Source organism: Amblyomma mixtum, chromosome 1 (genome assembly GCF_055824585.1).
Source record: "Amblyomma mixtum isolate Tamu chromosome 1, ASM5582458v1, whole genome shotgun sequence".
Classification (NCBI taxonomy): domain Eukaryota; kingdom Metazoa; phylum Arthropoda; class Arachnida; order Ixodida; family Ixodidae; genus Amblyomma; species Amblyomma mixtum.
The window spans coordinates 80,114,006-80,185,327 of NC_143012.1; the positions used below are offsets into that span (position 1 = coordinate 80,114,006).

The window sequence follows — 71,322 nt, forward strand, 5'->3', positions numbered from 1 at the left end:
TAATTGCGAATGGGCGATTAGGATTGAGCCACGATTCCTGTATTAAAATAATGTCTGGACTATGTTTAAGTATAAGCTGCTTTAAGTCGGGGAAAGAAGATGAGATAGAGCGACAATTCCACTGGAGAAGAGATATTCCCGCCATGATTATTGCTTTCAAAACGAAGCCGCAACAACCTCTTTCAACACATCTGTTCTCTTTGAAATTCGAGGCGAACCTTTCTTAGTCTTATTATGCGGATGGTCAGATTTTGAAGGAGAAGAGGAAGCACGACGCTTCTGAGATGGAGTAGTCATTTCAACATCTGACTGACAAACGTTAGAGAGGGACACTAGGTCAGAGTCATTTACACCCACGGGCGTGGAGGCAGAAGAGGTGGTGGGCTGAATATTATCAGCAATTGCAGAGGAGGGAGGACAGGTAGACGAGGTGAGGTTACCTAAAGCCGATGAAGCAGCCTGCGCAGAAATGACCTGGGACAAGGCGTTGCTGAACGTACTGATCATGCGGTCAAGTACACCAGCATCAGCCTTCTCTACCGCAGCAACAACGGACTTAGTTAAGGCTGCCTCCACATCAGTAGTGGTCGTGCGGGCAATACTTGCGTATGAGCTCTGGCCAGATCCCCCACTCGCGGAACGGCCTCACCAAAATTTGAAGACAGGCCAGAAGACGCAGAGGCAGGCCGTGGAACAGCAGCACAAGTGGGGACGGCAGGGAACAGCAGAACTCCGGCGAAGGAGGACAGCAGAACGCTGTTGCTGACCACGTCAGCACGCCACGTCGGCTAGCACGACCTATCGCTGCTTACCTAATACGTGGAATCCGGCGCATGGATGATGATGTCCTCAGGCTTAATGGTGTTGTTGTAGCCTTTGACAGAATGGCACTCGGCACATACCCACGGCGGGGGATTCTTCTTCTTCTTCATCCTCTTTATAATGGCACATACCCACGTGGGGGGATTGGCCAAGGTGTAGTGGTATACATAAGAAAATTTTCATAGGATTAAACGTGAATTTTGAAAAATGTATTCATGAAAAACGACAGAAGAATATTTGAAGTGAAATAACAAAGAACATTTTGGCGAGAATAATAATAATTAAAAAAAAAACAAAAAAACTCCGAGACTTTTAAAGGCGGGGGATTCTTCTTCTTCTTCATCCTCTTTATAATGGCACATACCCACGTGGGGGGATTGGCCAAGGTGTAGTGGTATACATAAGGAAATTTCCATAGGATTACGACAACATATCGGAGCCAAACGTGAATTTTCAAAAATGTATTCATGAAAAACGACAGGAGAATCTTTGAAGTGAAATAACAAAGAACATTTTGGCGAAAAAAAAAGAAAACTCCAAGACTTTTCTTCTTCTCCACATGAAAATGGCACATACCCACGCGGGGGGATTGGCCAAGGTACGGTGGTGATTGCCAAGGAGGTGATGATGATGATGATAATGTCCTCAGGCTGAATGGCACATACCCACGGGTCTAGGCACTATACCACGGGGGGTGGGGGGGGATTGGCCAGGGTGCATAGCGGATAGAAACGCACTCATGTACAGGGAATGGAGTATATTTACAATTTTGGGACGCAGAGCCAGAATTTGTACAAAACAAAAAATACGCAGAAGGAAAAGTTGTTAATTCACATTCTAGCAGAGGAGTCTACCAGATGAAATTATATAATCGTGAATATAATCGCACACTGGTTTCGCAGACGCCGTCCTCATTCTCTTCACGCTGAGTGAGTTCCCCGTTTGATCAGCTTCGGCGGTGGCATCATGGCTCGCTGCTTCCTCTGCAAAAAAAATAAAAAATGCTAGACATAACCACCAATTCCGGACAAAAGCATTTTTGAATGGGAAACAGCTTACGTAAGCAATGTTTTCACATATTGTAAGATTTCAGTGACGAGTTGTTTTCCTTGTGCTGACAACTCGGACATCGCCGAGAGGCGCATGACTGCCCTCTTGAAACAGTGAACACCTCAACCATGCTTTAAGCTAAGTGGCGGTACTGACAGGTGTGCGCTGCATGCGTCGGCATTGACAACGTTGTGCCAGAAATGCGGCGCTGAAGCCATAGGCAGCCGGCGTTCGTTGTGTTCATTGGCGTTGGCAACGTTTTACATTCCGATCATTTTAAGGAAAGGAAGGCGAGCGCGCGCAGCGAGGCACGCCGTCTATGCGCCGTGTGACGTCACTGCTCCTCACGCATGCTCAGCACGGCTCTCCAGGAGCCACACGAAACTGCTCAACCTCGGCCAATGTATCTCACGCTACAAAACGGTCGCAGTCGCGGGTGCGGCATAGCCAACCCTCCCGAGAAACATACTTGCGAGCCTGACTGCGCCTTATGCGGTAAGGACCATTAACTGGGCAGCAACAAACAACGCGAGATTACCGCACTCCATACATCGAACGCCGCTGGGGAATGAAACGCCATCTTTTGACAGCATAGCCAAGAGACGCCGCCGCCTAATGAGCGGCGCAGCCGCTCCAAAAGCAGGTGATGGAAATTTAAAAATGAAATTTGGTTTTTAAGCAAAGGAAATGACGCAATAATTACCTCCCGTATCTCGGTGGACACCGTAACCGTGCCGTAAGGGAAGGGAGGAAGGTGGGAGTGAAAGAAGAAAGAGAGAAAGAGGTGCAGTAGTGGAGGTCTCCGGAATAATTTCGACCACGTGTGGATCTTTAACGTGCACTGACATCGCACAGCACACGGGCGCCTTTTGCGTTCCGCCTCCATCGAAACGCGGCCGCCGCGGTTGGGATCGAACCCAGGCACTCCGGCTCAGTAGCCGAGGGCCCTAACCACAGAGCGGACGAAATACAGACATCGATCCAGCTCCTTTCCACTACTGGAACAGAGAAGCAGGTCCGCTTCCAAATCCCTGGTCTGCTACACACCAGCCACGGAACCCCGGTTCTAGCCAGGACGCCGTGGGCACCCAAATGATGGGCTGGACAGATAGAGCCTCTCAGAAATCTAACTACAACAAACGCAAACTGGGTGACGGCCTCCGACCGGTGGCGGCAATAACCCTACCCCCGCCCCGGTGCAGACATGCATGTCGATTCAACGAGGCCTCCCCCCATAAGCGAGTAGTAGTAGTGAAAACATTTATTTTCTTTTTTTTTTTAAAGGAAGAGTTAGGGAGTAGGGGGATGGGGATAGATAGATGTGGAGCTTCAGTGGTCGGTATTCCCTAGTCCAGGATCCCGTTGGCCTCCGCCGCTGCCTTGGCCCTCGTCACCAGCATAAGCTGTGTGCTCGGGTCGGAGTCAGCCAGGAGGGCCTCCCACTGCTCTAGACTAGGGCTATTTACCTTTGGTAGTAAAGGGCTTTTTTCGCAGCCCCAGGTGGCGTGGTACGTTGTGAAGCGAAAACCAGACGATTCCCTCACCGAAGGCCAGAAATTAGCTGCGGTTGAACTACTGCGGAACCTGCATGGTTAGAGAGCGAAAGCCACAGCGTAACGGGCAACGTCTATATTGTTGAGTGCATTCCGGGCACTGCACAGGCAGCGCGCCCACCCTGGCCTTGGGGTATCTGTTACAGCCCTGGGGTATCTGTTACAGCCTGCGTCTTCGCTTCGGCGGACGCGGTTGTTGCGACGCGCGTCTGTTTTGTAGCGCTACATTACCAGCAGTCTCGCCGTTTCGGTGTGGGTTTTCGGCGCCACTTGTGCGCATGCGCTAGGAGCCGAGTGACGTCAAAGCCGCGCAGCTGGTGCGCCGCGCGCCGCGCCACTCGCCTCCGACCGAGAGAGAGACTGCGCATGCGCGAGACGCAGCTGGCGCGCCGTGCTCTACTGCGCAGGCGCGGCAAGGGGAGCAGGAGGGTCGCGGTGTACAAATCACCGGGTCGTCTTTCTGGCAATCGATAAACTTAAATAACACCTACTGCCTTCAACCCGTGTCTCGTCTTTAAAAGTGCGAGCGTTCTTAGATTTCCTTAGTTTAAATCGGATTAACGTCGGGCTCCCGCCTTTTCGTTTTGAATTCCCCGCAAACGGTGGGAGGAGTCGACCAACCTTTCACCCAGTCCCGTGGCGGCTTGCCGCTCTGCCATCGGCGGAGTGATACGTAGGGATCGGCGAAAGCAAAGAGCTATGTAGTCTCTGCAGCTATGTAGTCTCCGACTAGACCTAATAATTCACGGAAACCTAAAAGAAACAAAATAAAAGCGAAAGCAAAGCCGCCAGGCGACTGCCTGAAAGGCACTCCAAGCGTTGTTCGACTCCTCCCACCGTATGCGGGGAACTTTTTTATAAACAAAAGACGGGAGACGGACGCTAATCTGATTTAATTAGGGAAATCGGCCGCACAGGGCAATAAATCGAAGTTTCTATGAATGCCGGGAACGTGTAGATCGAGTTCCCGCGGCAAAAAGACGAGTTCCGATTCCTCTTCAGTGAATCTTTAATGTATAGCACGTAGACATGGCGATAAGCACTACAACTAGACGTAACCAGGGATATACCGTACCTCTCGCTACGTTTATCCTGGCGTAGCTGGTCTAAGCCACTGCCAATTTTATTGCGAAAGCAATACTACTCCCAAGAACGGCCTTTCGCGTAGCGGCGGCCGCTTGGTACGTTTGACCTTTAGAATGACCCCTGACGTCATACCATGCCTGGTGACGTCACAGCGTGACGTCATACCAGGAGCGAGACACGGGCTACCAACTCGGCTCGCCAGGTAACGGCCGCCGCATGGCACGGCGCGCCGCGCTGCTTCCGCTAGAGGCGCTAGTGACGTTGTAGCGTTACGTCATACCAGGAGCGAGAGACGGGCTGCCAACTCCGCTCGTCGGGTAACGGCGGCCGCTTGGCACGGGGCGCCGCGCTCTTCCCACTAGAGGCGCTGCATATGCAGTATAAAACACCTGCTTTCGCAACCTACCAGGCTTAAAGCTGAGCCCCCGCCAGTTTTTTTTCACCCTGACCTCTCCTATCTTTCAACCATGGAGGAAGGAAAAAAAGAGGAGAGGCCCTTTCTACACAGCACCCTGGGAGAGGGAGGCCATCTTACTCCGGCAGCTTAGCAACGGCGTCGTAGTTGCTGTTTACAAACCGGTCGATAGCAGACGGCCGCGGCGTAGCATTTGAGCTGCGGCGTAGGCGTGCTTTCCTCAACTGCTCGAGTTTGTTTTTGATCGTGCTCACAGGCTGCAGGCGTTGGCGCCGTTCACTCATATCTCAGGTGGAATTCGCTGCAAAACTCTCGTTGTTGCATGCATTGATTTCAACGTGCTCGGCGACCGCGATCGCACGGGCATTTCGTCTACTGCGTCACTGCTCGGAGCCGTCGGGAGACCGCCGCTGCATTCGCGCTGTTCGTTCACCAGTGATTCAATACGGCATGCGCTAGAGCGGTCGTCGGCGCATTGTGCGGACGTTTCGCGTCCTGTCCGTGCAGTGTGTGTGTGCCATTCGCGCTCCCGTTTACATCGGCAGTGAAACCTCGTTGCTACCTATGCGTGTTCTTGCAACGCTCCAGCGATTGTCACTGACGTCGGTATAACTGTCATTTTCGTTTTTCGACGATTGCGCTTGTTTGAGCGGCGGGGGCCATGACATGGGCGGAGAGCGATATTGTAAAGGAAGCAGCTGCGCTCGCTTTGCTCTTAGTATACAGAAACTTTGTTACATGCCCGTTTGAAGCGTGTAACGTTTGAAGCGTCTAGCGAGCTATTTGCCTCTGGGACGTGCCGGGCTCAAGTGTATTCGTTCATATTGTAGCGTGCAACGCGAAATCGAACACCGGAGCACGAAAAACTGCGGCGGTCCCTCAGTGGTCCGAGCGCGCGAGCGAGAGCCAATTAACTTCTTTCTCTTCTAGTGCATGCACTACTTCTGTCTCTTCGAATGCATGTATCAATATCGTGGCCAATTCTGTGCTTTTGGTCACGCGCTATGTTTAGACCGGTTTCCTGTAGCAGGTTTGCAATTGCTTTTCTAGCTGATGTCATGGTCAAGAAGTGCGAAAAAGGCGAAGCTCTAACTGAATTTGGAGGCCTTTTCTCACATGTGTTTATTGTTCCCATGTCCTGTGATAGTGTTATTTGTCGTAAAAAGTGCGTGGTCAAATGAGGATCCGCATGTGCGCTGAATTTCATTGATGCTTGTGGTGGTTATTGTGTTCAGGAAAGTAAAAACAGCGCTAAATTTTACACAAACCACACAGAAAGACGGACAGCGCCCGTCCTGTCCATCTTTCTGTGTGGTTTGTGTAAAATTTATGCTGTTTTTACTTTCCTGAACATAATGTCACACCAACTAGCCCAGCAAAAGGGTCTGTGGTTATGTTGAAGAAAAATAATTTGATGCATTCATTACGTACAACAGATTGACTTTCATTGCCTGTATTGTCGATCACAAGTAAAGTGTGACTATGCAGTGACATTACAAGCTAGTATTTCACCAAGTAGGGAAAAGCGGAGTGTACAGCTGCAGCTCTTCACATTAAATATGAAACACAGCATTGAAATGAGGCACAACACCATGAAACTTATACTGCAGCCACTGGGGACTCCTAAACTTCTAGAAGTCTGAAAAGCTACGGTCATATATATATGCACAATACTAGATCTGTGGTTGTGAAACATATGCGATGTTGCCATGCTACAAAGGGTGGATTTACGGAGGGGGCAGTCACATTTTAAACGTATATTTTCTGAAATTTTTAATTGAGAAAAAGGTGTTCAGAATGGTTGTCCTATGTAAAATTTCAGTCTTTTGGACGGAAGCGACGCCCCCCCCCCCCCCCCCCCCATCCATAAATTCTCCCCTGCCGTCTACTATATGCACTTTGGCGTTTCTGTCGCCACTATGAATGGCTTTTGGAGTTGTGAATCAAAAGTCATTGTTGGCACGGCCACCATTACAACACGTTATGATACTACATTTTGTGTTCAGGGTCAAGAACTCAAACTTATTAGTATATTTGCCCATCCTCACTGCTGTATGAGAAAGCATTCCTTGCATGGCCAGCCGCACGAAAACATGCAATGAAGATAAGTATGGTATTCAACACCAACAAAAAAATACTGCAGAATTTTTCTAATCCTCACTGCTGCAACAGAAGGCACTGTTGACACTGCCAGCTTCCAAAACATACGCAGTAGAGGCAGATTGCAACATTCAGCGACAAGAGCTGCAATAAAAGGCAGGTTGAACTCTAAGGTGGGGTGTGGTCATGCATGGCAGCATTGTTCACTGCTGAATCGAAAGCAGACACATGCACACTTGAGTGACAAAGATTCATTAAAATATTTGTCTTGGCTACTGGCTCATTTCACGGCCTTTACGTTTTTCATATCAGTGGCATGCACTGCTTTGCTGGTTACGGACTGATGTAGTTGTAGACTTCGCGTGATATTTTGTTTACTTAGTAAATACGCAAAAACATGGAAGCGTTGGTATCAGTTAACACGATTTTTAAGACATACAAATATACATTCTTTTATTTTAAAGAATACATATTTCACTGTTCTAGACAGTAAGCTTTATCTAATGCACAATGGCATTCTCAATGGCAATGCAGTTATTATTTTTGCGTTTGATCCCTCCGCAAATTCTATGAGGAGGCCGCGCTGCAACACGAGCCCCACCCCAACCAAAATTTCTGCCTACGCCACTGCCAGGGAAGCTTATAATCTCCGCCGTCAGAAAAAAAAAAAAACGTAGCCAAAAGTGGCGACGGGTACTGCATGTCAAGATGGGTCACCGCAGTAATTGAAAGCGAAGGTCACTTCCTGCGCTTGCAGGAGTTGAGATAAGCATTTTTCCCGGCTGCTACTAATTATGACCAGGGCCGAGCAGTGGGAGACAGCACGAATACGACGCAGTAACTGGAAGTAGCCGCCTGTCTCACACGGGTATTTCCGCTTTATTGACTTTTCCGCTGACGAACACCAGCATAGGGCACCCTAAACTGGCAAGCAGCCAAGCGCCACTTGCGCGGGGGTCTGTTCCCATGCGGTAGCACGCTCCTTCGTTGGATTTGAAACGCGCGCGCAACGGCGCGGCGGCGAAATGTAAACAGAAGAGCCCGCCGGAGTTTGGTTTGGTTTGGTTTATGGGGTTTAACGTCCCAAAGCGACTGAGGCTATGAGAGACGCCGTAGTGAAGGGCTCCGGAAATTTCGACCACCTGGGGTTCTTTAACGTGCACTGACATCGCACAGTACACGGGCCTCTAGAATTTCTCCTCCAAAGAAATTCTAGCCGCCGCGGCCGGGATCGAACCCGCGTCTTTTGGTTCAGCAGCCAGGCACCATAACCGCTGAGCCACCGCAGCGGCGTCCCGCCGGAGTAAGATGGCGCCGAGCTTGTTTCCGGCTTCACAAAATGTCACGTGACGGCCTCTCCTCTAAATTTTCCTTCCTCCTATCTTTCAACTCTACTCTGTCTGCACGCGGCAGTGGTTGTGGCTTGGCCGAGCCAGTGGGCAGGCCCATGCAATTTCCTTTTCATCCTTCTTTCAGTAGCAACAACCTCTGCTTTCAAACGGTATCGCAGCTTAAAGCGCGACTGAGGTGTCCACTGTTCCAGGGGGCTAGTTATGCGCCTTTGATTTCGAAGCGAGGCAGTTGTTCGCTGCACATCTTGTACTCCATGCTGGTAAGGCAAATAAGCTTAATAGCACGGGGTCATCATTTACTGTGATTCTATGTACAATGTCAGCAACACTTAATACGTGAACAGAGTCCAGCGGAAGTTCACAAATCAGGTGGAACAGTGGTTTGCAGTATCCAGTCTGTATGAAAAGGTAATGATTCGAATTGCCCTCTTCTGGAAGCGGCTAATAGATTATAATTATGTTTTATATGTATAGCCTCATGGCGCTATGCAGTAGCTTAGATAATTATCCATAAATAAGGAATAGAAAATACGCAGAACCGTTACGTGAAAACATTCACGGGCTTTTATTAACATGTGGCAACCGTAAGCGAGCTTCGAACATGTCTTACTAATATGTGATTGCCAGTTCATATCAGAATCAAACATGACTACTAAGTATTTAACGAGGCTACTCGCTGTGAATGCGCAGTCTTGTGAGGCTACTCGCTGTAAAAGTACAGACGCTTGTATGGTCGTGTAACACACTTGGTTTCGTCTGGCGAATGGACAAGACAAGTAATGACATTCAGAAAACAAAAACCATGGCCCTAGCTGAGTTCAACAAGAATATACATACAGGAACTTGAAGGTTTTGGTAACCTTGGCAGAAAGAAAGATGTGATGCAAGGCTAAAATACTTTCAATAGTACAAATGTAGTGAAGAAATCTACAGTGCTTGCCCTTACTGATGGTGATTATAGTTCGTGACGAAAGAACGCGCTCAGCGATTTTGTACAGTGTATCGGAAAATATTCTAAATCGAAAATAGGTAAAGTGCGCGCAAAATTCAGCGCATCGGTCACTCTACGTTCGGAAGCTACATAAACCATGCGAAGGATGCCCTTCTATGCATCGTTTCGCGTCATGATGCTGCACTTGACAGATGGGTTCATTGGGCTGCCAGGCGCGCAGCCGAAGGCGGCAGAGAACTCTTCCACTTGTCGGAAGGTGACGTCGCACTCGTCGTCGTCGGCCGCAGGGAACACGCTCTCGCTGCCCAGGCAGGCCGAGTAGCACGCCGCGATGAAGAACAGTGCGGCGCTGCCGTAGCCCTCGAACCCTCCGAGAAGTTCGTCGTAGCCCTCCGAGGCGGCGCTGCGTTGTCTGTACGCTTGCAGCGACACCTCGAGGGCGAGCGTGTGCTCGAGCTGACGGAGAATGTCGAAGAAACTGCCGTATCCACTGCTCCCGTTCAATGCGCACGCCAGCGCCGTCCCGAAGGCGCCCACGGCTTCCGAAGAGATGATGTAGCTGCGATTTAAGCGTAGTATGCTATAAGACAGCCTTTTAAGGCCAAAGCCTTTAATGGCTCATACTGGCGTCCGTTAGCAGAGAGTGTTACACCTTTGGCAGCGTGTTAACTCGGGAACTAAAAAAAGATAGGAGAAAACGAATGGTTGCTCCGGATAGAGGAGGGAAAAATGAACCTAGAAGCCACGTTTGATGACAGTACAGTAATTGGTTAATTATAGTAAAAAATGTTGAATTTGCGTCGAAATAGCGCGGATGTCGATATAGCCACGGGAACGGTGTGACGTCACTTCCACCAGAAGTCCTCTCGGCATAGTGAAAATTGTCACAGAACGGTCGGGAAAACACCGGGTTTTCAAATTAGACGGAGAAACGTGTAATTAAGCGTAATTAGCAGTTAAGATCCCCGAAAGATATATAATTTGGGTACTGATAGAGCCAAGGAAACGGTGAGACGTTACATCTACCGGAAGTCGTCACGCCATAGTGTCCTCGCCTTTCGCCTCTCAACACTTTAGTTGCCAAATTGCCCTCGCAATTTTTTTTGCTTATGTGCGAGCGCATTACACACGTTTGCACACTTTTGCGAGGCACCGAACTCTCCGGAATCGGAAACCAACGCGTCCGCGGCTGGGTGGTACGCCCTCGTACCGAGAGGGAACCGTGTGACTCGATTTTTTGCGAATTTGGAACGACCGCGGCTACTCGGGCGATCTCGTCGCTCGGCAAAACGACTAAGTCAGAACCGCGTCTACCGAGGCGCGAACACCAACGGCAAAACGACTAAGTTTCGACCGCGTCTACCGGGGCGACCACGCCAAAAGCAAACAAGTCGTTCTGGTCACCAGTTCTGCTTTTGAGCCGGATTCCACGTGCCCAGTCCGTCTCCCTTCTCGGACCTGCCCTCCCACTTGAGGCAACGGGCATCGTGGGCGCGACACGCTCACAATGTCGCGGAAAGTCTGCTGAACCTTTCCTGGGGATTCGCAACCCCAAGAGTGGGTTCCGGCGGCTCCACTCACCGCTCTGCGTTGCACCAAAGCAAAACCTAGCAGCCGAAACCGCACGCACCGGTCCGTATTTGGTGGCGGGGGGGGGGGGGGGGGAGCACGGGCAGGCCGCACAGTCGGATTCAGGAACAGGAAGAAACAAGCCAGCAAGAACAATTTCCTGTAGAAACGATCCACGTGACAGAGCAAGCGAGGATAGGCTTTCCCGCAATGCAGCTCCGTGATCAGCTGATACCGCAGTCGCACAGCCGAACGCTGGAAAAACCAAGTATTAACCAAGGGTTACAACTTCATCTTATTCATTCTTGCGTTCAATCATCACCAAGCAATGGCCAAGTCTCGGAACATGAAAAAACAGCGTCCATGTCTAACGGACTTGAGGTCACAGAACCACAGAGCGAACATTATGCAGAAGAATCCTTGGCCAGCAATTTTTACGTTATTGATAAGGATCGGAGGTCTGGCATTCATATCCAGTTGCAAGTGGCAGAGGTCACTTTGTCTTTCCTAGTTGATTCTGGGTCTGCTGTTTTCATTATTGATAACAGTACTTTTTCAAGGTATTTTTCAACCACTCAACTACTTGAAGCACCTCGTGTAACACTTGTGGATTATTCCAAGCGTTCTATTAATGTGCTAGGATGCTTCACTGCACCAGTCAAGTATCATGACAGAACTGTTCCTATTCTCTTCTATGTTGTCTCTGAGGGCACTACACTTATTGGCTTGGATGCCATTTGTGCTCTGAATTTATTTATTGTGGGAGCAACTGTGCAGTGTTCTTACGGTGGCGAATCCAGTTGAGAAAATTCCTTCCGCATTAGCGACTGAGTTTCCGAAACTCTTTTCAGACGAAGTGGGACTGGTTGAAGGGTTCATGCATGAAGTGAAAGTGCGTCCGAATGTGCAACCTGTAGTTGCCAAACTACGACGGTTACCACTTGCTATCCGTTCCAAAGTCTCTGAAGAACTCGAATGGTTAAAGAAGCAAGATATTATTGAAAGAGTAAACGCTTCAGAATGGATTTCACCAATCGTGGTTATCCAGAAACCCAATGGAAAAATCCGCTTGTGTATTGACTTGCGTGAAGTCAATAAGGCCGTGGTACCTGATGTGTTCCCACTGCCACATACAGAGGAATTTCTCCATGCACTGATGTTTGATCCCTATTTGCCCACTGTTGTGACTACCGATGCTTCGGATGTAGGACTGGGAGCAGTGCTCCAGCAATTGGGTCCACATGGACTCCAAACGGTAGCTTTCGCGTCTCGGACCTTGTCTCCTACAGAGCGAAAGCATTCAGTGCCTCCACTGGCTCCATGCTGCATTGTGTGTGGCCTGCAGCGGTCCCACAACATTGTGCCGCATCCTTTACCTGAGCGTGAGCCCAATCACCACGAGTGGATTGACTTTGTGCGACAGTGTCTGGGCCGCGATGACTTGTTTGACTGGATGCCGCAAGAGCAGGAAGACAACTTCGTGTGCTCGCTGCACTTTGCATCGGGTTCTCTCACATGCCTCTTTCCGGAGGAGTGCCTCAGGCCCGACGCTGCTCCTACCTTGTACCCTAAGAGGTGACATCCTAGGAGGGCTGTGCAGTGACGTCTTTTGTGATGTGCGTATGTTGTGATGTGTCTTCGGTGTGTGATGTGTCTTCAGTGTGCGATGATCCTTCAGTGTGTGGTGATGATTCAGTGTGTGGTGATATTGAATCCAGGGATTCTTCAGACCTGCGGTCTGAAGGTCCTCTTCCGGAGCGCGCCCAGCGGCCAAAGAGGACTGTTCGAAAGACTTTGTGGCTCGAGAACTTTGTAACAAAGTGACTTGTTTTTTTTTGTTTGTACGTACATTTCTTGTGTGTATAGTTAGAGTGTGTTCTCTTGTTTTTGTCATTTTTTAATAGAGCTGTAAATCTTTTTCCCGGGGGAATAAGTAAAATAAGCGGAATAAGAGAATAAGATAATAAGGAATAAAAGAATAAATAGAACAAGTGGAATAAGTAGAATAAGTGAAATAAGTGTGCTTTTTGCGTGTCAATTTTCAATGTATTTGTGAATTTTTTTTCCAAGGAAGAGAGAGAGTGTGTTTTCTTGTTTGTGTGTTAATTTTTATATGTATCTCTGAATCCTTTTCCCCCAAGAAAGGGAGTATGTTGTATTGTTGTTGTGTGTATTTGTTTCAGTTCTTGTTTCGATTTTGTGGATTGTTTTGGATTCTGTCTTGTGACGTCATTTCATGTATATATAGGCTCTCTCCGTTCAATACAACGTCTTGGTCTTTCTTGGTCATGGGACAGCAGCACGGACTCGGCGCTCGTTACTAAGACGGCCAACACCACAAATGGATTCCATCAGGTCTTCAGGGAAGCCGGCCTCTTCAATGTTAAGGAGAGGTCTGGGTACACCACGGCCTTGTATCGAAATCTTGTTGGCCTCGCGGTAGGCGTCAACTTCAGCGAACGACCGCTGGGTCGTGGACGAATGTTCCCTGTATACATTCTTTTCGAAGGGCGCAAGCTGCAGACGGTTCCAGTTCGGTAGGCGTAGGTTTCGGTCAACGAGACTGTGGCGGGCACCCTTTGGAGTGCAACTCCTCTTAAACAACCTCCGGCTGGAGTAAGTGGTGTCTCCGAGGACCTGCGGATGTTTTCCTGCGACCCTCCGAGGAGCGCTCTGTTCGTGTAACAATTGGTTCAAGATTGGCCAGGGGTTCATCACGGAGTCCATACCGGCCATTGGGAGGGAAACTTGGGACCGATTAACTATCTTTCTCGGGTGGATGGAGTTAGCCGCGCTGGAATCCGTTCGCCGGTTGTTGTTGTTCGTCTGATAAATGCATGGGGCATGCGGGATACAAAGTGGCTTCTTACCCTGGGAAAATCAAAATAGTAGCCTGAAAAACTGCGACAAATTCTTGGAGAGAGGGCAGCCTAGATCTATATTGCATTGAGAAGCGCAGGGCTGATAGGGGGGCGGTGGTGTAGTGTAATATAATTTGCTATTTTAAACAATATTTATACACGAATCTGCAACTTGTCAGTCAGATGGACAAAGAAGGCTCCATTAAAGAAACTATAAGTATTTGCAAAGATTTATTGAAAGATCTGCACATTTCAGCGGTTTTAACGCATGAAGGTAATGGATGGATGATGATATTGTCACGTTGTGGTGACGGCAGTCCATCGGTCAGGAAGACAGCAACAACACTGGAACTGTCTCCTGCGACCCGGTCGCCCCACAAGACTTGCAAACGAAGCTCTTTATTTGGGCTGACTTGCGCCCGCAAAAGAACTGAATCACTCGGCGGCGGCGTGGAAAGAGAAGTTAATTTTTTTTCGATGTGAACAAAAATACAAGAAATCTCCTGAATTCAATGCTCTAAACATTCAAACACATGCGCAGTGACGCAGCACTGAGCACGTCAGTAGGGCAGTAATGAGGCCGACACTCAACCGCCGCACAGGACGATGAAGTATGTCGACCATTTGCGCAAAAATTCAGCCTCGCTCATTGACAGTGCGTCCACACATGCTTGCTCAAAGAGGCGCGTGCGGAGGCGCTGCAACATTGGAAACATGGTTCTCTGCGGACGGCCATTTAAGCAAGCCACTGCACGCTGCCGCCACAAAACGAACATGCCGACACACAAAAGCATATTTGCAAACACTTAGCGTGAACTAGTGCGCGCTTCCAGGCGGGTTACAAACATGCGGGACACTAGTACCCAAAATTCAGGGCGGCACTTTGTTGACCTAAACTGCGGTGAGGCGAAAGCCTTAAGCGCGGTGTTGCTGCTTGTGTCACTGATGTGTTAAGATGTTAAGCTTCGCCTCTAAGAGTGGAACGCGACAGCGTCTTTCAACGCTGCCAGGGAGTCCACAGAACGCCATCGCCCGTTCGGTTCTACGCGTTGCCCGTCGGTAAATTGGTTTTTGAGGAAAGAAAATGCATCTGTCTCGCATGCCACGGTGGACACCTGAACCTCGCCGTAACGGGAAGGGAGGAAGATGGGAGTGAACGAAGACACCGTATTCACTAGACGCGCCTTTGTTCATTCCAAACCATCGAGCTGGCATGGCGTAGTGGTTATCATGCTCGTCTCGCACTCCGGAGACCGGGGTTCGATTCCCAAACTCGACCAATTTCCTACTCGGTTTTATCTATTTATCTGGCCTGATTAGAAAGGTTAATTAGGCTAATTGGGTGATTAAGCAATTAACTAAACTCATTCCCACTTATTAGAGCATCACTATACGATCCCTTTAATTGGTTGCATGGTTACTAGCCAAAGTACTATTCGCCCCGTTTGAAATGCGCGCACTGTGACGTCAAGAACGTTCGACCAATTGAAAAGCGTGACATTTCTGTCGACAACTCCTGCTTACAACGATGAGGCATTACAGGCTTCCGCCTTAAAAGGTGCACGCCACTACACAGTCGAACATTGCGTGCTGCAATGTTTCTAAGAGACCGCATTGCGGACATCGGGCGGAGGGCGCCACGCTCCATGCCGCAAGGCGATCTCTTGAGGGCAGGACCGGCCAGCCTCGCAACCAGCCGAAGTCCCTGATATCTGCAGGAAGCGCATCTGAGGTCAGTTGGCGCCAGCGCACCCGTCTCGTTTTCTGGAGTTGTTCGCGGGTGAGCTGAGCGACCGTTAGTGCCTCACACATCCTGGAGGGCGGGGTTTCATCAACATCCAGATCGGGCACGCTGGCAGTCAACGACGCCAGTGTGCGACGCACGTTAACGAAAAATACCGGTGGCTGCTCGGCTGTAGGGCCAACCACGTGTTGCGAGAAAAACACGTTACGCGCGGTACCCAGTAAGTATGTGAGGAGGGTTCTCCCAGGATAGTCTGGGTTGCGCACAAGATCGCGTACTCCTCACAAAGCGAGCACATTACACATGGTGCGGATGCAGGGTATACTGAACCCACCCATGTACGACGGAAGGCGAATGAACAACCGTTACACAAGCTCGGTGACACAAGCTCGGCGTAAGCAACAAACATTCTCGTTAGTCGTCGAACTACGAATGCCGGCCGCTCGCGGCATCGCTCAATTTAAAGCCGGCAAGGAAACTTCGAGATAACAGGTCAAGATCATCTGCAGTAATCTGGAAATACGTAGATGCAGTTCTACATGGCTGTGATCAATCGAGATTAGTCCGGTCGCTTCTCGCGTCACGAACAAAAATGATAACACCCCTTTCCTGCGGCCTTGAGCGCGAGCGAACGGACGTTACAATGATACGTGGCAATACGTGCGGAAAAATAGGTTTTGCCTTCTATATTTAGCGTTCGCATTGAAGCGTGGCTGAGAAGAAATAGAAATTGGCCTTTATGCATTGATTACCGCTTCCTAACCACAAAAAGACCAATTTAATTTTTTAAATATCACCTGGTAATCAGGAAAGAGTACCCAACTGAAGACAGGTGTCACCGCTTAGAGAATTCAGGGCAGTGCGATAACATCCACTACACATTTCTCCACTTGATTTGGAGGCATTGAGCTACGAAAATTCGGAGGTTGGGTACCACCATATGCATAAGTGTGCTTTCATCACTTTCTTCCTGAGGACAGCGTGAGGCATGAATCATTGAGATAGTGAAATGGTTGGTTTGGTTTGGTTTATGCGGTTTAACGTCCCAAAGCAACTAAGGCTATGAGAGACGCCGTAGTGGAGGGCTCCGGAAATTTCGACCACCTGGGGTTCTTTAACGTGCACTGACATCGCACAGTACACGGGTCTCTAGAATTTCTCCTCCAAAGAAATTCTAGCCGCCGCGATCGGGATCGAACCCGCGTCTTTTGGGTCAGCAGCCGAGCACCATAGCCGCTGAGCCACCGCGGCGGCGATAGTGAAATGGGGTTCCCCGGAAAGTTAGCAAACTGCCCTTCAGTGCGGTTACATTCATACTTTCTGTATGAGAAGCGGGCAGTGGAGAGCGAGCAACAACTGTTCTATCTTGCCACATCCCGGAACACAGTAATGTAGTGCTGTAAAATAACGAACTCCCAGGCCGTCTGTCACTCTTACACTATACGGGCCGTATCCCGAACCTCTCTTTGCGCCTCCTTTTTATCAACTTGACTCAGTTGTTTATTGCTGGCTTTAGATAAAAGATTGCGCGCTGCTCGTGTGGTTCGCATACGCAGCAACGCTTAGTCTGTTTTGGAGATTCACGACCAGCAATGTTTCTCCTTCAAGCTTTTCTCCAAACTCGGGATTGTGCGCAACTCTTCTCTCCAAAAGCCAAATGCAGCAACCAGCAGTGTCGTAGAGGCTTGTGCACACAATAGAAGCACTTTACCATAAGAAAATACCCCAAATCTCAACGACGGTAATCACCTGCCTACACTCTAAACAGAAAGGAGTAAAGAGGGTGTAAAGTTGTCCTCTAACGCACACCCCTTAAAAAAGGGAGCGGGCTAAAGGACAGTTTACACCCTTTTCACACCCATATAGGTGTATTCGTGTTTAGAGTGTACGTACGCAAGATGCGTAGTGCGATTACTGCGACGCACTTAGCTTCGTGCTCTGGGCTTTTTGGGTGAGTGAACAAGGCTTCCGTACGGAAGCCGAAACGTCAGATACATCTTTTAACACCTCTCTTTTGGTCGGCGTTATTTCTTTTCACATATGAATCTACTACCCGACCAGACGAGATTTCGTCAAACCTTAAATTTCACGATATTAAGAAATTGAATGCTACAAAAATTAATAGTGAACACAGATTAATCACCGCGGCGTCGATTATCACAAGAATGACCGAAGCAGGTTGCGATACCGCTGGCCATCGCGCACACTAAAGCATATTAAATAGTCAGCGATTGTAAAGAGGCAATCCACGGATACACCGCTGAGGTGATACCAACAGCCGCGCCTAGAATCTTGGATAAAATTAAACGAAAGTCACAATAATTTGGACACTTGCTCACGCCGGCCTAGCCGGGAACGAGGCGGTCAACAAGCTAGCCCGAATTATAAGCCGGTCGGGGGAGCATCACTGGAAGACAAAACAGAGGTAACACTGGCTAATTGCCGCGAAATACCACAGCGCTTTGTATCTGTTGTCACTCCAGGAATAACCATTCTGACCGTGTTTCTTTTTGTGAATGTATTATCTTTTGACGCCACACAGAGGTTACATATGAAGCACTACAATGTTAACCACTCATTTTGTGTTTCCATTGAGTGTTTTCACAAGACAACCTCAGTGGGACCAAGAATGGGATACTCTTCTTCAGGCATTCATCTGCGTTTTGGTGTGCCCCTAGACAACTGGTTGATTGGTTTATTGGTGTTTAACGTCCCAAGCAACTCAAGCTATGAACATGGTCTAAGAGCACTTGCTGCTGGGCTAGTTGGTTTTGGTTCATGTTTGAATAGGTTTTAGGCGCAAAAAACAGACGAGACACATTGGAAGGTAACAGGACGAAGCGCCAACTTCCAACTGCTCCTGCGCCTAAAACCTATTCAAGCTATGAAGGACGCCGTAGTGAAGAGCTCCGGAAATTTCGATCACCTGGGTTCTTTAAATGGCACAGTACACGGGCCTCTAGAATTTCTCCTCCCTCGAAATTCGGCCGCCGCGGCCGGGATCGAACCCGCGTCTGTAACTCCGTTGTCTAAATAAAAAACTTTGAATTTGACTTCGAAGGTCAACCCGATCTCAGAAGACAAGCACGCCGAGTACCATGCACACTGAAGGCGCGCAAAAGCAAAATTATTTAAGCATAAATACGGGCCAACTACGATCGCATCCTGTGGGATTGTAAAATAGAGCCACTTCCGGGTGATCTAGTTACCGCTCCTTCTCTCGAGGGGTAGGAGACCGTGCTGACTAGCTCTGACCGCAGAACGCAAGTTTTGGCGGTGGAGTGGACTGACTGAGTCGTCCAGGGCTATGTATACTCTCGACCACTTAACGCGACCACTTACCAAGCTCTTTCCGGCGAATAAAATGTTTTACAATCAGTTCCTTGTGGATGTGATCCAACAGGCCTATGGAGATTAGGTACGGAAATATACCTGCTTGCAGGTATGTTTTGTCGTTGAGAAGTTGGGCGTTTCTCAACGAATCACAAAACGAAAACACATCATCCACAATTTAATGTTCCGTAAGTATGTTGCACAGGCTTTTCTTCTAAGCTTTCATGAAATGTTCATCGCATAAGGCCTCGGTAAATACATTCAAAGGCTGTCGCGAATTTTAGCAATGTCGCTGACGTGCATAATCAGTAATTCGTTGCACAGATGAGTCTTGGCATTCGAGCGATTGTCTCGCAAAGGCTTAAAACAGTTACACAATATCGATATTAAAAAGCAAAAGGACAAACATCTCTCGTGGCTAATAAGGGGCATGTGAGGTACAAATAAATAAATAAATAAGAGAGGGAAAAGAACATATCACCGCATCAGGATTAGGAAGAAGAAAGAAAGAAAAAAGTGAAAGCATCTGATGATTCATAGTCTCTGTCGCGCTGAAGTCAGCGTCAGAAGAAGTCGTGACGCCACACGTGTCTTGGGGAACCATGGGCGATCCGGGCTTGCAGTTGAACGTGTGACCGTAATCCCGAATGCAGCGCACCGCTGCATTGCAGTTTCGGCTACGCTGACTGCCGATATGCCCGATTTCTGCACACCTGAGATAAGTGGAGACGAAAAAAAATTGATAATCTTTGGTGCATTCAGCTGCTCAACATCCCTAATTAAGAACCCTATGCTCAGGTTTGCGGAGAGTTTCAGCTTGCACATTCTTGTCAGAAGGTGTCGATAGGTGCTTAAATTGCAGAATGGTTTTTTTTTGCGTCTTGACTATAAGCTGAATCACAATCCAACTGCACAGGAAAATGAGTACTTTGTTTCGTCTTAACAAAGTTACCATAGGGGACAACGTTCAAAGCCATGGATCAAAAAGCCTGGAGGCAGCCACCGTTTGAAGATCGTAAACGCGTTGCTCATGTGCGAATTAGATTAGATTTCGCTTTGCGTCTAACTCGAAAAGAGATTACGCGTCTACCACTCAGTCCGCGGCAGCGAGCGCTCGTTCCCCTGCTGGTTCTCAACATTTAATTCCGTAATGTGATGCTACTAAGAGTTGTATTTCGCAAACAACCAGAAAAAGGTGAAACAGCTGAGCTACTGTGCTCGGGATCTATCACCACGTGATGATATTGTTACGTGGCCCGAAGTCTATATCGGCACAAGGCCGACCGGAGCACAGGGTCCAGATCACAGCTAGCCCCGAGCGGCAAGCGCGCACACACCGGGCACTTCCTCTGCGTCGTCTTCACGGAGATTATCCGTTGCATGGCCCCCCGGTCGGAAAGGCACCGTCTCGGTGCTCATCAGGGCATTGAGGGGGACTGCAAGACGTAGGGCTTGAGGCGAGAGACGTGCACAACATCGGTCTGATGCTGAGAGGACGTGGCACCGGGGAAGGCCGGAGCGATCTCGTAGGTGACTGCGGTGACTTGGCGCAGGACACGGTACGGGCCGATGTAGCGGGACAGAAGTTTTTCAGAGAGCCCCACGCGGCGAGATGGCAACCAAAGCAAGACGAGGGAGCCAGGGGTGAAGGAGACCACACGGTGACGGCGGTTGTAGAATTCCTGCTGAGAGGTCTGGGAAGCGAGGAGCCGGGAGCGTGCGAGTTGGCGAGCGTGGTCAGCGCGGGTAATGGCGTCGTGGGCGTATGCAGACGGCGGAGCAGTAGAAGTGGGAAGCAGCGTGTCCAGAGGCAGCAGGGGCTCGCGGCCATACAAAAGATAAAAAGGGGAGTAAGCGGCAGTGTCATGGCGGGGGGAGTTGTAGGCGAAGGTCACATAGGGGAGAGCGGTATCCCAGTCGCGATGGTTCGGAGAAACGTACATAGCCAGCATATCGGTGAGAGTGCGATTGAAGCGTTCTGTGAGGCCGTTCGTCTGCGGGTGGTAGGCGGTGGTGAGCTTATGTTTCGTAGAGCACGATCGAAGAATGTCAGCGACAACTCTGGACAGAAAGCATCGGCCTCGGTCGGTCAGAAGTTGACGGGGAGCTCCATGATGTAGGATAAGGTCGGTCAAAAGAAAGTCGGCAACATCAGTAGCTGTACTGGTGGGCAGTGCGCGTGTGATCGCGTAACGGGTAGCGTAGTCTGTGGCAACAGCTATCCATTTGTTGCCCGAGGCGGATTCCGGAAATGGTCCCAAAAGGTCTAAGCCGACGCGATGGAAAGGTTCGGGTGGGACGTCAATGGGCTGAAGCAGACCGGCTGACAGAGTGGTGGGGCGTTTCCGTCGCTGGCACTCATCGCAGGCAGCAACATAGCGGCGTACACAGCGGTAGAGGCGCGGCCAAAAGAATCGACGACGCACGCGGTCGTAAGTACGGGAGACACCCAAGTGACCAGCAGTGGGAAGATCATGCAGCTCTTGGAGGACAGCAGAGCGAAGGTGCTCGTGGACAACGAGAATGAGGTCTGGGCCATCCTGGCTAAGGCTCCTGCGGTATAAAACTCCATCACGGAGCACAAAGCGGCGCATCGGAGGGTCGAATGGGGCGGTGTTGCGGCGGTCGATAATGGAGCGCAGCTCGGCATCGCGGCGCTGTTCTTCGGCCATGTTAGCGAGGACAGAGAGGGAGCACAGAGCATCCACGCTGTCAGTGCCAAGATTGTCACACGGGCCAACGGGGTAACGGGAAAGGCAGTCGGCATCGGCGTGCAAGTGGCCAGACTTGTAGAGTACAGAGTAATGGTACTGCTGCAGGCTCAGTGCCCAACGACCAAGCCGTCCTGTAGGGTCTTTCAAGGAAGAGAGCCAGCACAACGCATGGTGGTCAGTGACAATTGTAAAGAGGCGGCCGTATAAATATGGGCGAAATTTCCCAACAGCCCAGACAAGAGCTAAGCACTCGCGTTCGGTAATTGAGTAATTCCGCTCCGGGGCAGAGAGGAGACGGCTGGCGTACGCGATCACACGGTGCTCTCCGGATTGTCTCTGTGAGAGGATAGCGCCGATGCCGTAGCCACTGGCGTCGGTGCGAACTTCAGTGGGAGCGGTCACATCGAAGTGGGCGAGAACTGGCGCGGTAGTAAGCTTCGATATCAGGTTGGAAAACGCTTGTGCCTGGTCGGGTCCCCAGATGAAGGTGGTGTCTTTCTTCAAAAGGTTAGTTAGGGGGCGGGCGACGTCGGCGAAGCCTTGAACGAATCGACGAAAGTAGGAGCAGAGCCCCAAGAAGCTTCGGACGTCGTTAGAAGAACGTGGCTGGGGAAAGTCTTTGACGGCTCGGATCTTCTCAGGGTCAGGGTGGACCCCCGTATTGTCGACGACATGACCCAAGATGGTGAGCTGGCGGCGCGCGAAACGGCACTTAGACGAGTTGAGCTGCAGGCCGGCATGACGAAAGAGGGAAAGGATCTGGAAAAGGTCAGTGATATGAGTGGAAAACGTGGGCGAGAAGACAATGACGTCATCGAGGTAGCAGAGGCAGGTGGACCACTTAAAGCCGTGCAAAAGGGCATCCATCATGCGCTCGAATGTGGCTGGCGCGTTGCATAATCCGAAAGGCATAACTTTGAATTGGTAAAGCCCATCAGGTGTCACAAAGGCGGTCTTTTCACGGTCCTGGTCGTCTACAGCAATTTGCCAGTAGCCGGAGCGAAGATCTATGGATGAGAAAAATTTGGCACCATGAAGGCAGTCAAGGGCGTCATCGATACGCGGCAAGGGGTACACGTCCTTTTTGGTGATCTTATTCAAGTGCCGATAATCAATGCAAAAACGCCAGGAGCCATCCTTTTTCTTCACAAGTACGACGGGTGAGGCCCAGAGACTGTGCGAGGGTTCGATAATGTTTTTCGCGAGCATTTTAGTAACTTCCGCATTGATAACTTGACGCTCGGCGTGAGAGACTCGATAGGGGCGGCGGCGGATGGGAGGGGCATCGCCGGTTTCAATGCGGTGCCTGACGGCGAGAGTTTGGCCCAGCGTCGTGTTGTTGACATCAAAAATATCCGAAAAAGATTCGAGAAGGGCACGAAGCTGGGCAGTTTGGTCGGGACTGAGGTCGGTGGCCATCATGGTCGTGAAGGCGTCGGGCGACTGAGGAGACTGCCGGCGCGGGGTGGCAGTGTCGTGAACAGGGGTGTTGGCCAACTGAGCGACGTGGCAAGGAGCGAGAGGAGATAGGGTAGCCACGCAGATGCCGGAAGGGAGCACTTGAGAAGAGACGCCGAAGTTGAGGAAAGGCAGAGAAAGGGCGTTAGCTTGGATGGTGGCGACGGTATGAGGTAGGGCAACGTTACGGGTCAGCAGGAGGTCAAGGTTGGGCGTAACGAGATAGTCGCCATCAGGAACTGGGCGAGATGGTGTCAGTGGAACGAAAGAGGCGGTTCGGGATGACAGGCGAGCATAATCGGTACTGTACAGTCGCAGGGATATATCGACGGGTTCTGAATCGAGCAGTGGAAGTTCGAGGTGTAGGACGCCATCTGAGCAGTCAATGAGGGCGGAATGGTCAGTCAGAAAATCCAAGCCAAGAATGAGGTCATGGGCACAGGTGGTCAGCACGGTGAATTGAACCGGTATACTGTGGCCGCCAATGGTAACGCTCGCGGTACACGTACCGTCGACAGCAGGCGTGCCACCATCCGCGACACGCACACGGGACATTGCAGGCGTGAGGACTTTGCGTAGGCGACGGCGGAGGGCAGCACTCATCACTGATATTTGAGCACCGGTGTCAATCAGGGCGCGCACAGGAACACGGTCGATAAAGACGTCCAGGAGATTTGGTCGAGAGGTCGAGAGAGGATTTGTGGTCCGGGTCGTTGATGCAGCGTCACCTCCGGGAGCTGCATCATTTAGTTTTCCAAATGGGAGCGGCTGGTTGAAGGCGACTGTGGGGAGCGAGAGCGGCGGCCCTGCGGCGACGGAGAGCGGGAGAATCGGCGTGGAGGGGGAACGGCTGCTTCAGATGGTTCGGACGGGGCTCGGGGCGAGAAGGTGCGGGTCGAGGTAGAACTGTAGAAGGAGGGGCAGACGTTGCGGGCTGGTGAAGACCATGGACTGCGGCAATGTCGGGCGATGTGGCCAATGCGAGAACACCGAAAGCAGATGGGGCGGTCGTCTGCCGTACGCCACTCATTTGGATTGCGATAACGCTGCGGAGAATAATAGGTGCGACGATAAACAGAGAGAGGTGGCTGGGGGGTGTCCGGGCTTCTGATGGTGCACACAGCCGGAGGAAGGTTCAGGTTAGCGAGTTCCTGACGCACGACGGCCTGAATCAGCGACACGGTGGGTAGAGAGTTATCAGGTGCGGTCGGACGGGGCAGAACAGGCGCAAGGGCTTCCAGTTCGCGGCGAACGATGCGGGTCACAGTGCCGGTAACGGGGTCATCATCGGAAGAGGCGCGGGACGGTAATCGGTGTTCCTCACAGGAAGAAATAGCGGCAGTATTAGGGAGCCGAGAGAATTGCTGTGGAATTCGGCGGCTTTTAACCTGTTCGAAATGACGGCATTCTTTTATGATTGCGTCCACGGTGGTGCAGTCTTTGCAAACCAGTAAGTTAAAAGCATCATCCGCAATCCCTTTCAGAATATGGCTCACTTTGTCGGACTCGGTCATGGCGGCGTCGACCTTGTGGCAAAGCGCCAAGACATCTTGGATATATGCCACATAGCTTTCGGTTGACGACTGGGCGCGCGACGCGAGCTGCTTCTTCGCGGAGAGCTTCCGGTCATCGGGTCTGTCAAACAAAGTACGGAGCTTTTCTTTAAAAGTGTCCCAGCTCGTCAGTTCTTCTTCGTGGGTTTCGTACCTGACCCGGGCCGTGCCACTAAGATAGAAGATCGCATTCGCTAGCATCACGGTGGGATCCCACCGGTTATAGGTGCTCACTCGCTCATATAGGCTGAGCCAGTCGTCGACATCGGTGCCGTCGTTCCCAGAAAAGGTACCAGGGTCACGGGGAGGAGCCATGACCACGAAGGGAGCAGAGGGAGTGGTTCGTGACTCGCCGGGTGGAGCCATGATGGTAGTAGCCCCGGCCTGACGACCGCTTCGGAGCTGCGTGGCGTGGAGATCGTTTACCCCGCACCTCCACCAAAGATGTTACGTGGCCCGAAGTCTATGTCGGCACAAGGACGACCGGAGCACAGGGTCCAGATCACAGCTAGCCCCGAGCGGCAAGCGCGCACACACCGGGCACTTCCTCTGCGTCGTCTTCACGGAGATTATTCGTTGCAATATTGCAAAGTCTTTGGCCGACACCAGAATAATGGTAAGCGCACCTGCTCCTACAGTAGGTCAGGAAGAACAGCTGGTCTTCGCTGAAGAGGTGTTCCACACGGTGGTCGTCTTTGATGGCAACAGCGGAGCGCGATTCAGGGTTGCTGCCGTCTCCTCTGGAAGCATTGGCTTTGCTCTTCATCCCGTGCCAGGCCAGGCCCAAGGCGATGATGTCCCGAATATTTGGGAGAAACTCGGCACTGCAGTTGAGTTTGTCTGCCGCCTCCACAATGCGCCCAACATCCGGCCAGCTGCCCAAGACAACGTCGATATCGATGTCCTCAGCCTGCACTCGCGTCCAAATCATGAAGCTAAGTGCTTACAGCGTAACCCTTTAATTCATCTGTGCCATCTTCGTTTATTTGGGAGCATGTCTGCAATCACTCACACGCACCAACTAAGGTTCAGTGTTCGTCCGAATTTCATGTCATTATCCGTGCCATGAGACAAACGACATAGTCAATCGCAGTGTATCACAATGGTATCCTACCAATTGTACGCATAAAGTTGCAAACGAAGATTTTTTTTTTGTGCAAAATACTTTCGTTTTTTAGAAAAATTCTTCCCATCCAAAACTAACCAGGAACTGTCGATGAAGAAGGGAAGGTTGCCTACCAAGTAAGCTTACCATTTCGCGTTGCTGCTTGCTAGGCGTGGCCAGTCTGATCAAAGCGCAGCCGGAAAGATGTTAGACCAGTGGTGGGGCGGAAATCCAGCAGCCGCAAGGGATATTAGTGTTTACGAGGTTTAAGGCGCCAAGGCGACCGATGCTATGAGGGACGCCGTAGTGAAGGGTTGCGGAAAATATTAACCGCATGGGGTTTTTTAACACGGACTAACTTTGCACAGCATAAGGACTACCTGCTTCCATCGAAATGCGAGCACAGCAGGCAGGCTCCAATCCGCATTTCTGGGGGCAGCTGCCGAGAAACATAACCACTCGGCGGCGGCCTCTTAGGGGAATTAATCAGGGGAATTATTTGGAACCGACTCATGTCGGTTCCCACTGCCTACCCCCACTGCAGGGCAAAGGCCTCTCCCATGTCTCTCAAATTAACCCTATCTTTTGCCAGCTGTGGCCACCGCGTCTCCACAGACTTCTTTATCTCATCCGCCCACCTAACTTTCTGCCGCCCCCTGCTACGTTTGCTTTCTCTTGGAATCCACTCCCTTACCCTTAAGTAACAGCGGTTATCTTGCCTTCGCATTACATGCCCTGCCCAAGCCCATTTCTTCCTCTTGATTTTGACTAGGATGTCATTAACCCGCGTTTGTTCCCTCACCCACTCGGCCCGCTTCCGGTCTCTTAACGTTACACCTATCATTTACAGCACGCTACGTTGTCCTCTACTTAAGCCTAAAGTAGCATGCTAGGCTAATAACCAGGCATACCTCTCCTTTATTCATTAAACGCTCGGCTGCTGACCCGAGAGACGCGGGTTCGATCCCGGCCGCTGCGGCCGAATTTCGATGAAGGCGAATTTCTAGAGGCCCGTGTGTTGTGCGATGTCAGTGCACGTTAAAGAACCCCAGGTGGCCGAAATTTCCAGAGCCCTTCACTACGGCGTCCCTCCTGGCCTGAGTCTCTTTGGGACGTTAAACTCTTAGAAACCAAACTGAACCTTTATTAATTATCATTAAAGTCTCTCTCTTAACTCAAGCTGAAGCCTTTTCGTTAGCCTCCACGTTTCTGCTCCATAGGCGAAAAGCGTTAAGATACAAGTGTTGTGAGTGCCTGTACCTTCGAGACACTCACGATTCCAAGGACCTTCACCGGCCGCACAAACATCTGCAGCGCGTTGAGTAGGAAGGCGGCTCCGAGTCCTCCGAAATTCGCCGCGCTCAGTTCTGCGCTGTCCGAATGGTAGAACGGGGAGCGCAGAGCGGCGTGAGAGATTCGCAGCTGGTTTTTGAGGGGCTCGTAGAGAAAAGCTTCGCGCGAGTCTCCCTGCCACTGCAGCTGCATCACCTCCCGCTGCACGGAGGTCAGGTTCCAAAACCTGGCGTGGGCGTCCCACCAGTAGTCTGTCAGCCTCAGTCGGCCTGTGCTGCCCGCGGTCCCGTTGCTCGATGGTCGGACTCTCACGCTGCCGCTGCGATTCTGGCACGAGACGCAGAAGTCCCCGTAGAGCTGCCATAGGGTCTCGTTGGAGTCATCCACCTCCAGCGGCCAGAGAGCGACCTTGAGAACGTAGGATGGTTTGGTTTTGGTTTATGAAGGAGTAATTAATTTAAATTTGCTCTGATGGCAAAAAAAAAGTATGAGCGGGCAGGAGAGTACTGTTCTAGCAGTTTGAAATAAATTCTCTGATAGGCAACTTGCTTCATCACATGCTGCACATTCAAAAACCGACAACGGATTGGCGCGAAAATCCTGTGTTTTAAGAAAGGTCACATAAAGGCCAGGAAGAATGCATTGGTTCAAAGATTTATTACTTCAAGAGTGAGGATGCTGTGCTAGGAAATGGGGTTCTCTGCGTACGCAATGCTAACTGACCTGAATGACCGCGATGCGAATTTTGCAGTTGTTTGCGTGAGGATAATTTACTTAAAGGTGCTCAGAAACCCAGTTTTATAAAGTCTTGTGTCTGCATTATAGAAAATAGCAGTGGAGGCTCAAAAGAAATCGGCGCATAGGGCGTTTCAATCAGCCAGTAGAAGATGTTTTTTTCTGAAGTTGCTCGTCACCAGTACATATATGCATGAGACTGATCAAAGAGAAACTTACACACCTAGCTGGCTTTCGATCACGATTTCTTGAGCTGTGGAACAGCTTAGACGTTGAAACAGGCATGTCAAAATACGACTTAAAGTACAGGTTACTTTACTTAGAGAATAAAGAGAGAACATCCTCATAGTGAACATAGAGAAGGATGATTTCGATTTAATGACGTAGACGCAGTTTAGGCGGAAATCCGCACTGGCTCTTTATGAAATGGGGGACAAATGCCTTTTTTGTAATTTCTCCCTAAATAAGTTCAAGATCAGGTGAGCGGAAACCTAGTGCGCATGTCAAAACCGCTGATTACCTGTGGACATCGAAAAGATCACCCTCAGCATACCATGGGTATGCTCATAAGGGCAGGCTATCGCTCCGGTACTCATATGACAGGTAAGATATAAGGAAATGGTTTAAGGAAAGAAGGAGGGATCGCTCCCTTGTTATCCATCTTTTGTCTGCTAGAACAGGTGAAAGTGCAAGGGGGGAAAGTTGAATCTGGATGCCTCAGTTACTTGTCTAATGTGAATGACAAAACCGCACACATAATGAGCGTATGCTTGAAAGTGGAAAAAAAATCGGTATAAAATGAAGCAGATCGAGGGCTACTATTCGCGCACCTCTGTAGGGGCAGGGCCCGACCTGTGTAGCTCCCGAGAATCGCTCAGTCTTCTATTTTGTACCAATTTTCTCATCGCCTCGTGCTCAGCTTCTCTGGGATTAAATGCGTGGACAGAAAATCCTTGAACCCGCATCAAGAAGACCGAAAACCTTGTCCCTGGTGCTCTTTAGCCAAGCTGCCCTTTACACTTCAATAAAATCAAATGCATTTCATTACGAAAATGCCAAGACGCTGAGCGCATGACGAAATGTGCAGTTTATGGTCTAGTTATTTTCAAACACTGCCACATATGGATGAACGATGCCTTGAGTTATTATTTTTGTTTCGTGTCTTGTAGTAGCAGTCGCGCTTATGAAGAAGTTTATAATAGCGTCCTTTCTGTCTTATAGATGGAAGCGGGTACATATATTAAGTTCACATACATCGAGGTCAAGGATCTTCTTGACAATGGTCGCTTTTGCCTTGTCGTTCAGCCAGGGCACCTTCGCTGCGGCCGCTCTAAGGACGCCCAACAGACTCCTCAGGAAGGCCTCAACCTCCCACCGGAAGTCCCGCGGAAAGAAAGCGACGGAACTCTCGGAGGCCAGCAGTAGGCCGAACCTCGCAGCCATCGTCTCGTAGCAGTTCACCTTCACCTCCGTTGTAGCGACCTGCGTATGATGACGATCTCAGTGGAGGAGCGCTGTATTCTGAAACGCGTACCAATTACAGGGCGAGCTATTGACATTATTGAGGTGACAGTCCTTTGTGTATTTTTGCCTGTTTCAAATGATTGAGGCTTCAATGAAAAGTTCTTAAAAATTCTGTTTGCAAAGACGTCTGACATACACAGTGTGCCTTTAGTCAGCCAGGCCGCACATGTTCCCGCAAAGTGCCTCACTTTAACTCGTTTTTGGAACGGTGTCTTTTCCAAGAGAAAACGGATGTTTTACACCAAGTAGTATTACAGGGACATCAAGAGAGCCAAACGGTCAGTTTTCCACCGCATAACACTAACTGTTTATTTTTTTTTACGTTCAAGTAAAGGTGCCCCTGTAGTAAAACGCAGCACACGAGCTGTGGAGAAACCGCTTCGCAGCTCGCTCTAGCAGCAGAAGGGAATACATACACCGAGGGTCCAACGGACGCATCCTGCTGTTTTAGTGCGAAAACACTACTCCAAATCTACCAACCCCGAGCAACGATCTTGTCATCTTGTTGTCTTGTGCTCCGAACTGAACCGAGATTACTCGACTTACTCGGGTAAGCCCGGAGCAGCGTCGCGCAAGCTGCTGCCAATGGGAGGAGAGCGTAGCGCCACCTAGGTGATGTGACCATGTGGCGTCATCGCAACGTGCCCTGGGAGGTGGCAGTTAAAAAAATGACTGGTGACGAGTGGTTGATTGGGAAGAGCATCAAAGCACAATCAATACCGGTGGCTGGGATAGAAACACCCACCTGCCAATGCAGTGGCGCATCGCTTAACCGCGGCGCCTCAGCGATGGTAGTGGCATATGAGGACTCGCCGCGAGCTATCAGTGTTATGTAGAGAATGACCATTTCTGCATATATGGGCTTTAACTGGCTAAAGCGGTCACGTCATACCCTAAAGACGGAGATTAGGTGTCCTCTCTGATTAAAGAATGAACACCTGCTTCCGCATGTCTACTTGGTTTAACTCTGCCTTGTTGCCGGCAGGCGCGAAGTCATGGTTCTTCGTTAGTGATCGTCAAGGGCGATTTTAAGGCCTCGCTCAGAGGTTAATTAGGCAGACATAAGACTGTAAATTTAAGACAAAAATGACATCACTATATAGTAGTGGCGAAATATATCAGCATGGCATAGGCGGAGGACGTGCTTTTTAAGCTGGTTGTAAGAAATTACATTTACTGCATGCCAAACGACAGTAGAATGCCTTCTATACGCGATGTGATGACAAATTCTTCTTAACCAAAGAATTCATCGCTAGGAAAAGGACACTAAAAACGCAGCAAGTTGATACTATGTACACAATTGCGCAAACAACGCTTTAAAGTTTAGGCGGCACGCATGCTGGTAATGTCTTTGAATGACAGGTTCGGAGGACTGTGCAAAATAGCTAGTGGACGAAAAAGAGAGCGAGCGACACTTCCGCCTACAAATGGGGGGCGGCGTTCGTCCCTTGATATCATTTCTTTACCACTGCTTTATTGCAGTGGGCTGGTCATGGTACGTCAGTATGCCACAATGCAGCATTCTGGATGGGTGCTAGTGCCCTTGGGTCTCACGGAGAAGTTTTGCTGAGCTGGAAGTCCTGTCTATCGCCTCAGAACCACTTATAGCTGGACGAAAACTAAGCGCAGGATTTTCCGCTAAAATGCTTCTGATCCTCTGTAGCTACCAGGTGTTTGACGTAGGCTTAGCAGCACAAGCTCTCCAGTATTGGTAGACACTTACGAAAGTGTCATTTGTAACCGCAGTTCATCATAGCCATAGCTTCAACGCGTAGAGTAAAGAGTCAATCACTTCTTTACCAATATCTCCTTGAACCGCAAAATAACCTCACCTCTTTGTTGCCCGCTATGATGGCGTATTCTTGAGGCCAGCCGATCACGATGAGGATCTGCACTAGCCACCATGACAGATGCTTCCTCAACGCATCTGCACTGTAATTAAACAACAGCCGGTCGACTGCCACCAGAACACGCCCGTCCTGCATCGAGACCAATGTCTTCGAGTCCACAGCCTCACCACCGGGTGCGTCTACGATTGGTACCAGCCAGTTGTCGACAGTCGCGTTACGGACCGCGGCGGCGATCTTGGTTATGCTGCTAATTACGGGCCGCGGGTAGGACTCCGGCGATCGCATGTCGTTCAGGACGTGCAGGACGTTCTTTTCGGTGGCCAGAAGTTCCTGAATACTTCCTCCTTCGGGAACCGGAGCGCCGAAGCGGTCGTGGAACAGTCGGAGGTACTTCTCTCGGCTGTGGACCGCCTCCAGAGTAAGCACTAGGTCGAACCAGGACGAAGCCTGCGAGGTGGGCTATGAGAAAACCGTGCGACCGGAGCAGTGAATATACAGGCACCAAGAAAGTGTAATGAGAGGAAAGAACATACCCGCCTTGCTTCCTGCATTCCTTCTGTTATTGCCGCTTGTTTTTTGGCTGTCACATTCATTGCTATGCACCAACTAGCTGAACAACATATCCGGCTATGGATTAAACATCAAGCAAGTCCAGCTTTCTTAGACTTGAGTTTTAATTGCGAGGAATCTGTGGGATATTATTAGATAGAGTTATGAACGCATTTGTAAGGGCGGTCTAACCTTCAGGAGGAGTACCAAAATGTGGCTTTTAGCGTTTCTCGTGCGCTCCCACAAAGTAGTTAGGAATGACATTGAAAACCAATGGGGCATGTTTTACACCATAAATAGCAGAAAACTATAGTCGCCCCGAAGAGCGATCTGCCGACATATTGATCGGTATGGTGCAAACTTAAGATATGCGAAAAAGTTCCTTTCATAAATGACTTGAAGTGGAAAAAATACGCTTGTCAAGAGTTTCTGGGTACACTAGCAGTCTTCGTATATATCCTTTTTTCTTGCAACGAGCTTTAACTAAAGAGGCAGATCGACACCAATGAACAATTAGGTGTAAGGCTTAAGAAGAGAAAGAGGCTGTAAAATTTGCCCAAAGCTCATTGGCAGCTGTGTCCTGAGACAAGTTCAAGCCACTTATTTGTAGACTGCCGGATTGGTAGCTCGGGGCAAATAGAGATAGGTGAGCATCAAGAAAGACATCGAAAACTAATGACGGCAGCACTCGGCGGAAAAGTTTTCAACTTCGTAGGGTCCAGATTTCACAGGGAAGTTATTTTCCTCAATGTTGATAGGTCTCTGCAAGCTGGCGAGGCGCTTTCGTTTAAGCGAAAACGTTCGATATTGATGAATGCTACTTGTACCGGCAATTCTTCTTGAGATGAACATTCTTTAACCAGACCTGGTATGATTTATTAATATATTTTGATTGTAATCTAATCTTTTATATTTGGCAGTTTATGATTCGCCAAAATGACTCCGCGTCTTTGCCTATACGCTTATGGCAAGGGTTTAGGACAAAGGATGGGGTGTGCGACGTCGCATGCACCTACGAGAAAAGGCCGCAACAAAAAAATGATCCGAATGAAAATGGAATCACTATCTTACACAGGCCCAGGAAGTTCTTTCTGATCGATACAAATTAAATCGATCATCCGGCAAAAACGCGCGACTGAGCGTTCTCAATACAGCTTTCTTACGTCCTGATATGCAGTGTAGCTGGGCCGGAGACCGCATATTTCATGATGTTAGGAATAATAAAAGTGGAGGTACCACTATCTCTAACCTTAGCGTAGCACTTCGATAGAAAACAGAAAAAATATCACAGAAGAATGACATTATGAATATTACGATTTCGAGTGGACAATTTCGAGCGTAACGAAGTAACAGGTTGCGTCCTGTACCTAGCGTGACCAAAAGATCAATAAATGTTGATAAATGACTCAGAAATCAATGCCGCTCATATTGGCCTGCTTGCCTGAATGAACAAGGCTGGCAGTCCGTTCCGGTTGACCGTGTGCATGTAGGCTCGAAACCAGGTGTCGATGCCCCACTTCAGACTCAGGGTCAGAACCGCCTCAAGCGGGTGCACCCCAGCTACTTCCGAGGATCCAAACGGCCACGGCAGGGGCATCAACTCGAACAGCTCTCGGAAGCTGTCCACGGAGGGCTGTGCTTCGTCGCTGCCCGTGCACTCCCGAAAAAGTCGCTCACGACCCTGCGGAACATGTCACGTCAGTGCACGTCACAGGCGTTGCTTAGAAAATAAAACTTGGACAACGCTAAATGTACCCTTAAGAGTGCAATGTGACAGCGCTAGAGAACGTTACTATGCAAGTGGTCGTTCTTTTTCATAGATTACTATGTCGTGGGGAGTCCTTATAGCACTACTGGTGTGGTGCAGGGCTTAAATGATGCACCGATGCGCTGGCAAGTGGCTGTTTCAAACACAGTCATTGATGGTGCTTGCTTTTGAGACCCAGGTTGCCTACACTGAGCTTCCTCTATGGCTTAGTTGTGCAGAGATAGTTCTTCGATGAGTTGTCTGTCTCTCGACGAATGCGCTGAGGTGCAGACAATGCAAAGGTGGGCAGGTGGTAGTTGCATTGAACTTAAAAAAAATAATTTATGGCCACCTGCACTTTTTATTGCGAAAGCAATACTGCTTGCACTTTTCTGCCATCGATGGTCGTGGCGCCTTCTTACACAGCGGCGCGTCACGTGACCATGTGACGTCGCGACAGACCGAGAGACAGGGTCCCAGCTCGCGCCACCGATGGCGGAGGTACAGCCTTACACGCCAGCTGCGCCGCTCCACCACGTGACCGCGTGACGTCACGACAGACCGAGAGCTGGGCCCCAGCTCGCGCCATCGATGGTGGATGTACAGCATTACACGCTGGCTGCGCCGGTGCGAAAGAGAGCAAGCGGGATAAAACGAAGGGGGGGGGGGGGGGGTGCGGCCGCATCTGCGCTCCTCTCAGTGCGCTATGTCGGATGATGTGTACAAGGCGACGCTGGAACGATCTGCTGCAGCCAAGCGACGGCGCCGCGCCGAAGAAACAGACGAAGAACGTGAAGAACGGCTAGCTAAACAACATGCGTATGCAGCAGCCTGGCGAGCACGCCGGTCAACATCGCTTGATGCGGGTGCATCTACAAGTGTAGGGCCAAGTTTAATGAGTGGTGTTAACGGTAGCGAAACTATGGAGATCGCCAGTTGGAGACAAGTTTCATGGACGCTCTTAATGCCGAATATACTTCAATGGGTGAAGAATCTATGAATAGTATGGAACGACACAATTTCAACATACCAGTTGTATAAACAGAGCTCCAGCTCGTGCCGTCGGCGCAGAGCGGCGGTAGACACGGCGGATGCGGGCTGAAGAAACGGATGAAGTTGCTTTCGCAATTTCCGGGCTTAACCAAGCTGAGCCTATGCCAATGTTTTTTTTATATACTTTCTGAGGCGAATATTTAAACACCGCCCAGTTTAGCCTATGCTCACATGTGCGCAGAAAAAAAGGGAATCTCGTAAGTTCACACAATGTACGCGAACCCGCAAAAGAAGGGAATCTCGTAGACACTATTCCCTTCCCTTTTTTTGGGCGGAGATGCGTATGGTTGTTTCCGCACACAAAACATAACGCTCGAGGCAGGCGGTTGCCCTCGCTGGATTTCCATTTTGTTTGCTATATATAGCTTAGTTTGCCAATAGCTGGTAATAAACACCGCTTTATGTGTGTACAGAAGCTCATAAAAGGCCATAAAGGAACAAAGCTTTTCACATAGGCGCCCATAGGCCGTTTTTGTATGGGACTTCAGCTTCGCATGATTTCGCGGGCGATGTTCGAGTGAGAGTGCCAACAGCTGTACACCCCATAAAAGCGCTCACCTGGATGCCGCAAACTCGGTCTTGCCATCGAGGAACAGGTGAACCATGTCCAGCTGGTAATCCTTGATGAGGTGCGCGATAACAGTCCGCGAACCTGGCCATCCGCCTTCGCCGCGCCGGAGCCCCTTGGAGCACACGAAGGCATCCAGGTCGACGCACGGGTCGGCGCTGTAGTTGAGCGCGCCCTTGAAGACTTCAGAAAGTTCCACGCACGCGGCCGATCTGCACACACCCCGCTCCGAGTATCTGGGACGTACGGCGATCCAGAAAATTAGCGTCAGTGCCACCATGACCAGGACGGCGATGCACACCGCCGTCAAGACGCGGATCTTCAGGTTGTGCAGCGCGACCGATGTGTGGCTGGCCGCCTGCATTCGCATGGCCGAATCTGTTCTCAACGAGGTCGCCTGCAGCAAACAGAGAAGATTTGGTTAATTGTTTAATGTCCCAAAGCAACTCAGGCTATGAGGGACGCCGTTGTGAAGGGTCCCGGAGATTTCGACCACCTGAGGTTCTTTAACGTGCACTGGCACCGTACAGCCCATGGGCCTCTTCAATTTCGCCTTCATCGAAATTGGGCCGTTGCGGTCGGGATCGAACCCGCGTCTTTTGGGTCAGCAGCCGAACGCCATATCCACTGAGCCACCATGGCGGGGTCCAACGCAGAAGAACAACAGCACATTGTTTAATAGCTGTAATTATTAGACACCTGATGCCTATATTCTTTGTAACGTAGCTTCTGGTCTTGGCCTATCTGGAACGCTTATTTTAGCTCACTGGCTGAAACATGGTAACTAGCGCTAAAACACAAGGGTCAACAAAAGAAAAGATGGCGACGGGACACACGCTTGAGATCAACTTATTGCGTGATTTCTAGCGTGTGTTCCGTCTGTATCTTTTCTTTTCGTTGTCCCTTGAGTTTTATTGATATTCACGTGTTTCAGCCAGTGAATAAAAAGCACCGACTAGCCAAACGTTGTTCTTAAGTCATTCCTACTTTACATATTGAACCGAAATCATTCTCTGTGTCAATGCTGTCGCTGGAGTCGAGAAACAGTTCTGAACGAATGGCGATATAAACGCTTCCTGGTTATGGAAATGACTTTTTTGAATCGGAGCGCTTCCATTAATTACATCAAGATAATATTAGGTGAATGCAACGTAGTATGAGATGGTAAACAGGGCAGAACGTTAATTTCTAAACGTAATTGTTCTGACGTACAATAAATATTGTGAAATTTACGAAGGTGCCACGGAGATAAATGAAGTGTGTTAAGGTCTCTGACCTGCGCATACGTTCTCTAAAGTACACCTTGGCAAACGAACATTTTCAACGAAAATTGAAGATTCCGCAATCGACATTTCTCAGAATACCAGGCTCAAACTCCGCTAACAATAACAGAGCTAAGGAAATTTCAGGTGGCGGTAGTGTTTGGCAAAGGAAAAGAGCAAACCCTGTGCCTAACGAACGAAAACTATATATACCTAACAGTCATATTTAAGATAACGTTTACTTGCAAATAAATTCGTTACCACGGTTAAAAAGCAAAGAACAGTCTTTGTTCGAAACTTCGTATTTCGGAAAGAATTCGCCATGCCCGTATAAGGTGACATCACTGAGGTGCTAAAATCATGCTGTGAGATCTGAACGGCTTTCATTGCTTTCATGCGGTGTCCTTGCAGATTGCTTTTGTAGTTTTATCTTCCGAATAACAACAGAGGTAAGGCGGAAAGCAGAAAAAAGATTTTGACTCCTACGTTCCTCCCTGCCCTTACGGCGTGGTTCAGGTGTCCACCGAGATATCTGAGACAGATACTGCGCCATTTCCTTTCCCCAAAAACCAATTTACATAAACCAATTTAGCAATATAACCTCCAAAGGAAACAAGCTAGAGCATGCTTCCGCATATTCCTTCTAGATTATCAAAAGCTGGAATAAAGTGCAGTAAAACGTATTGAAATGCAGGATTCCGTTGGTGTCTTCGCGAAAGACTTTGGGTTTCACACACTTTGTAAAAACGTACGATGAGTGCACCTTGATGGGACGCATGTAACAACAAGGTCACGGTGCTGTCTCCGTAAGGCTGTTTCTATGTGCACTGTCTTTTTTTTTGTGGCACACAGCATCCACTAGAAAGAGTACAGATTTCAGATGCTTGCACTTTATGATTCAGGGGCAGTGGAGCGGCATGCTTCATAAACATCTGAGAGTCTGCTGATACCGTAATTATTATATTTCCATAACCAACATCATCGTCATAAGCCTGACTAAGCCCACTGCAAGGCAAATGCCTCTCCCGTGACTTTCCAATTAACCCTGTCCTGTTCCAGCTGCGGTCATAGTATCCACGCAAACTTCTTAATCTCATCCGCCCACCTAACTTTCTGCCGCCCCCTGCTACGCCTGCCTTCTCTTGGAATCTACTCCGTTACCACTAAGGACCAGCGGTTATCCTGCCTTCGAATTACATGCCCTGCCCAAGCCCATTTCTTTCTCTTGATTTCGACTAGGATGTCGCTAACTCTCGTTTGTTCCCGCACCCACTCTACCCGCTTCCGATCTCTTAACGTTACACCTATTATATTTCTTTCCAAAGCTCGCTGCGTTGTCCTTAACTTAAGCTGAACCCTCTTTGTTAGCCTCCACGCTTTTGCCCCATATGTGAGTACCGGTAAGATACAGCTGCTGTATACTTTCCTCCTGTCGGATTCTGGTAAACTGGCATTCATGATCTGAGAGAACTTGCCATACGCGCTCCACCCACTTCCATAAGCGAGGGGGTAAACAGCTGGCATTAATAACGCCAACTATGTCCCCCGCCGATGTTTATTGAATGCAGCGTTTGGCACAACTTAAGTCGAACTATAACAAAATGGTGCTGCTGTGAGATTAAGGGCCAGGGCTCAAAGATTAAGGACCCCTGGTGAGTAACACTCGGGCTCTCTGTTGTCAATGAACATCCACACTGATTCAGATCACATATGAAGTTTGATGGGAGTCACCTTCCCGTTTTATAATATTTTGTGCATACGCTTCTTCCCGTGAGCCTTTTTTTCGATAACGAAGCGCCAACGAGTTGAATACTTGATAACGACACTATATGAATTGCTTTGCACAAGCGACACAGATGTTACAAAGCCGTGGTGCACATTTCGATTAAAACTGTATTCTTAGTTCCATCGGTTGTAAAAGTTTTACTCTAAAATAATACCCATCACTAAGCGGGAAGACTACCTGCAGCTCAACAAAAGCTACCATAGCGCTGATTAGGAATGGGACAGTAGACGTCGATGCAGGAGCCACTATCTTCATAATGATTTCACCTATTGGGCTTTTTCTGTAAGTCCCACTGATATAAAGTAATTGCGCATCAGGCTATTTTTATAAGCAGTATTATCCGCACCGGAAGACTTCAGCGAAGAAAGTTTGGATGCGTTAAACATCGGATCCCTACCTTGAGTGCATATCTTATTCCCGTTCGTGGTTCTTCGTCAGAAGAAAAGAGTTGAGATGGCACGTTACTGGTTTTCTAAGCTCAGCGTACTCGAAAAGTACGTGCTCGAATTGCGCTTGAAGTGACGGCACTCGACTCCACTATCTCCGTAATCTGTCATGCGCAAACTGGTTAGCTCTAATATGCCTGCAGGTAATCAGCGCACTTGAACTTTTTTTTGTTCCACTCCGGAGGAAATTTATCGCGCGTAAAAAAAAAATCCTCTAAAGAAGTCCGCAAATGCGCAGCAATTTGGAGAGAGTCATCAAGAGCAATTTTTGGGGGATGATTCTGCTTACCAAGTCTCTGAGCGCCGATATTGATTGCGCAAAACGCGCATCTGTATTAGAGCGGCGTCGAAGGCTTCTTGTCGTCTTTGCGCTGCAAGTAGCGGGGCTAGGAGCAGCGGGTGCGTCATTTCCGGTTTGACCGAGCATTTTAGCTTGTGGCGATACAACTTTCACTAAACAGACCGATTTCGTCCCTGCGTGTTTCTCCGCTTTTTCTTCAATTCTTCCTGCTATTTCGTTGTCAGACCTCGCTACTCTGAGTCCGGTTTTGATATCCGTTTCCGCATTTTCCTTGTTGCTCGACTCTTCGACTCTGGCTCCTTGGTCCGAAATGGCGTTTGTCATGACCGTCGCATTGGAGGCTCCACCTGGTGCACCGACAGCAGCGGCCTTCACGCGTTCACCTTCTTCGGCTTGGGGAGCCTCGGTTGCCGTTGCAGAGGCCATTGAACCTTGGATCTCCACGCGCTGGATCTCGCCATCACTCTGTCTTCCTTTCTTCCCTGAAGCTACTTCTTCAAGACAGGGTTCTGGGACAGCCGTGCTCCCTTCCGACACTTTGACCGCCTCTTCGCCTTGTGGTGGAAGTAGATGTGGATCTAGGCTGGGCTTTTCCTCAGCGTTCCCTTCGGAACTGCTTGTGCCAATGGTGACTTTGGACTTGCTCCGTTTAGAGCGAGGAGATTTTGAGCGCTCCGTTTGATCGGCTTTGGCGTCGACACTTCGGTCGAGCTTGCGAGTGGACTGTCTCCGCTTGCGCTGCTTTCTGGTTGACTTCAGCTGTGACGTCAGTCCAGAGGTGTTCTCAATATCCTTGGGGTTTTCCGGCTGGTCCTTGGCTGGCAGTTTAGCTTGGGCGTTTAGAGCTGAAGGCGGAGGCTGGTCCTCTGGCCTTACGGTGTCGGGATTCATCGGCGCCGGCTCACTCTCGACGGTAGAAGATAGAATTGCGGAAGGCGACTTTGGAGCGACGCCCGTGGCGATTCTATCTTGAGTTTCCTCTTCGAGCAATCTGTGTTTGCCTGGGGGGCTGCCCGAGCCTCCGGGATTCCCAGATGGTTTTCTATCTTCGGCCATGATCAGCAGTTAGTAAACACCGAAGAAGTAAGTATTCCTTGCAGGTTGGTACTCTAACTGGTGCAGGTTAGGAAGGGCGCAGAGAGAAAGGTTCGTATGGTGGGCCCTGGAAAAAAAAAAAACATACTTTAGCGGAGTGGCGTTTAAGGTCTACCTTGTCATTTTATGTACATGTTCACTGATTTATGCAGGCTTGAATTTATGGGGCTGATATGACCAATATTGATCTGAACATGTTGGAGCTCAGATTAAATTATAAAGAGGACTTCAGATGCAAAAATTTGGAAGGATAAAAAACTTTCAGGTCCTTTGAACGAAACATTCTGGAATGAAATGTGGCGTTATTTTGTGTCTCCTTCGGTCAACTGAACCTCCCAGAGTACGTCATTTCAGACTTGCTGCTCTGAACGGCTACGGCTTGGAAGAGTGGCCGCACCCGCCTAGCCGCATGAAAATACGCAGTCAGCCTTTCACTTGTTCCCTGCTATGAACAAAGAAAAAACAGAAAGCAAGGAATAATCCGACTGGTCATGCAGTGATTGCCGCTCTCGTTGAGATTGCGAACGGTATCCTACAGTGAAATTTTTAGAGGTTACACAATCTTTAGCCGAGTCATTAATAAGTGCATATCTGACGGGAAACTGTGGCAAGCTGTTTTAAACTTTTGTGACGAAAACGTTTTTTGTGACGTTTTTTTGTGACGAAAATCTTTTACCTATGCACAGTAAATTCATTCCCAAATATTCTGTGACGTCAGAATTTTGAGTGCTTTTAGATGTACCTAGAAAGTAAAGGAGTGAAGTTTCTTCACAAGTGCGTCCCAATTTTGGAATTTCATCTCCTCATGGGTGTCTCAGCAGGCGTTCTTCTTTTAAACAACATGCGTCCGGTATAATGTCTTTACAGATTTGCACTACATTCGAATACGACAATGGAAGTTTCTGCAATGCATAGCGCGAAAAAATTTATTGTAGTTCTACAGAATTTGTTCTTATTTATTTCTTGTACATTCAGGATTAGAGGCATTACAGAAGGAGTGCTTCCGTAAAGTTACTAAAAAACGTATAGTGGAGCAATTTACTCGTATATCATAGTGCAGAAATGGATGTCTCCTAGTTATACATTATTATCTAATGGGTTCTTGATGTTCTGGTTAATTAAATATAATACAGTGCGTACATTGCAAGAATAGTGTAAATGAATTGATAGTACGAAATATAGATCAGTACAGTGCAGCGATACGGTATAGGAATTGGTAGTGCAAAAATTATAGATGCTCGTACTTATACTATGTTATCTAATGCTGTCTTGGAGTGTTGGTTATTAACAATTGCAGCGGTTGATTCGGGAATGTGATTCCACTCAACACCTGTGCGCGGAAGGAAGGTCTGAGATATGACACTGGTTTTGCATAATGGCATTTCGACTTCGTCATTTTGATCTAGCTTTGATGAAATGTAGTGGGGAGGGGAGATCGGTTCGTCGCGAAAAGAAGGATGATGAAATATCTTGTGGAAAAGTGAAAGTCTAAGGGCTTTAATGCGAGATCCTAAAGATGGCAGGCTAAGATTTAATTTCATAGCAGAAATGCTGGCACTTCGGTTATAACTGGAAACAATAAAAAGATCAGACTTGTTTTGTGCCATTTGTAAGGAGTAAATTAGGTTTTCTTGAGAGATTTCCCAAACTGCTGTAGCACACGCGAGCTTTGAGCGGACCAGTGGCTTATATAACTGTATTTTTAGGGAAAAAGGTGCCTTATTAATAGTAGGTTTTGGATAACCCTTCATGTGATTAGCATTGTTAATTACGTACGAAGTGCGTACGGAACAAGTGAGATTGCTAGTAATACGAATACCAAGATATTTGTAAGAAGAACAAGGATCCAGAGAGACATTATTGACGTGCTAGGAAGGTAGCTTGCTAGGTGTTGACACATGCAGAAGTTTACCTTTTTTGGTATCTAATTCTATTGAGCATCATTAGCACCAAACATAGATAGCGTTAAGCTCTACTTCAAGAGGAGATATGTCATTGTAAAATATTATTTTCCTGAAGATCACACAATCATCTGCGATTAACTGAATGTTGGAGGAAGCACAACAGGGTATATCATCTATGTAAATTAAAAAAAAATAAAGGATGAAGCACCGACCAATGAGATGCTCTGGACTGTAGTCTACTTGGCTGCCAGTTTGAGTCATTGGCAGCAACAAAAGCCGAACGGTTAGAAAGAAAGGGCTAGAGTCAACCAAGCAGTTTGGGATCATTGTTAAGTCGACGTAAGTTAAACATTAGAAGTTTGTGGTATAGTCATTAAAGGCTTTCGAAAAATCTAAAAATATACACTCGGCAAGTGAAGATTGGTCAAGTACGACGTTTAGCTTGTGCGTAAATGATACTTGTTGTGTTTCACATAAATATGTCTTGCGGAAGCCTTGTTGCAATACTGAAAAAAAAAGTGAATTAGTTTCGGGAAGCTAGGTAGAGAAAGCCATCTAAACCCGTTGTCACATATGAGTTGAGAAACGATGGTGTTAAAGCACACCACTGCTCATTCGCTGGACGCTAAAGTAGGAAATGCGCTATTCTGTATGGTATACGGGTGTTGACGTGACTTTATGGCGGCGGATCCCGCAACATACAGCTCATCTCCGTCATGCCTTCGGCCCAAACGTTTCGTTGCATATGCAATTATTAGGCACTCTGTCTCATCGCAACTCGTGAGACTGGGAAAGCGGCGTGGCCTTCATCTCCATTTGTCCACTTACCTACGCGACAGAATGAAGGGCCTTTCTATTGATATTCGATTATCTTGCCCTGCTCTTGGTGCCGTCATCCTATACCAGCAAACTTCCCAACCTCCTCTATTCTGAGCCTCCATCCCGCATTTCACATGCAAGGATGTGGTCCCCGCATGCAAAGAGCTACGACACTTGCACGATGGGTAGATAGTGCAGCAGTGGATGAATGCTTACTAGCGTCGTACTTTCGCACAGGCAATGTGGTGATGCTGAGCGTTATCGGCCTGAGTGTCGCTCAGAGAAGTGGCGTTACAGTGGTAGTGAAATCACAGGAGCGTGCCTCGTTGTCCAGCGTTGATTATCCAGAGTGGCTTTGGAAGAGCAGTTCAGGTGTGCTATTGGTGGCGAAGTGAGTGTCGTCCTCCGGAATAAGGTAGTTTATCGTTGGACCCTGGTTCAAGGACAGCGAAGGAACACGCTCGAAATCTTCTTCTTCGCCGTCGAGCATGTTTAAAAACTGGAGATCAGCGATGTCGCACGGAATATGAGAGAGAGCTAAATTTACTAAAATTTACTAAATTTAGTAAAAGTGCAACAGGTAAGGCCACAGGTAAATAAGAAAAAGACGCAGTAGAACCAGAGGAGGTTCAAGCAAATCACATGAAAAGTATTGCAGCTGTGCGCTGTGTCTTGTACTTATCCCTTCCAGCCCTAGTGTGGTCCGAGGAGACCACAACACAAATGTTTACCTCCAGCATCGGTACAAGACGTAAATACTAATAAATTTTATCAGAATAGTTCCTCCGGGCTTCCTGTTGCTATCAGCAACACTGTTCTGGCATTCCCACATGATTTTCACTATGTTATGTGGTCTAAGGAAGAAGAAGCAGCAGCATTCTGTAAACGGCATTCTTTCTGGTCATATAGCGGAATTCCCCCATCATGTGGTGCTTTCTACTGATGCCTCCGTCAGCGGCCAAAAAGCTGCAGTTGGCATCTTTTCGCAGGATTTGGCATGGAGCTATTCTGTCCGCATCCCAGATTATATCCCCATATTCTTTGCGGAATTTTTGGCTCTTGGAATGGCCCTGCACAAAATTCCGTGTCATGTATCTCACGTTATCATCCTGGCTGATTGTTTGTCAGTTTTGGTCTCCCTTGAAACTTTCCAAAAAGATTTTTTTTGCCGCTTCCTGCGATTTTTTGTTCCGTCCACTTTAAAGGAGGTCCGTTTTGTCTGGGTTCCTGGTCATGCAGGCATTCATTCCAACGAGGTGGCTGATTATTTAGCAAGATCAGCTCTTAACGGGCCAGTAACGCATCCCGTCCCGAATTTCAGTCTGCTGGCGATCTCCAGGTTTCAGCGGTTCCAACACATATCAGCCAGGTTACGTGATCCCCTACTAAATACTGCTGATTATCAGCACTTAGCGTATAAATGGAACGTCCGTTCGTGTAAAACCAGGCAGTGTGAGGTATCAATGACGCGACTGCGGTGCAGGATTCCCAGTTTAAATTTATACCTATGCAGATGTGGGTGGTCTCCAACAAACCTATGTGACTCATGCGGGGTCGTTGAATCTGTGGACCATTTCCTGCTCTACTGTCCAAAGTTCGCACTTCAGAGAAAGATTTACCTGGAGGTCCCTCTCTCCAGGTTAGGGCTCCCGCTATCTATGTCAGTGTTGTTATCGTTCGGAGCGAGCGCCAAAGGATTTGCTTTGAGTTCAATTTGTGGGAATCTACATGATTACATAATTGCAACTGGTAGGTTGATTTGCTAACTCCTTTAAAAGTCTCGGAGTTTTTTTGTTTTTTTTTAATTATTATTATTCTCGCCAAAATGTTCTTTGTTATTTCACTTCAAATATTCTTCTGTCGTTTTTCATGAATACATTTTTCAAAATTCACGTTTAATCCTATGAAAATTTTCTTATGTATACCAACACCTTGGCCAATCCCCCCACGTGGGTATGTGCCATTATAAAGAGGTGAAGAAGAAGAAGAAGAAGTAGTGCCAGAGTCCCTCAATACTTGTAGTGCGGAGGAGAAGAAGAAGAAATAGTGTGGGTATGTGCCATCTTTTCAAAGGCTAACAACAACAACAACAAGCCGAGGTGTAGCAAAACTTTCGAAGCGAAAGCTTCACGACTGGACCCAGGGTCAAGATGCAGGCACAAGAGATAATTTGCCCTTTTATAAATTCGTCTACTGAGCCACTGGTTCGAAAGAAGGCACATGCCGGATGCCTTGTGCCTCGTGCAAGCTATGAACTTAGATCTGCTGGGCTTCGCGATGAGTGTTACTGAAGCTTTTCATTAAGCTCGGTAGTAGAGGGCACTACAGATTTGGGCAATGCATTGATTTTGTCCGCAGGGAAGGCTGTGCAAGTTTTCAACACGTATTTTGTTGAGATGAGGTACTGTAAGCAGGAACATACGCCTGCCAACGACGAGAACGAGGAGAATGATACATAACGGAGGTAAACAAGAGAGAGCGGAGTCATTTGTGCAATGTCCAAGATTCATATGGTCATTAAAAAGTAAAAAAAAAAACCTGCTATAGAGTTATCTGAAGCTCAAAGTAACACTTTTTTTCCTTCACTTCTCTGTTGTGAACTGCAGTAACCAAAGCGGTCCCCTTCGCATTTTACACCGAATAAGCCCTGTCGTCCCATTCTGACACCATACCTATAAATAAAATAGTACTCGCACAACAAGCTTAAAATATTTAATGCATGGTTATGAGGTTCAAGACTTTGCGAAAACGCAGATAGGAAATCTGCGACCGAAATACAAAATCCCGGGTGGAAAGGTTAGAGTTTAACTTGAGTCATTTCTGGTTGCTTAAAAGCGATGACTCCAATTTCCGTTTACGCCTCAAGGCTCTCTAAAGAGGAATTATGGCTTAGAAGCATCACAAGACTACACCAAAAGGTGACTCCCACGAAAGATGGCTTATGGGGTTTTAAGGTCCCTAAGTGCTTTAGGCTATGAGGGACGCTATGTGAAGGACTCCGGATAATTTCGGCCACCTGCGGTTGTTTTATGTGCATTGATACCGCACAGTACACGGTCGTCTGCAGTTTCGCTCCCATGGAAATTCGACCACCACGACCGGAATCGAACCCGCGTCTTTCGGGTCAGCATCCGAGCGCCATAACCACTGAGCCACCGTGGCGGCTAATCACACGAAAGAGTCCGCATAAATGACCTCAATGTAATTTATTTTACACGGCAAACACGGGACTTAAGGAAGTTAATGACAGCATTATTGTAAGGTATCGGTAGCGTTCGCGGGGGTCATCGGAACGCGGCTGGGGGCACTCAAAGCGGAGCGTCTCCTTTCTTGGAACGCGGCCGCTCGCGAACGCGCCGGGAAGTACGGGTGTCCGCCCGACACGCGGTACCGAGCACGAATGTATATTTGTGTTTATTTTCATTTGACACGACCGTGCGTTTGGGTTTGTGGAAAGGGCGTTTTGCCCTACGGAAGCTGGAGGGCTGGCCAGGCTCTCGATAAACCAATCATGTGAACATCGTAACATGATTGGAAGCCACCAAATGTGGGCCGGGCCTTTAAGTCTTTAAAACTGGGCCCCGGAGCCGGAAGGCGTATTCGCCAACTGCAGCCTGTACAGCCACAAGGCTTGAAACCACGGTGAATTGATCACGGTGACTGAAGATTGTCACAACGGCTTACCTAAAAGGGATAATAAATCCTCTTAAATGGCGTTATATGCCACTAAGCATCACGATTTGCGACCTAAAAGGGGAAAAATGGAAAAAAAATGAAATTAAAAAAACAATAAAATTACAGTACAGAGAGCGGAGTCGAACGGCCGACCTTCCATACGCAACACGTGCCTCTAATCCACTGCGCCATAGCGGCGCTGTCAAGCCGTCGTTCTGAATGAGTATTTATAACCAGCCTTAATGTGGCTGCTACCTGCCGGTGGGCGGCGCTGTCATCGCTGGCTGTACCGGCTGCATTTGGCGAACACGCAGCCGGAAGCGGGGTTCTGAGCTAAGGTGAGATGCTACGCATCTTCGGCCACGCCGAGTAGGGGCCTCCCCTAGTATTAGCCAGATCCACCTTTTTGTTGTTTGTCCTTTGCTGTTTTAATTTGTCTCTAGTGCCTTAACTTGTATCTATTGTAAATACTGTACATAAAATTTGAAATGTTCGCCTTACTCCTGCGTCTCAACTGAACACAAGACCGTCTCTGACGGGCACCCCTGGTGCGAAGAGCTTCAGTCTTCGAGTTGAAACCAACCCGTCTCTGGCGGGGCACCCCTGGTGCAAGGAGAGTAGAAGAACCTGAAATTTACTGGCGCAGTCGACAGGATCCTGCGGCCATCGGAAGACGGCGCAGGAAGAAGATTGAACGCAGGGAGAAAGGCGAAGATCAGGCAACAGCAGCGTTCGAGAACGGACCTGCGGAGAGACGGCGGCAAGGACGCAAGGACCACGGCAGAAGTCCAGCGACGCGGGACTGCATACGGTCCAGAAAAGCAACGCGTCGATAACTTGACGGTCACGGCGGCGGAGCAGCGGCGTGCGACAGCAGCGTCCGGGGAAAGTGGCGGTGCACTCCGACGCCAAGGAGCTGGCAATGCGGATCGACGCATCGAAACCGTGAGTTTCCTTGGTCGCATTGTTCACGTCCCTGTGTTCGAGCCGGTAGGACAGTTGAGGGGTACGGAAGGCGGTATGGAGAGTTATCCATGCCGGCCCTCACTCGATGTGAGGTACCAAGTGGAATTAGCGAAGGCGCGCTTAGCGTACTTTCAGGCTGAACTTGCGAAAGTGAATGGCGGAAAGGCGCTGCTTCGTGAGGAAGAACCTCAGGAGGTTAAGTATGTCTTGAAGATAATCGAAGCCAGACGCCAGCAGGTAGAGCTCGAGATTTCTAAGATCATGGAGTCTAGGAGAGCTAGCCAACTAGCCAGGGAGAACTGCTCCGAGTCCCGAGCAGAGAGGTCGCCAGTGCTGGAAGGCAAAGGCATATGCCTGTCAAGCACAGGAAAAGAAAACAGCCAGAGAGAAGTAAAAAGAGAGCCAGCTTTCCGCGAAACTGGATTCTCTCGTGAAGAAAGTATCCTGACGGAACGCAGCGTCGCGGTGTTAGAGGCGGTGAACGCGCACTCCGACGATCCAGCTGCGCAAGTTAGCTCTACCCCAAATGACACCAGGGACGCGGACGCGAGTTCAGGATTGTTGGAAATCACTCTAATTCCAAAAACGCGGTCTCAAGCGGGCTGCGAAAAAGAGCAGTCGGTTCAGCGTGAAACGACCAGCGACGACAGACGTCAGACTGGCGAGCTAGGGATAGGAGGAGGTCAAATGTTGCCGCAACGGCACACTGTGCCAGGCATGTGGCATGAAGCGCCACGTAGCACTATTGATGGCAAAGTCCTTTCATTTGAGGACAGGGAAATTCGTGGCGACTTGCCACAAGGCAGATTAGGGTCAAGCGACTGCCAGGGAGCTCGTGCAGCCTCAGACTATACCATGAAGCCGGCAAGCGCCGATCACGCACGGAGCGGCGGTTTCAAAGTTTGCTCGTGCAGTAAAGGTGCAGATGGCCTCGGGCGAGGTGGAGTGGCTGGAGGCAGGTGCGTGGCTTTCACGCTGAAAGTCGACGCGAGGAACAGTATGTTCCGTGGTAGAGGTCGGCATATCAAGTGTAGCGAGACTGACTGTACTGCTATATTTGGACGGGCCAAGGGCTATGCTCTTTACGCACCACGCATGTCGTACTGGTGCGCCGGAGAGAGAGTGCTCTCAAGTGCGTCGCATGGTCAAAGATTTTCACCTATCGATGACCAGGACGTTTTTGATCCTGGAGGGCACCGTCTTTTCAGTTCACGCCGCGTTGTGGCGCCAGCCTAATGAGTGAGTTACCGTTTAGGCGTTAATTGTGTTACTGACAACACGTGGTGGCTCGAATGGACACAGGGACGCTCGGTGCGACTAAGGAGGCTCACGTGGCCACTTACGGACGTCGTGCGAGTGCTACTGAACGCTCAAGTTGCGAGTGTCTGTGTGTGTGATCATTCCCGAGGAGGACCACGGTGTGCATGCTGGTGAACTGGGTGCAACGCACCAACTTGGACGCTGTGTTACGGCGCACGGCAGGCATACCACTGTGTGTATTTAAGTGTGCATTTTGCGTAATGTTGTGTTGGTGCCCGTGTGCATTTTTTGTTTTTGGTTTTGTTGGTGCAACTGGTCGCAGCGCGACAGCTTGGACTTCGGTCAATGCGCTGGATTTAAAGGTGTGAAACGCGCATTTGAATGTGTACGTTTTGTTTATGTTATGTCACCCGAAGGGTGGTTTCGTGTCAGACACCGATCCCTTTTGTTTGTAATTCTAAAAGTGCCATTTGAGCCCTTTGTAGAATCTTGGGAAGGGCGTGTAAGATATCGGTAGCGTTCGCGGGGGTCATCGGAATGCGGCTGGGGGCACTCAAAGCGGAGCGTCTCCTTTCTTGGAACGCGGTCGCTCGCGAACGCGCCGGGAAGTACGGGTGTCCACCCGACACGCAGTACCGAGCACGAATGTATATTTGTGTTTATTTTCATTTGACACGACCATGCGTTTGGGTTTGTGGAAAGGGCGTTTTGCCCTACGGAAGCTGGAGGGCTGGCCAGGCTCTCGATAAACCAATCATGTGAACATCGTAACATGATTGGAAGCCACCAAATGTGGGCCGGGCCTTTAAGTCTTTAAAACTGGGCCCCGGAGCCGGAAGCGGGGTTCTGAGCTAAGGTGAGATGCTACGCATCTTCGGCAACGCCGAGTAGGGGCCTCCCCTAGTATTAGCCAGATCCACCTTTTTGTTGTTTGTCCTTTACTGTTTTAATTTGTCTCTAGTGCCTTAACTTGTATCTATTGTAAATACTGTACATAAAATTTGAAATGTTCGCCTTACTCCTGCGTCTCAACTGAACACAAGACCGTCTCTGACGGGCACCCCTGGTGCGAAGAGCTTCAGTCTTCGAGTTGAAACCAACCCGTCTCTGGCGGGGCACCCCTGGTGCAACAATGCACGAGAGTAGAAGAACCTGAAATTTACTATTATGATTCGAATTACCCCCTCGTGCGTCAAAAATTAAGCCTGAATCTGTGGCGTTAGGCTACTTTTTGTTCCTTATTGCAACAAACCAATATCAATATAGCATAAAACAAGAAAGAACTCAAGGCCTCGCGTTGCAGGGAACGGTGTCCGTGAGACATGGTCTCTTCTGGCGAGTGATACATACAGATTGAGCAAAAAGATCCCGACTGAAGAAAATGGCACCACATAAAATATAGCCACGGAGCGGACATGCGATCGAGGCTCTCGACAGCGCAAAAAAAAAAACGAGTGCTAACATTCTAGCGCGGCACAAGAAAAATACACTGTATCGTGAGGTAAAGAAGCGGAATTTTACGCCGAGTTGCAATATCTGCCAGTCATGACGCAATATATGCGCCCATGAGGACTCGAGTTGGGGCTTGTGAAGCCAGTGCAGATGATACGATGACGCTTCAATGGTGTCGACATCATATCTTCTCCTCAGGGTACCGAGAAAACAAGATCTTACAGGGCTTCAGCTCAGCTCACAGAATACGGAAGCTCAGCGCCCTCTGACTAAGGTTCAGCCGCCGCGGTGGCTCAGTGGTTATGGCAGTAAGCTGCTGACCCGAAAGACGCGGGTTCGATCCCGGCCTCGGCGGTCGAATTTTGTTGGAGGAGGCCTGTGTACTCTGCGATGTGAGTGCACGTTAAACAACCGCAGGTGGTCGAAATTTCCGGAGCCCTCCACTACGGCGTTCCTCATAGCCTCAGTCTGTTTGAGACGTTAAACCCCATCAACTAACCAACCAACGCGTCGTCATGGACTCAACAATTCTGGACAAAAGCATTTTTGACCGGAAAACCATTTATGAACGCAATTTTTTCATAAATATAAGGTTTCACTATAACAATCAATGTATGTTCACATCCCCTATCATTTTTGAAAGCGCATTTTTTTCTATTAACGTTTTGCCTATCGTAAAAACAATTGGTGTTCTATGGCAGTCTTAACAGTTCGATGCGAGCTGTGGAAACACTTTAAAAGAAAGATTTTGCTACATATCAGAATAATGGACCCTTACTATGAATATTTGCTTCAGAGTATCTTGCAATTTTCCCATTTTCAAAATTGTGATCCGAGAATGCTGGACGGAGGTGTTCGTCCCTCTTTGCCTTCGTTCTTTTATACGTCATAGCCCTTTCTCACTGCTACTGCTTTTCTGCTGCATAAAACTGCAGTTTGCTGCAGAGGAGATTCTGCCACAAGGCAGCAGCCTGGATACAAGCAATTCGTGACCCTGTGGAAAATACACCTGAAGGCTCCACCAGTTAGAAACGCACAGCGAGGCTATGCAATATTCGCTGTGTGGTACAAATAATTGGAAGACGAAGCGGTGGTGGTGGTGATGGTGAACACTTTATTTACAACTGGGGAGTTTGGGACACACAGGTCCGTGGGCCCCCACACGGCCCCACTGCACTCAAACGTCCATGTCCCAGAGGCTCATGACGCTGGCAGCCCGGCCGGTGGCGATGGCTTGCTTGGCCGGGTGCTCGGAGCTCAGTAGGGTCTCCCAAGCCTACTTGCTTTGTGTCGACCCTGGTTCACACCGCGCTGAGACTGAAGGCTCCAGCAATGTACTTAAAGGCAAAAATTTCACCTTTTGAATGCCTGCAGATTTCAGAGTGTTAGCTCTGCTACTCGCGGTACTCAAGGTCGTGTGAATATGCAACACTAGGTCATTGTCTAAAAATGGTGTCTACAGGGGTTAGCGTTTGCATAAACAAAATTTGCATATCATATGACCAACGTGGCCGCCATAATAAGCAACCATTGGTGGTATCCACCAGTTACCAAGTGGTGCGCTACCAGCGCGCAGGGTGGTACCATACTATGTGACCCAACCGGTTGCAAAGCAAAGTGCTATACTGACAAGCAGCCCCCAAGTGCGCATATAGTGTATACCATACTTTCGTCTCCCTTTAAATACCCCAGTGTGCAAACAGCTGGACTGGACCATTGAGTGGTACCATTGGTACAGATTGTGAACCACTTAAGTTGCGGACAACATTCGGATTGGCATCAGGTAGTACCAAATAATTCGGCGTGTTATGGAGCATAAAATTAAAACTTCAGGGGGCACTTTGTTCACCTAAATTGCGGTAAGGTGAAAGCCTTATGCGCGATGTTGCTGCTTGTGTCAGTGATGTGTGGTTAAGACGTTAAGCTTCGCCTCTAAGAGTGGAACGCGACAGCGTCTTGCAGCGGTGCCAGGGAGTCCACAGAACGCCATTGTCTGTTCGGCTCTACGTCTTTAACGTGCACTGACATCGCACAGCACACGGGCGCCTCTTGCGTTTCGCCTCCACCGAAACGCAAGAGGCGCCCGTGTGCTGTGCGATGTCAGTGCACGTTGGTGGTGGTGGTGGTGAAAACATTTATTCAGAAGGGACAGGAGGTGTTTGGATCAGCCCGTAAGGGACCGATCCTTACAAACACTAGGTGGAGGTCCCTAGTTTGGGACCCCAGTGGCGGTAGCCACCGCCCGGGCGCGCCCGACTAATGCCTGTCGGCCTGTAAGTCGTGGCAGCCGAGCAGGGTCGCCTCCCAGTCCTTCCAGGTTGGGTTGGGGATGGGGGGAATGGCCGGGTTGGAGGGGCAGGCCCACACCATGTGATAGGTGTCCGAAGACACCGCACTACAGTGCGGGCAGTTGCCGCTAAAGGAGGGGTCGAAATGTTTTAGGGCTGCCGGGCACAGCAATGTATGGGTGAAGAGGCGGAGAAGGAGCCGCTCATCCGCCTTCTTGAGGCCTTTACATGGGATAGGGTAAAGGCGATGGCTATCTTGATATTAGGTTGCGATATTTTTGAACGTATAGACCGGATTAAAATCGGGTACCTGATCAGGTGGGGAGGAGAAAACAGCCCGGTGAGAGAGCGCGCGGGCGGCTGCGTCTGCTGCCTCGTTTCCGGGAGCGAGAGGACGTCAGTGCATCGGCTCCGCCAAGTTTTGGCTGGAGCCACGGATCTTCGACCGCAACCCCGTCAACACAGCCGCGTCTGGCTTCCCGAAGACGGCAGCTACCTGTGCATACCTCTAGCACACAGGTGGGGCAAAATTTAGGCCATTTAGGGCCGATCTTCACTTGGGTATCGTGGCGGCGGCGCTAGGCCTAACGTCTACGCCGGCGCCCGGCCGTGAGTGAGTCGCCCACCCGCGGCAAGATGGCTTCGCCAAGCTTACAACGTGGCTACGACCCGGACGCCATGGCCTGGTCCGAGGTTCCAGCAAATCCAGGGCCTGATAGCCCGGACTCTGCGCCCATCGAGAACTTGAAGTTATTCAAGCTAGTGGAACGCCGCTCCCGCAAGCGGAACGCTAACTCCAAGAAAGCGGACGCCACGTCGCCAGGCCGCTCAACACGGCACAGCGCTGCTGCGCGCGCTGCAGCGCTTCACGGTGGGCCCCAGGGACCTGCTTGGAAACCAAAGCGGCTTCCGCGGCTTCATCCCGACGACATCGTTATCATCCTGAAGCCCCGGGTGACCGTCGCTCTGAAGGATGTCTTTCAACATGGTGAGCTGGGAGCAGCGTTCGCGGCCTACCTGGGCGCCAAGGCCGCAGCATCGCTCAGCCTGCTCCCCACATGGGAGCAAAACCTGATCGTGGCAGGCACCCGAGAGCCGCACGTCGCAGACAAGCTATTGCGGGACTTCGAACTAACAACACCGAAAGGCCAGCTCTCTATGTACGGCCAGTTGAAGCTCACTGGTGACGTGTGCCGCGGCGTCATCACCGTGGCCAAGCACGATACCAGTGAGTCTCTGCAAAACAAGATCCAGTGGCGTGCTGGAGAGCTTGCCGATATCCGCAAGCTTGGAAAATCAGACGTCGCGGCGCTCACCTTTGTGGGCAAAGTGGTGCCGCGATACGTTCATTACAACTCAGAAGTCACCCTTGTGCGTGCCTATAAGAAAACGGTCCCGGCCTGCGTGCGATGCGGTACCGTGGGACACCGAGCGGACACATGCCCCTGCCCGGATCAAAAGTGTGGCCTTTGTGGCAGTGCGGTGTCGACCGTCGACGGGGTGGAGACACCGCATGAGTGCACTCCGTCCTGTGCAGTCTGTGGGCAAGCCCACGCCACCAACTCCCGGGAATGCACGGGGAAATTCAGGCAGCTCAAGGTGCCCGGCCGCAAGGCTAGGCGCTCCGAGTTCACTGGAAAACAGCGACCTGGCCGGCAGCCCAGTCATCCCAATTCAGGTGCCGGTGGCGGAACGCCGCGTGGGGCTGACGGCATCGACAACAAAACGTCATCATCATCATCCTCGGTGAAGTCACCGCCCGGGAACAAGACTACGCCCCCACCGCCACCGCCCAGCGGCAGGGACGCTGGCCACTTCCCTGCGCTCAAGACAAATGGCGCTGCCGGCGCCCGGGCATCAGCGTCTCAACACGGCAAACAACAGGTGAGCAGCTGGGCTGAGATCGCCTCCTCTTCCTCCCATTCCCCCGCCTCCCCAGTTACCGTCTCCGCACTCGACGCGGAATACAAAAAACAGATCGACGTGCTCCGGGCACAGAATGAGCTTTTGCTCAACAAAATTCAAAATTTAGAATCAAAATTGGCGTCCGCCGCTCCGAGCCCGCAGAACTCGGACGCAATGGAGAGCGACGCGGAGATCTCGCCTGCCCTCGTGACAGCCATCTCCGCGATGGAGGAGCGCTTAACCTCTAAATTACGATCTATGATCGAGACCGCCATGGACCAAATCTTGACCAAGGTCAAATCTGCCGTCCCCGCGGTAGTATCAAAACACATCTTGGACAACCCCCGCCTCCGTCGGACGGGGCCCATTAGGAACGTATCCCGTCCTTCAAAATTCAACCGTCTGATTATTGATTCGGACAATGAGGACAGCTGCCCCGCTCCTTCCATCATCACCCCCTTGATGGCGCAAGTAGCTGGCTCTGAGGCAGCCAATCCCTCCTCCTCCCCCCCAAGAGTTTTAAATCATGGCGAGACACCTTAATCAAAGGAGTTCCGCCATCTCCAATTCGGCCATGTCAACTTCAATAACACAGTGGAACTGTAGAGGCTTTAAGGACCGCACTAAGCGGGCCAATTTCCGCCTCTACCTTGAAACTTTCGGGTCCGTACCAGCCGTGGGTGCCCTCCAAGAGCCAGGCCTGGGCGCCACAATTTCAAATTACACGACGTTCCAACAGCACCCCGCGTCTTGTCTTCTCGTTCACAAAGACTACACAGCCAACCTAGTGGATCTCGACCTCAAGCTCGAGTATTCCTATGTAATGGTGACTATCCTACCACTCCGCCGCAGGGACCCGCCGTTGCATATACTCAACGTGTACTGCGCTCCCAAACTCAAGCGAGTGTTTTTTGCGGACCTCTTTAGCCGCGCGCTAAGAGTAGCGGGCCGCGATCCGCTGCTGATTGTGGGCGACTTTAATGCTCCCAGTCAGCTGTGGGGGTATCGCAAGGAGGAGTCGCGCGGACGTAGGCTGGCGGGGCTTGCGTCCACGTTGGGCCTCACCCTCCACACGGACCCCGTCCACCCAACACGGCTAGGAAACTCCGTGACACGGGATACGTGCCCGGACTTAACCTTCACTCGCAACATACAACACGCAGACTGGCTCAACACCGAGGAGACCCTCGGTAGCGACCACTGCATCATTAACACTACACTACGCACACGCCCTCTCAAGCGTCCTAGAACACAAACCCGTATCCCAGATTGGACGAAATTCAGGCAAAATTTTAACTCACTTGATAATACACCCATTTCCGCGCAAGGCTACACAGCATGGTCCCAACAGCTGCTGGCACACCTTTCCTCGCACGAAACACACATCCAGCTCTCAGAGGCGGTCACGGACGTGGATAACCACCTTCTACACCTCTGGGAAGCCCGTCGCAGCCTCGTCCGCCGTTGGCGACGCCAGAAACACAATAGAAAGCTTAAAGCTCGAATTGCCGAGCTTACCCAGAAAGCGGCAGAGTACGCGGCCCAACTCGCCGACTCCAACTGGGTAGACAGCAACGATCGGCATCAACAACATTAGGTCAGAAAAGAAGACGACGCCAAACAGAGGGACGCCACAAGGATCCATCATCTCACCTTTGCTCTTTAACATAGCAATGATTGGATTAACTAGGAGACTGAAAAACATCAAAGATGTAGAACATTCAGTTTATGCGGACGACATCACAGTGTAGACGACAAAAGGATCGACGGGAAACAAGCAAGAAATACTGCAAAGAGCGGCGGATGAGATCGGTCAATTTGATTTATTTAGCGGGATGCAGTGCTCCACAGAAAAATCAGAATTTATTAGACTTCACAAAAATAAAGAGGACAGGGGAACGATAGAATTAGAGATAGATGGACAACCCGTAAGAAGGACAAATAAGCTTCGCATCTTGGGAATGTGGCTGCAGGAGAAAGGCAAACGGGACCATACCATCCAGCTCTTGGAACACTCCACGAAACAGATATGCAGGATGTTAAGCCGGATTACGAACAAGAGAAAAGGGGTGAAGGAGCGAGATGCGTTACGGATCACTTCTGCGCTCATCATACCGAGGATGACGTACGCGCTTCCGTACCTACAACCTAACAAAGGGGAAAAGAACAAAATGGAAACATGCATCAGAAGGGCGTATAAGCAAGCCTTAGGCGTCATGACCTGCGCCTCGACAGAGAAGCTGATGAACATGGGGGTGTACGGCACCTATGAGGAGCACAGCGAAACCATGCTCAGATTTCAAATGGAAAGACTTAAAAGAACAGCCGCTGGCCGCGCACTACTGATCAAGCTAGGATACCCGGCAGAAGACGAGGGCGAAGACAAGACAGACATTGACAGCCAAATTAGGAGCACTTTCTTGGTTAAACCAGTGCCCAGAAACATGGACCCGAAGAACCACGAAGGAAGACGGGCGGCGAGATCATTGGAGTTGGACAGGTTCCTAAAGAAGAAACAGATGGTTCTGTATGTTGACGCGTCCAAGTACAGAACGAAGGAAAACGCTAGGGCGGTAGCAGTAGTGAACGCCAATGGGAATATAGTTACTGGTGCATCAGTGCGCACAAGGACAACACAAGCAGCGGAAGAGATCGCCATAGCTCTAGCCCTGACTGAAGCCAATCGGCAGGGACTGAGTTACTGGATAGCCACAGATTCTCAGGCTGCAGCAAGGGCGTACAGAGATGGAAGGATCGGCCGAAAAGCCGCGAGTATCCTCTTCGAACAAAAACAACACAGACATGGATCAAACAACACAAACATTCAACACACCATCATTTGGGTCCCTGACACTGGGGTTGAGGGAAATCTCATTGCAGACACCGTTGTCCGAGGGTTCACGAACCGGAGGGCGGGTTTGCCGGTGGAACCCTTCAGCACGCCAGAATCTTACGGGAGGCAATGAAGGCGTTGTTGGGAGCGCGCAAGAAGTACTCGGCTCCGGCGGATATCCTCGACAGAGAGCAGGCCACCACGCTCAGACGACTACAAACAGACACCTACCCAAGCAGAGCCATGTATCACAAAATGTGGCCGAACAGATACGCGAAAGAGTGCGTGTGGTGTGGGGGCTACGCCACAACGTACCACGCCACCTGGGGCTGCGAAAAAAGCCCTTTACTACCAAAGGTAAATAGCCCTAGTCTAGAGCAGTGGGAGGCCCTCCTGGCTGACTCCGACCCGAGCACTCAGCTTATGCTGGTGACGAGGGCCAAGGCAGCGGCGGAGGCCAACGGTATCCTGGACTAGGGAAGACCGACCACTGTAGCTCCACATCTATCTATCCCCATCCCCTTACTCCCTAACTCTTCCTTTTGAAAAAAAAAATAAATGTTTTTACTACTACTACTACCCAGAAAGCGGCAGAGTACGCGGCCCAACTCGCCGACTCCAACTGGGTAGATAGATGCAACACGGCCGCGCGACAAATGTCCAGCCGAAACACGTGGCGTCTCTTTCGAGCCCTAATCGACCCAACCCAAACACGAACCGAAACACAAAAACATTTGCAGCGAGCCATGCACGCTTTTCCTGGCAACACGACTCAACTGGCACAGAAACTTCGGGACCAGTATCTGTGTACAGCCCAAGACCCCCGTGGATCTGCGTACTCTTATGCAGGCAGAGTGTGAGGACTCTGTGAGATTGCAGGTCTTATTTTCAACAAACACCAAAGTACAAACAATAAACGAGGCGGCTTTTAACGGAAAGGAAACCAATTACAATATGAGCGAGAAGAAAGGAAAGAAACAAGAGAACAACGCAACAATACACGGGAAAAACACACGGGGGAACAGAACAAAGTGCTTATGATAAATGCAGGAAAAAGAGTCAAAGAGGAAAGTTCACACTACTTGTCTTATTCGAGCAACGAGCGGCGAGGACTGGCTGCGTGTCGGGTAGTCAAGGAATCTCTTGGCGTTCCAAACGCCGATGCAAGGCTACCGCAGCGTCAGCGTTCGTGGGCTCCCGGCACGGTTCCCAGGTCTGGTATCCCGGAAAAAGTCACGTAGGCGCCAGAAGCGGCCTGTGTGGAGCAGCTGACGGATGGACGGAGAAGAGTGGCGCCTGGGCCTGGTGGTTGAGGCTCTCGACGATGGATGTCCAGGTCTGGTGGCCCGGACGTCTGCGGCTAAGGCCCAAGCCCGGAACTCGGGGAGCCAGCAGAACTCGTCCACGTCCGTCGCCCACCGCGCTCTTCTCTTCTCTGCCACGTAATCCTCTTCGACCTGCCCCGCGTTCCCCTCCGCACGCGCTCCTCGTGCTTTGTCTCCTTCTCCTCACGAACGCCGCTGGGTGGCGCTATCTCCTTACAGAAGGCCCCCTCTTCGGAAGTTTTTTCCAAGGGAAAGAACTCAACTTCATGAGAGCGACACCAGACGCGTTCGACGATCGCAACACAGAACACCGCACCACAGCGCGCACACTACACACCACACACAATACGACGGTCGTCAATGTTCGAAGCGTTCACAGACCTTCGCACACACAGCACAGAGAGCACATGGAAAGTCAACGTAAAGCGTCCATAGAGGGCGAAGAAGCACGGAAAGCATAAAAAGTAGATAGCCGACACTCAAAAACAAACATGAACAAACAAAAACAATTCCAACAATAGGTGTGGGCTACATTCTTCCGTAATCCATTGTTCACATCAAACCACTTCACCGTCGCGAGAACTTTTCCGGCTAGTACTTCCGTTTTCCTTTGTGAAACCGTTTTCTCCACACCGACCTCGGTTTCCACCATGATTTTACATGTTCCCGTCCTATGATGTTATTCACTCTGTTCTCCCTTGCCTTCGACACAGTCTGCTGACACATGTCACACGATCTGACATAACTCTTAATGTCAGCCTGTACACCGGGCCAGTAAAACTCAGTGAGCACCCTAGCTATTGTTTGCCGTATTCCATGATGGCCGGATAATGCACTCTTATGTGCCAACTTAAGAACTTGCGTGCGTAAGCCCTTCGGTACCACCGCTTGCTCAACAACCTGGCCGGGACACACTTGGTACGACCGGAAAAGAACACCGTCATCAGTATCAAAGGAGTGGGCGGTCTGTCCCTTACCACGAAATATTTGCCCCAACTTCCTGCGACACACCTCTAAGGTCGGGTCTTCTTCCTGTTTGAGGCGAAACTCCGGCAGTGACAAGTGGAGTGTGTTCAGAGTGGGGCTTTTACTACTCTCTGAAACCTTTGCTGTCACCATAAGGGAAGGAACATCGACCGCACCCGTCATGGCAAGGGAAACTGCCTGATCAGTTAGAACTGGCGGGTCAACCGGGAATGGAGGTTTAGCCCCGGGGACATTGCCTATTATAATGTCGTATAAGGGTGTAGACAAGCAGCGCGCGATGGCCTTACCCGAGAAGTATGGAGAAGAAATCACCACCTCCGCTTCCGGAACTTCTACACGGGTCCCATTGGCCAAGAATAATGTAGCCTTTTTCCCTGTTAGTGCCGCTGGCGGTACAAGAGACTCACGCACAACAATACCGGTGCTGCCCGTATCCCGTAATACCGAACCATGCTGGCCGAACACCTCACCGTGCGCCACGGGCATAGCAGTTTCCACCGGGTTGGAAGGACAGACCATCTCCCCCAACTGGCCCTCTACGCGCGTTACCACTGCAGTGCTATCGGGATGTGAATATCGAGGTGTCATGCAACAGGCGGACTCCTCACGGTCTCCTGGCCTCTTAGCTTTGCATGACTGGGCATCATGTCCTACCTCGCGGCACCAGGTGCAATACGATTGCTTCGGCTTCGTCCGACAATCCGCCGCCTTGTGCCCAGTCTTCTCGCAAAGAAAACACCGCAGGCGAGATTGTGAACCTGAAACCTCGTCCTTGGCTTTATTCATCGAGTGCTCCCCCTGCTCTTTGAAGACTAACAAGTTATTTTGCCGCTGCGCTTCGAGAAAATGATCGGCAGCCTCCGCCAGCTTGGACACTGTCTTGCCCTCCCGCTCACGTAAGAAAAGGGCTAAACGAGAATGACAGTTGTTCAGAAATTGCTCGCTCACGACCATCTCGCGAACCACCTCAAAAGTGCGGCCTTCACCCCGCATCTCGACCCAACGGTCAAAGAAGCTAAACAACCTGGCAGCATATTGCGAGGCCGTTTCTCCATCCTGGGGCTTGCTCTGGCGAAACTTCTCTCGGTAACCTTCCGCGGTGAACCTAAACCTCTGAAGCAAGGCAAGCTTCGCTTTGTCATAATCCACGGAATCCTCAGGCGAGAGCCGACCGAAGACCCTAAGTGCTTCGCCGCCAAGGCACAAGCTCAACGCCGTTGCCCACTTTTCTTTTGGCCAACCCTGCCCCGTGGCCACATGCTCAAATCTCTTTAAGTAGGCATCGAGGTCATCCCGCGCTTCATTGAACTGTGGTATGAGGCTGTGCGGGTTAATGGAGCTGGTCGATGAGACGCTACGCTCTCCACGGTCACTCGGAGGATTTGCGCCACCCTCCATGAGCCTTATTTGTAGCTGCAAGTTCCGCGCCTCTAACTCCAAGCGTTCCTTCGCAGCCTCTCGCTCCGTCTCTAAATTCCGTGCCTCTAAATCCAATTTCTGCTTCGCAGCTTCACGCTCAGCCTCTAAATTCCGTGCCTCTAATTCCAATTTCTGCTTCGCAGCTTCACGCTCCGCCTCTAAATTCCGTGCCTCTAATTCCAATTTCTGCTTAGCAGCTTCACGCTCCGCGGCTCTCTCTTCCCGTGCCTTACGAAGCTCGTCCTCCACCCACGCTCGTAACTCCGCGCCGCACAAGCCCATGCGCTCGCCCAAAGCAACCAAATCTGAAGCGCTCATATTGTTCCTAAATTAACACAACAGGCGAATAGATAAAAACCGACCTCGTCCTGTCCTGTCGTAGTGGACGCCAAATTTGTGAGGACTCTGTGAGATTGCAGGTCTTATTTTCAACAAACACCAAAGTACAAACAATAAACGAGGCGGCTTTTAACGGAAAGGAAACCAATTACAATATGAGCGAGAAGAAAGGAAAGGAACAAGAGAACAACGCAACAATACACGGGAAAAACACACGGGGGAACAGAACAAAGTGCTTATGATAAATGCAGGAAAAAGAGTCAAAGAGGAAAGTTCACACTACTTGTCTTATTCGAGCAACGAGCGGCGAGGACTGGCTGCGTGTCGGGTAGTCAAGGAATCTCTTGGCGTTCCAAACGCCGATGCAAGGCTACCGCAGCGTCAGCGTTCGTGGGCTCCCGGCACGGTTCCCAGGTCTGGTATCCCGGAAAAAGTCACGTAGGCGCCAGAGGCGGCCTGTGTGGAGCAGCTGACGGATGGACGGAGAAGAGTGGCGCCTGGGCCTGGTGGTTGAGGCTCTCGACGATGGATGTCCAGGTCTGGTGGCCCGGATGTCTGCGGCTAAGGCCCAAGCCCGGAACTCGGGGAGCCAGCAGAACTCGTCCACGTCCGTCGTCCACCGCGCTCTTCTCTTCTCTGCCACGTAATCCTCTTCGACCTGCCCCGCGTTCCCCTCCGCACGCGCTCCTCGTGCTTTGTCTCCTTCTCCTCACGAACGCCGCTGGGTGGCGCTATCTCCTTACACAGAGAGAACACGGAGCTGGATCAACCTTTCCAGCTCCATGATCTGCGGGCGGCTCTCGCCAAAATGAAACGGAGCACTGCGCCAGGACGGGATAAGGTCACCGTGAAGCTTTTGACGAACCTGCCCGACTTGGCATACCAGTCCCTCCTGGAATACGTCAATGCGATTTGGCGCGGGGACACCCCCCTGCCAATCGAATGGAAAACGGCTTTGGTCACTTTTATTCCTAAAGCTGGCAAACCAATTGACACAGATAACCTCCGCCCCATCTCTCTCACCTCATGTGTGGGCAAACTAATGGAGACGATGGTGCGGGATCGGTTATCTACATATCTTGAATACAAACATGTCTTTGCGAGCACCATGTTCGGATTTCGCCCACACAGATCTGCACAGGATGTCCTCCTGCAACTCAATCGGGAAGTCTTTGACCCCCTCGAATGCCCCCATAATGACCGGGTCGTACTCGCCTTGGATCTTAAAGGGGCATTTGACAATGTAACACATGAGATCATACTCACTAACCTAAGTCACACCGACTGTGGCCTCAACACATTCCGATACATAAGCCAATTTTTAATGGATCGTCAATCCTACATTCGAATTCAAGATAGAGACCATGGTCCTTACCTACTCGGCACGCGGGGAACCCCTCAAGGCGCGGTACTTTCCCCGCTGCTCTTTAATCTGGCCATGATGCACCTGCCGGCCCAGATGAGTGGTGTCGCCGGCGTGCAGCACGCCCTGTACGCCGATGACATCACTTTGTGGGCCACGCAGGGCAGCACAGGGGATATTGAAACCAGCCTGCAAAGAGCGGCGACGATAGTAGACCGCTACGCCCGCCGCTGCGGTCTTCAATGTTCCCCTCAAAAATCGGAATTTGTGCACCTCCGCCCCTCACAGAAGTGCACAACTAAAATATCTCTTTCTCTCGAGAGTAGTCCCATACGCGAAAGTGATGAGATACGGGTACTCGGACTCTACATCCACAAACACAGGCGGCCAGACACTACATTGGCCAAACTCCGTAAGGTGGGGGACCAGGTGGGCCGCATGGTCCGCCGGGTTTCCAACAAACGCGGAGGGTTACGAAGTAAGGATGCCTTGCGGCTGGCAAACGCCTTCGTAACTAGTCGAATTCTCTATTCGACTCCTTATCTCCACCTACGGAAACAAGAGGAGGATGCCCTTGAGGTCATCCTTCGCAAAATTGTTAAACGTGCCCTTGACCTCCTCATCACTACTTCGAACAGCCGGCTTATGGCCCTTGGGGTGGTGAATACTTTCCGGGAGCTCCGGGAAGCGCACCTTACAAACCAGTACACGCGTTTGTCGCTAACGGAGTCGGGTCGCCGCCTTCTTGCTCGACTCCATATACAACACACCCCTCCAATGGAAGACAGGTTTCGCATCCCGGAACTGTGGAGACGTGCCCTCCACGTGCGGCCTCTTCCAGCAAACATGTCACATGAAGACCATAATGGTCGGCGCCTGGCACGAGCGGAAGCGCTAGCCCGATATTATGGCAACAAAACAGGTGTATCCTACGTGGACGCCTCCGGTCCTCACCACGGGGGTTGGTACACGGCCGCGGTAGTTCACAACAGCAACACAGTTAACGGCCTCACCTTCAGAGCCAGAAGTGCAACACAAGCAGAAGAGGTCGCGATTGCTCTCGCGGCCTCACATTCCGATTCAAAATACATAATCACCGACTCGCGAGGGGCCTGTCGGAACGTCGAACAAGGCAGCACTCCCTTCCTAGCCTATCGAATATACCAAAATTGCATACGGGATACGGACCCCGCACACCGTCACCTCATATGGGCCCCTGCTCATTAGGGGTTGGCAGGAAACGAGGCAGCAGACGCAGCCGCCCGCGCGCTCTCTCACCGGGCTGTTCTCTCCTCCCCACCTGATCAGGAACCCGATTTTAATCCGGTTTATACGTTAAAAAATATCGCAACCTACTTTCAACATAGCCATCGCCTTTACCCTAGCCCATGTAAAGGCCTCAAGAAGGCGGATGAGCGGCTTCTTCTCCGCCTCTTCACCAATACATTGCTGTGCCCGGCAGCACTAAAACATTTTGACCCCTCCTTTAGCGGCAGCTGCCCGCACTGTGGTGCGGTGTCTTCGGACACCTATCACATGGTGTGGGCCTGCCCCTCCAACCCGGCCATTCCCCCTATCCCCAACCCAACCCGGGAGGACTGGGAGGCGACCCTGCTCGGCTGCCACGACTTACAGGCCCAACAAGCCTTAGTCGGGCGCGCCCGGGCGGCGGCTACCGCCACTGGGGTCCCAAACTAGGGACCTCCACCTAGTGTTTGTAAGGATCGGTCCCTTACGGGCCGATCCAAACACCTCCTGTTCTGAATAAATGTTTTCACCACCACCACCACCCTCGTTTCCTGCCAACCCCTGATGAGCAGGGGCCCATATGAGGTAACGGTGTGCGGGGTCCGTATCCTGTATGCAATTTTGGTATATTCGATAGGCTAGGTAGGGAGTGCAGCCTTGTTCGACGTTCCGACAGGCCCCTCGCGAGTCGGTGATTATGTATTTTGAATTGGAATGTGAGCCCGCGAGAGCAATAGCGACCTCTTCTGCTTGTGTTGCACTGCGGGCTCTGAAAGTGAGGCCGTTAACTGTGTTGCTGTTGTGAACTACCGCGGCCGTGTACCATCTCCCGTGGTGAGGGCCGGAGGCGTCCACGTAGTATACACCTGTTTTGTTGCAGTGCACGCTAAAGATCCCCAGGTGGTCGAAATTATTCTGAAGACCTTCACTACGGCACCTCTTTCTCTCTTTCTTCTTTCACTCCTACCCTCCTCCCTTCCCTTACGGCGCGGTTCAGGTGTCCGCCGATATATGTGAGACAGATACTGCGCCATTTCCTTTCCTCAAAAACTAATTTACCAATTTACGCCTTGCTCGTCGGTAAATTGGTTTTTGAGGAAAAGAAATGTATCTCTCTCGCATATCTCGGTGGACACCTGAATCTCGTCGTAACGGGAAGGGAGGAAGATGGGAGCGAACGAAGACACCTTATTCACAAGACGCGCCAAACATCCAGCAGCCATGGCGGAATGGTTAGCGTACTCGTCTCGCACTCCGGAGACTCTAGTTCGATTCCCCCACTCGACCAATTTGCACATTTAGGAAAGTAATTAATAATTAATTAACATAACTGGGTTAATTATGGTAATCAGTAAATTAACTTATCAACTAAACTCAGACCCACTTACATGGAGCATCACTATACCATCCCTTTAATTGGTTGTATGGTTACTAGCCAAAGTACAAGTGGCGATGTTTGAAATTCGCACACTGTGACGTAACGATCATTTCGACCAATTGAAAAGCGTGACATTTCTGTCGACAACTCCTGCTTACATTGATGAGGCATTCAATGCTACCGCCTTAATAGTAGAGTCAAAGCTTAGCGCATTCGTACCGACGACCTTTGGTCTCCAAAACCATAATTTTTTTGGTATTCAGATGTCCATTACGACCAAGATACTTGAGGTAGGACATTCGAAGTGCTATCAAACGATTTTCCTTCTTATGCTATATATGTTGGCATCAAAATGCTTTGTGCAAAAAAAAAAAATCTTAAGGTAACGCTTGATAATCAGCGTCTGGTAATCTTTTGTCGTTACTCCACTGCACGACAACTGTCTGCCTCGTGCCAACAGAACGGAGTTCCAACAAAAACATGCCGCCATATCTAAAACAACATTGCTAGTACAGACCCGTCTTTTAATAGACTTGGAGATCCTAGAAGCTCATACAAAGGACATACACTCAAGTAATAGTTAGTTGTAAATTTTCACGGCACTAACGGGGACAGCATTGGTAGACACTGAATCTACAGCGCATGCAGCGATGCACGAGAAGGAAAGCAAAGAATTATATAAAACATACCGAAATAGAAGGCAACATTAATGCGTTTATCTGCCAATATCGTCAAGAGATAGAGACTAATTGAAAACTTTGCTGAAGTTTACGCGTTTGCCACACGCAGTGTCTCTTTGCGATGCGTTTTATCTTGTTGTGCTTGAGTACCCGGGTTCGGTTTAGGTTTAGGTTTATTGGGGTTTAACGTCCCAAAGCGACTCAGGCTATGAGAGACGCCGTAGTGAAGGGCTCCGCAAATTTCGACCACCTGGGGTTCTTGAACGTACACTGAAATCGCACAGTACACCAGCCTCTAGAATTTCGCCTGCATCGAAATTCGGCCGCCGTGGCCGGGATCGAACCCACGTCTTTCGGGTCAGTAGCCGAGCGCCGTAACCACTGAGCCACCGCGGCGGGGCAGCTGTTCCATCTTTTCGATAGATTGAGGCAAAGAATTCGAGCAAGGCATGCATGTAAAATTGCAGACAACTTGTTATTTTTCACAGATATTCCTTCTTGAAGAACCCCGCCGCTGTGGCTCAGTGGTTACAGCGTTCGGTTGCTGACCCGAAAGACGCGGGTTCGAACCCAGCCGCAGTGGCTGGATTTCGATGAACGCGAAATTCTAGAGGCCCGTGCGCTGTGCGATGTCAGTGCACGCTAAAGAACACCAGGTGGTCGAAATTTCCGAAGTCCTTCACTACCGCGTCCTTCATAGCCAGAGTTGCTTTGGGGCGTTAAACCCCAATAAACCAATAAACCAAACCTTCTTCAAGAACCACTCCACTAACAGTTCTTGATTGTAGGAAGCTTTGTGATCGGAGAAATAGATGGATATATGCTCGACTTGCTGCATCACTGCCTGGTTCTCAAAGGTGGTCTATGCAAGTATTTGGAGAGGTTGTCGCAGCCGCGGAAGGCGTTACGAGCGAAAGAAACGGGATGTTCTACCGCATAAGTGGTAAGAAATTCGTTTTTTTATATGTACGTACATTAAAGTCCGCACCCACCCTCCCACCCTGCCAGATGGTAGTTAAGGTTGATCGCGAGAGTTCGCTCACCTTTGTCAGCGCTAACGCATGCAGCCCACATCTCTCTATCACACCAAGTACCAATAAGAGAAATTCAGGCGACTACTGATCTAGGCAGCCAGTTATGCGCACTTGCTTTCCTTAAAATGATCATTGTGTAAAACGTTCTCGACGCCAACGCCAATGAACAGAATCAAAGCGGACGGCCTATGGCTTAAAAAATTGGTAAATTGGTTTTTGGGGAAAGGAAATGGAGCAGTATCTGTCTCCCATATCTCGGCGGACACCTGAACCGCGCCGTAAGGGAAGGGAGGAAGGTAGGAGTGAAAGAAGAAAGCGAGAAAGAGGTGCTGTAGTGGAGGTCTCCGGAATAATTTCCACCACCTGGGGATCTTTAATGTGCACTGACATCGCACAGAACACGGGCGCCTCTTGCTCTTTGCCTCCATAAAAACGCGGCCTATGGCTTCAGCGCCGCCTTTCTGGCACAACGTTGTCAATGTTTGCTGCCCACATCTATCTATCGTCACCACACGCACCTATAAGCGCGATTCGGGCGTCCACTGACCCAGGGAGCTAGTTCTGCCCATGATCGGAGTGCAAAATGTCAACGCCAACGCCAATGAACAAAACGAACGCCGACAGCCTATGGCTTCAGCGCTGCGTTTCTGGCACAACGTTGTCTATGCGAACGCATGCAGCGCACATCTGTCATTACAGCCACGTAGCTTAAAGCACGATTCAGGTGTCCGCTGCTCGAAGACGGCATGTGCTTTCCCTCTGGCTCATGTGGGCACCGAGATGTGTGAGACAGATTCTGCGCCATTTCCTTTCGTGCGAAACCAATATACCAATTTTACCCTCTGCGTCCCAAGCTCTCGCTCCATTGGGTTCGCAGCTTAAATCGGAACTTAGGTGTCCACTGCTGGTTACAACGGACAACGGCGACAGCAACGGCGACGGCAACGCCGCGAAACGCAGAAACGTGCGCCAAAGAGCTCTGCGCTCTAAAGCGAAGGCAACACATCGAACCTTTATTTCTGGTGTTTGCCACCAGATAAGATTGTTGTAGAGAGCATCCCTTTGGGGCCCTTTTCTGCGTTTCGCGGCGTCGCCGTCACCGTAGTCCGTTGTAACCAGCAGTGGACACCTTAGTCGCGCTTCAAGGTGCGAAACCAATGCAGCGGGAGCTAGTGAGCTGTCCGGCGCCCTCCTCAACAGGGGCAAGAGCAAGGCTCTGCGTTTCGGGGCCTTCGCATCGGACCTGCTGGGCGAGGTGGAGTGGGTCCCGGCTTGTAAGGTGCTAGGAGTCGTGTTCCTCTCCTCGGGGGAGGTAGCCCGCGACTCGTGGACCGAGTTGAGAGCGACCGCTGAGCGACGCCTGACAGTAGCAGCGCGTTTCCACCTGTCGCTGTCGGAACGCGCGTTTATCATCAGGTCATCGGTGTGCGCGCCGCTCTTATATAGCTCGCGTCGCTTGTCCGCCGCGCACCTTTACGCGCCGCTTGGCCACTCTCTGTGGCAGTTTTTTCTGGGCGGAAAAAACGGAGACCATCGCTCGCGCGCTCCTCCGTCTTCCCACGCGCATGGGAGGGTTCAGCCTGCCCAACCTGCGCACAATGTGCAGCGTGCTTGCTGTTCGAGGCGTCCGCGACCTGGTCGACGCCACCGACTACCCGGGAAGAGGGCTCCTCGCCTACCTTCTCGGGACTTCGCGGCGCCTCTTTTTTGGTGAACTCGTAGGTCCTTCAGCCGAACGGCAGCAGCGTTCTTCCGGTATGTTTGTCGGACGGCCGAGTCTCACCGCCGCCCTGCCCGAGTTCGACGTTTCTCAGACGCAGGCCTCTCGCGTTTGCGAGCTCCTTGCCATCCAGGAGGCTACACCTGAACAGCTAGAGCGGAGCAGGCGGGTACGGTGGCGAGACTTGACGTCGCACTGGGTACCACCAGACGTCCGCGACTTCGGCTGGCTGCGAGGCTGGAGAGTCCTCCCAACGGGGGTCCGCGTCGCCGCGTGGGGCATCGCTCCTTCTTCTCGGTGTCCCCAGTGCGGTGCGACAGAGACCCTCGAACACGCGCTTATTGAGTGCGTCGTAGCGCGCACTTTTAAGCATGAAATGCTTTTAGCCCCCGTTGTCGGCAGTGTGGTGACGTCACGCCGAGACCGAGAGCCATCATCCGGGCCCTGAAATCCAGTCATCCGGGCACTGAAATCCAGATATCCGGGCACTGAAATCCAGTCATCCGGGCACTGAAATCCAGTCATCCGGGCACTGAATTCCAGTCATCCAGGCACTGAAATCCAGTCATCCGGGCACTGAAATCCACTCATCCGGGCACTGAATTCCAGTCATCCGGGCTCTGAAACGAGAACATCCGGGCACCGTACGAGACTTAACGAGATTTAACGAGACTCTCTAAGCCCTCCTACGCGACCGGCATGCAAGCGCCGGTTGGTCTCCAAACGAGACAAAAAATAACTGCTGCCAGTGCCTTCTCAATGTTTATCAAGATATCAGTTGAGCTGTGGGTTTGATAATGCACGGAATTATAATTTCCGATTTCTAATAACGCGTGCAAAAAGCACATAAATGCCATGTTACACTTCGTTGTCATACGTGATCCGGGGGAGAAGCGCTGCGTTCAAAGGGCAAGGCATCGCGCCGAACGGGTGGTGGCGTTCCTCCCTTCCTTTACGGTGCGGTTCGGGTGTCCACCGAGATGGCAGAGAATTACTGCGCCATTTCCTTTCCTCAAAAAACCTTGCGTTCAAATGGCAAGGCATCGCGCTGAACGGGTGGTGGCGTTCCTCCCTTCCTGTACGGTGCGGTTCGGGTGTCCACCGAGATGACATTAGGCCCGTAAACATTTCATGCTTACTCTACTCTCGTTTACGGGAGAGGCAGAGATTTTTTGTTAGCCTCGACTCGCACACAGGCCGCGCGTCGCATTTGTGCGGCTCTTGCTGTGTGTCGGGGCCTTTGTTTTGTGGCGCCAGAGAGGCGTTGCTTCCTTGCAGGGCCGGCCTGAACGCGCCATGTTCCCCATGCTGCAGAGGGTTCGGGCGCGCCTCTTTCAACAGGCGTGTTTAGATCATGTGACCCTCCCAGAAGACGAGTTCCTGCGGCGGTGGAGCACCCGCTTCATCGCCGCCAGCGGGGGCCGCGTGACGTTGCGGCTCCTGCCGTATTGAGTGTGTGGTGCGCAGTGTCGGTGCGCGTTCATCGTATTTAGTGAGCGTGCTTCCCACCGCGATGCCTGGACATTATGGACCCTTTGAACATTCTGTGCTGTGAATGATTTTGTGTGAACGGCGACAGCAGTCGCCGTCGTGTTCTTGTTTCATAGCTTGTTTGTACCGAGCGACACTAGTCGCTGCCTTGTTGTTTTTGTCTTTGTGAGGGACTAAGGTTCCTTTGTATGAATAATCAGTTCAATAAACTTCTCTTCAAAGGAGCTTGGAAAGCAAAGGCGAATAACTGCCTTTTTGGAGTGGTGGACACCTGAATCGGGCTTTAAGCTACGTGGCGGTAGTGACAGATGTGCGCTGCATGCGTTGGTATCGACAACCGTTGTGCCATTTGAAGGAAAGGAAGTGAACATAACTGGCTCCCTGGGTCAGTTGGTTGGTTGGTTGGTAAACATTTATTAAAACAGTCAAGGGGCCGAAGGCCCAGATCTAGGGGTCGGCAAGACTCCTTGGAATCTGGCAGCCTCTAGAGCGAGACCGATGAGCGTTCGTTGGTCGTCTAGGGTAGAGCTGCGTAGACGAGCCTCCCAGGTATGTTGTGTGGGTGTTGGCATGTGTTGTCGTGGACAAGTCCAGACCATATGAAGGAGGTCTGCTGGGATATTGCAGTGTTTACACATCGGCATATGTCGTTCAGGAAATATATTATGGAATCTTTTGGGATTGGGAAGGGAAAACTTTATTTACACTAATGGTTTTTCCTGCGGTTTGGGGGCATCTTCAGAGACGTCTTGGTTCTACCCCCAGGATCCTTCTCTGTCGAAGTCGTCCGCCTCTAATCAGTGGTCGGTTGCCCTCAGTCCAGGGCTCCGCTGGCCACTGCCGCCCGTTGAACTCGCTGTACCAGACCTTGTTGGTCTTCGCAGCGGTCGCTGGACAGCAGAGTCTCCCACTGCTCCGCACCCGGGTTTTGTATTTTGGAGACCACGTCTATGTTTTGGCAGGCCCATGTGATGTGGTATAGTGTAGGTTTTTCGTCGCACCAGGGACATTTGTTCGTGTATATCGTAGGGTGCATTTTGTTTAGTATATGTAGGTTTGGGAAAGAGCCTGTTTGTAATTGTCTCCAAGTGACAGCTTCCTCTCTGCTGAGAGATTTGTGCGGTGGGGGATATCGCATTCTTCTGCCTCTATAGTTTTGTAGTATGGCCGAGTATTCCCTGGGTGCTGGCGCGAGTTCCGCGGTCTCGTCGGAAGCTCGGAAAGTAATGTATCCTCGAGCTATCCTGTCGGCCTCTCGGTTCCCTGCCACCCCCGTGTGCCCCGGTACCCACACAATTTTGTGTCGGATCTTGTCGTTTTGTTCTTCTCGGTTTTTAATTCTGTCACTCGCTGCGAGGAG

General features: G+C 50.3%; 1 protein-coding gene and 1 long non-coding RNA gene across 4 annotated transcripts; both read right to left on the bottom strand.

Moving 5' to 3' along the window:
• Nucleotides 1–1,722: 1,722 nt before the first annotated feature.
• On the bottom strand, nucleotides 1,723–39,929 carry LOC149366897 (uncharacterized). Of its 3 annotated transcripts, XM_089553031.1 has the most exons (6): nucleotides 34,977–35,207; nucleotides 33,060–33,299; nucleotides 31,052–31,528; nucleotides 28,950–29,177; nucleotides 26,928–27,368; nucleotides 1,723–1,805 (listed from the first exon to the last, which is right to left on the bottom strand). In XM_089553031.1, the coding sequence occupies exons 1-6, from the start codon at nucleotides 35,076–35,078 to the stop codon at nucleotides 1,743–1,745; spliced, it is 1,551 nt and encodes a 516-aa protein (XP_089409157.1). In that variant the 5' UTR covers nucleotides 35,079–35,207; the 3' UTR covers nucleotides 1,723–1,742. The 3 variants fall into 3 exon arrangements, with proteins under 3 accessions (XP_089409157.1, XP_089409163.1, XP_089409150.1); XM_089553037.1 differs by lacking the exons at nucleotides 1,723–1,805; nucleotides 26,928–27,368; nucleotides 31,052–31,528; nucleotides 33,060–33,299 and adding an exon at nucleotides 38,770–39,929 and having other exon boundaries at nucleotides 29,016–29,177; nucleotides 34,977–35,383; XM_089553024.1 differs by lacking the exons at nucleotides 1,723–1,805; nucleotides 26,928–27,368; nucleotides 28,950–29,177; nucleotides 31,052–31,528 and adding an exon at nucleotides 38,770–39,929 and having other exon boundaries at nucleotides 33,076–33,299; nucleotides 34,977–35,383.
• Nucleotides 19,003–26,086, bottom strand: LOC149366898 (uncharacterized). The gene is made up of 2 exons (XR_016284318.1): nucleotides 25,189–26,086; nucleotides 19,003–19,550 (listed from the first exon to the last, which is right to left on the bottom strand). It is a non-coding gene; the product is annotated as an uncharacterized LOC149366898 (long non-coding RNA).
• Nucleotides 39,930–71,322: the final 31,393 nt, after the last annotated feature.

Excerpts from the sequence above, each read along its gene's own strand:
- LOC149366897 (XM_089553024.1), bottom strand. The coding sequence starts at position 39,837 with ATGGCCGAAGATAGAAAACCATCTGGGAATCCCGGAGGCTCGGGCAGC. Across the intron at positions 35,384-38,769 it reads TATCGGCGCTCAGAGACTTG|GCGACCTCGTTGAGAACAGA; the intron begins GTAAGCAGAATC and ends TGTTTGCTGCAG. Across the intron at positions 33,300-34,976 it reads ACCGAGTTTGCGGCATCCAG|GGTCGTGAGCGACTTTTTCG; the intron begins GTGAGCGCTTTT and ends CATGTTCCGCAG.